The sequence below is a fragment of the Psittacula echo genome, assembly GCF_963264785.1.
Source record: "Psittacula echo genome assembly, chromosome: 2".
Classification (NCBI taxonomy): Eukaryota; Metazoa; Chordata; class Aves; order Psittaciformes; family Psittacidae; genus Psittacula; species Psittacula echo.
Window position 1 is genome coordinate 140,042,387 of NC_137737.1, and position 71,870 is coordinate 140,114,256.

General features: G+C 40.0%; 3 protein-coding genes across 4 annotated transcripts; 2 read left to right on the forward strand and 1 right to left on the reverse strand.

Moving 5' to 3' along the window:
• Positions 1-8,458: 8,458 nt before the first annotated feature.
• CTHRC1 (collagen triple helix repeat containing 1) lies at positions 8,459-14,500 on the forward strand (the record flags this gene model as incomplete). Its single annotated transcript, XM_080609578.1, has 4 exons — positions 8,459-8,725; positions 11,470-11,691; positions 12,909-13,125; positions 14,358-14,500. The coding sequence occupies 4 exons, from the start codon at positions 8,459-8,461 to the stop codon at positions 14,498-14,500; spliced, it is 849 nt and encodes a 282-aa protein (XP_080465704.1).
• A 330-nt stretch (positions 14,501-14,830) lies between these two features.
• Positions 14,831-30,976, reverse strand: SLC25A32 (solute carrier family 25 member 32). 2 transcript variants are annotated; one of them, XM_080639401.1, is made up of 8 exons: positions 30,751-30,976; positions 27,519-27,669; positions 26,368-26,453; positions 25,166-25,326; positions 19,571-19,684; positions 18,975-19,120; positions 18,060-18,197; positions 14,831-17,242 (listed from the first exon to the last, which is right to left on the reverse strand). In XM_080639401.1, exons 1-7 carry the CDS (start codon positions 30,920-30,922, stop codon positions 18,062-18,064), a joined length of 966 nt encoding a protein of 321 aa, XP_080495527.1. In that variant the 5' UTR covers positions 30,923-30,976; the 3' UTR covers positions 14,831-17,242; positions 18,060-18,061. The 2 variants fall into 2 exon arrangements, with proteins under 2 accessions (XP_080495527.1, XP_080495526.1); XM_080639400.1 differs by having other exon boundaries at positions 14,831-18,197.
• Positions 30,977-31,036: 60 nt separating this feature from the next.
• On the forward strand, positions 31,037-54,381 carry DCAF13 (DDB1 and CUL4 associated factor 13). The gene is made up of 11 exons (XM_080639399.1): positions 31,037-31,192; positions 33,419-33,618; positions 34,871-34,978; positions 36,715-36,801; positions 37,655-37,810; positions 38,459-38,536; positions 39,890-39,972; positions 40,523-40,687; positions 45,401-45,536; positions 52,157-52,320; positions 53,173-54,381. Exons 1-11 carry the CDS (start codon positions 31,123-31,125, stop codon positions 53,258-53,260), a joined length of 1,335 nt encoding a protein of 444 aa, XP_080495525.1. The 5' UTR covers positions 31,037-31,122; the 3' UTR covers positions 53,261-54,381.
• Positions 54,382-71,870: the final 17,489 nt, after the last annotated feature.

Sequence of the window (71,870 nt, forward strand, 5' to 3'; positions counted from 1 at the left end):
CCGATGCTGCTGTACCAGAAATACTGTATAAACTGTGAATTCCCAGGGTGACCTTTATAGCTAAAGTGACAGTGATCTCTGGATGCAGAGAATAACTTTGAAATACCCAAGTAGTAACTGGAAAGTTAAGCTGCTATTTGAATGCCCACAAAAATGAGGAGGAGGAAGAAAGTGAGAGCAAGAGTCGGGGTATGGAAGACCGCATTACAGGGATGGACTATAGAGAGGCTCATTACACCTTTCATTAGAGAAACTTTTCTGGGTTTTATCTGTCATCTGACCAAAGTTAAAACTGAAAATAGATGATTCATATCAAAAGGGCTTCTCTTAAACTAAGAATAACTTCTTAGGCGAGCATCTCCATCAACTGAAGTAATTTAATTGAGACTGGCTACTTTATAAAAGATGCACTATAAGTCTGTTTGAAAGATCGATGCAGCCATTTCAGTCTTGTTTTCTGCCTTTTTTTGCAGAAAGCTAGAATAAAGGGTACTGCCAACACTCCAAGCCTTAGAATATCTGCACCAAATGGACTTTTATGTCTCTTCTTCCTCATAATGGATATGTAAAATCACTTCAAGGTATGCATTATACTGGTTTCAGATTGCATATAAAACCTTTCAAAGGACAAGATAAATTTAACATGCTAAATCATATTTGATTTGTGATTAAAAATAACACCAATATTACCAAAAATAACACCAAAATTACTAATACAGTGGTTTCATGGTACCTGTTGTTTATACTATACCTTGACTGTCCTATTTTGCTAATTTTTTGGGGGGTGGGAAAAAATAGTTCAAGTTTGCAGAACTAACACAGGGAATGGAAAAAATGGTTATTTTGTTCCTGTTTGAAAGGTGCTATTAGCAGATCATAAGGAAGATCTCTGCAGTACTTAAAACCTTTTTAAATCATTTTGCTTTTTTAAAGTTAAAAAAACCCTCAATGTTCAGGAGTGGAGCATAAACAAGCTGAAGCATCGCACTGACAATTGTTCAGCAGATTTACAGAGAACTGTAGGTCCTTTTTCTTTACAGGATACAGAACAGACTTGATTTAAAGATGTCAAATCCAGCTGTATTTCAGAAGCAAAATTTTAAAAACCGTTGAAATAGGAAAAGTTGAACTGCAACAAAAATAAGTTGTGCATTCTGGAAAGCACTGAAGAAGGCGGTAGCTCAATAGGATGAAGAATCACGTTTCCTTTTGAAGTCTGACCACCCAGTCTCTCAATGCACAATTCCGGATGGCTGCACATTAAAGGAGAAATGCTACACCCCTCCCTTGACACTGGCCATGCGCTGAATGGGTCTTTGAAGGTACCTAACCACTTGCGTTTGGCTGCGCTCACTGGTAAGGATCTCTGCCAATGTTAACCACTGATATTTGCAGCTATTTAGATGGCAGGCACCAAAGGGATTTTAGAGTCTCACAGGAATATGTTATTTCCTGTGCATTGCCTTTCTTTGCACTTATTCTCTCACTGATTTTTATCCTTTATCATGCTAACCTTTTTTTCTTTCTTCAATGGACTAGAATTTAACTGTAATTAAACATAAAGAAGTTGGGCAACCTATGCCACACCTTCATGAGCTGCCTACTTTATATCTTTAGAAGCGGAGCTCAGGGTATCTTTCTGACGTACATCTATGAAATCCGATTTTACTTTCTACTAAAAAGCACTTGAGATGCAAAGTATAATTAAAAGATTAAAAACATGCCAGAACATTTATATCAGAGCTCTTCATTAATGCTTGTTCCCTGGTTTTCAACTTCGTTTGTAGAAATTAAATATAAAATAAAAGTCTGTTTTAATTCAGGTCTTACCAGTTAAAACAATCACAAACCTGAGATACATTAAACACTAAGATCTGCCTTCATTAAATGGCTCATCACTGGTTTCTCAATGCAAACACGAGCTGGAGAGGAGCTGCAGGACCTGTGTGGAAGAAAGCAGGTTTTGTGGGAGTGCTGAACAGGCACTCAAGACTGGGAGTAGAACTGGAGGGAGGGAGCCTGGTCTCCAGCCCAGAGAGCATACTCTCAGGTATGGCAGAATGGGCAGGAAACATCAGGTGTTCTAAGTGGAGAGGAACGTACTGGTATTTTAGAACTTACTCTTGGCATACAAGATGAAGAGAAATGGCAAGAAGAAAATTCTGCTTCCACTAAGTAGTTTGTAAGTTACAGAGGTGGTGGTGGGATCATTAGACACAGCCACCAAAGGAATCTTAACAGGAAGAAGTATGTTTCATGTGAGCGTGTATGAAGGATGACCGAAGTATCTACATATTTATGAAGATAATGTGCCTCCCAGTTTATCTTCCTGATGTTCTGCCTGACCACAACCTGGATCACAAGACATTACATAAATACAAAAATAAGACCCTGCCAGGTAAGGTCCTAGAGGAAATTATTTGTAAATTTGTTAATCCGTTAATGGCTTAACTGATCTGGGAAGCTGCATTCTCTCCAGCCCCAGCTCTGGTAGTATCATACCTGCTATCTGAGAGTGCATGCAAGTCTTCAGTGACCCAGCCGAAGATGGAGGATTTGAGGATGCTGAAGCAGCTGAACAGGTTCCTTGGCACTGGGGTTGAGTCACTGATGGTGCCCACTGGACACAGTCCTTTCTGAAACTTGCTCTCCTTCCAGATGCCTACATGCAGGGCTGTAATCCAGACTTCCAACTAAAGAACAAATGGGTGCATTACAGGGATTAACAATCCAGATGTGTCATTCCATCGAAATGCGAAGAGATGGCACTGACAGGGCTGTGACATGTCAGTGGGCGGATGAGATGCAAATGACTGGCTGAAGTCAGGACTCACAATGGAAATTAATTGTAGCTATTTTCCTTAAAATGGGATTTTAGTAGGCAAGATCATCCTGAGAATGGACACTGTGAGAGAAGCTGGTAGTCAGGATGAGGTTCCCTATGGAGAGAAATGAGGAGTCACCAAGCCAGTACGAAAACCCAAGAGCACACTCAATAAAAAAACAAGGGAGGACTTTGCCTTGTAAATTAATACAACCTCAACCATGTTAGATATTTTTAGGGCACACATACCAAAAGTTTCTCTACTTGGCAAGGGGAAACTGTTAACTCATAAACGAGATTTTTAGTCAACAAGGGCAGAAGTAAGGAACCACACTAGAAGCAAAGTCATGTATCACAAAAGCACAGTTAGATGAGCACCTGCTGTAAAAACTGTAACTCAGATAAGGACCTGAAAAACATTTTTCTCCACAGGAACCTGGTAGGTCTTTCACTGCTCTGGCCAAACTCTATTTTAGAAGTCTTATTAAAATCTTGCATTAAAATAATCTTAATGCAAGTGTTTCTCTGCTGAAGTATCCTTGGGGCTAGCTATGGGATGATGCCACTGAACCGCTCATGGTGAATCTCTCTTCCTGCGCCTGACGCAGCAGCCCCTGTAAATCCATTGCCCTTTTGGAGGCAATGAGATGTCAGTGAATAGATGATGTAGGTGCTGCCCAGAAGCTCCACAGCCCTGACTGCAGCAAGCTGTGGCATTTCTTCGCTGAGGTCAGGGTGGATGTGAGAAGCCAAGTCTCAGGAATGCTGTAGGTTCCAGGTTCCATCACCACATTCAACAGGCAAAGGCCATAACAACCGTGAGTATTCAGATCTGTTGGTGCTCCTCTGTTTCTCCTCTGAGACAGGAAGTTTTGTACAGCTGTTGAGTGTCCTGGGCCAATTCATTTGTTTCTGTGGCCAAATCCTCTTGCATTCACAGGCTTCTATGTATTTTGTGTGTGCCAGCTATGGTGGCGATAGACGTCTGCTTTCTGTAAGCTGAAGTGCTACGCAGCCCTTAGCCTGCAGCTTACTCCTCATTGCTGCCTTACTTGTTCCCAGTAATGCCTTTAAACGGACTTGCTGTATACAAATAAAAATGAACATAACTTAAACATAAATAAAATAAACATAAACAAAACTTTGAATATCAAAGTTCAAATCTACCCCTGTAATTTTAGGATTATCGCTGACTCAAGGTTCTATCTTCCAAAGCTGGAAGGACAGACCTGTGGCAATGCACTTGAATGCTGTAGGAAAACCAAGATTGTTTCCTTCATTGAAGAAGCTTTAATGTCTGAATGGAGCAGTGTATTTCACATCCTAATAACTATTTACTAGTGCAGGATTCAAGGAAAGTTAGCTTCTCACTTCTGCAAAGGGTGTTTCTATTAATTGAGGATTCATCAGGCAGACAAATAATTTCTCTATCATCAACTAATTCACAGTCACTCTAACGAGCAAACGTTTCTCCTGAGCTCCAGGTCTCCCCTTGCACATAGTGGTTCACTGAAGGCCAACTGAATTTAACTAAAAACTGGTGGACTGAATTAATTTTCCCATTCTACCATGCACACAAGTCCTAGAACAACCTGATCTAACTGGACCTGCTTCAACCAGATACGCTTCAGGTAATCCTTCCAACCCGAACATCTCCATGGCTGCAGCCAGGGTTGCAGCTGCTGTTGGGTGACAGAGGCACAGCCCAGAGTCCTCCAGAGTCAGAAATCCGCAATGAGCAGTCAATGAAAACAGGGCTCAGTATGGGCTTTTCATCATCAAGTTTACACTATGGAAATGTCTGGATATCCTGTGTTATCCTTCATCAGTGAAGAAGTTCCCCCAGACAGTTTTGTTAGAGATTATCTCTATTGGACAATTTGTGAGTGATGTTTAGTTTAAGATGTTCAATACTTCCATTATTATTGTAAAAGCCACAGCTATAGGGAAATGCAACTGTAAATAACTGATGACTTGGACGGAAAAAAAAGATCAAAGGAGCTGTTTCCCCAAGATGAGCTCCTTGGTATCTGACGTATGTCCTGGTCTGGACTTGTTGGTAACAATGTTGAAGATTTCTCTCAGTAGAAAGCTTAATTAGTCTGAGTAATTAAAAGTGTTAATCCTCTCTCTAGTGTTTTCTATTGTGCAAAAATATGATGTTTCTTATGGTAACTTTAAGAACTGCCCTGTGCTTACTCAGAAGTCAAGAATTAACACTTCACTGCAGGATTGTTCTCTCACACTCAGAATATGCTGTCCTCCTGGGTATGGACACAGGAATCTTCTGCAGAGAAACTTCTGAAGGGTTAGCATATGCTTTTCTGACAGGTACCTTGTCTTCCATGAAGTCCGTTATTATCCCTTAACCTCTGTCTGTCCTTTCTGGCTGTCATTCAGATAACCAACTTTTTCTTTCATGGCTTGCATAGGGAACTATTAGCATGACTTGGCTGTCACCTGGAGGTACAGACTCTCAGCAAGCAGTGTACTGATATGGCTTACACTTTAAAGCTTTTCCTAAAGGCAGAAACAGGACATCAAGGAGGGTTACAATCCACTAAAAACTTTACCCCAAACTTGTTTTTGAGATTCAGACGTTAGCATATATCTGCAAAGCTCTGCTGTGACTACAATGCCACGTTTGTCACTCTGTGTAGAAGCTTCTGGAAGATTTTTTAAATAATCTGTGCTAGTAAAGCAGCAAAATAAAAGGAGGGAAGTTTTGGATTATTATTTTAAAACATTAATGAATATGAATACGTATTAATATATTTGAATTAAAAAGTGTTAGAAGGGATCAAGGCCACAATCCCATTGATTTTTATGCAGTTCCAAAGTTTTTTTTGTGGGAGAAAATGAAATCTGTTTCTTAAACCTGTAATAAATTTCCCCGAGAGCTCTTATTTTGGTTTTCTTCTACAGCAGCACAGATGGCTCTTTGTCTGCTGGGTCAGACACGCAGACTGCAAAGAGCCATTTGAGAAATTCAACAGTCTTCTCTGATCCCAGCCTTTTACATCAACTTACAACTCACTCTAAAATACCAGTAATAAAGTAAATAAGAGCTAAACTATGAACTCCATAATTAAAACCACGAAAGGTAGATCAGCAAGGATCCTGAATGTTGTGATGCTGAGCGCTGCAGTGCTAACCCTGAGCACTCTGCTGCTTGCCCTGTGTGTGGCATGCACGTTCCCCAGTGCAATGTCTAGATATGCCTGCCAATCAAAGCCAAAATCCCCAGACACTGCCAGGACAGAAAACTGTATAATACAGTAAGAGTTAAAGGCAGAGGAAATGTCCTGGTCTAGGCACTTAGTGGGCCTCATTTGGCTCAGGATCCTCAGCCTTGAACCTTCTGTAATATTTAGACACCTAAGTCTTGTTTTCCTGGTTGTGAAAAGCCACAAGTAATATAGTTCCCATCTAAGAAGAACCTATTTCCAAGTGGATAAAGCATCTCCTTATTATATAAGGAGACTCTTCAGATCTGGGTCGGTTCTGCTGGATCTTGGTCTCTTCTACCAGATTTGGAATATAGACCTAGTCTTTCATTCCTAGGTTCTGCAATGGGTTCCCATGATAAAATGCTCCTAATCTTTGTTACTGTAACTATTTCACTTAGTGAAGACCAGCAAATGAATAGGTGTTATTTACTGGTTGAATTCAAACCAGTGCTGTAATAAATAGTATTCATAAACAAGAAGAGTTTTCACAAGAAAGGTGGAGATACCCAGTGACCCAGAGGGCAGCCTCTTGCATTTAAACGTTTTATAGATGAGGTGAATGGAAATACGTGTGTGTCTGAGCACATCCTCCTCTCCAGGCTTGTGTATGGGGATGCTGAGAGGCTGTGTGAGGGGGACAACAGCTCAAGTTGCAGTGGAGAGACCGTAGTCATGGCACCAGCCTTGTGGTGAGAGCATCTGCTCTGCACGTTGCACTGATGGTGCCATGCCTGGGTCGTGCAGCAGCAGACTGGCTGAGTGGAAGATTTTAGTGACGTTTAAATGGTGGATGTATGTACCTCATCATCTTTGCTGATGTGTCTGTAAAGCCACATATAAAAGTTGTGTATCATATAGCAGTATGGGTAAGATAAAGGAATCACTAGTTGATGTAATATGGATCCTGGTTTATTACATGTTTATTACAATAGCTCCTTTTGTCTGGGAAATAGTTAAGGTAAAGTAAATCAGTAGTTCTGAGTCGAGTATTTCACCAGCATTCAACAACAGTTGCTGTCCTCAGAAGCTTTTAAATATATCAAAAGCCCACAGAGCACAAGCCTAGCAGATGGCAAGGCTTGCCTGGACTGAAGCAGACTAAGGAGGATGTTGACATTTCTGTTTCCCAGATGGTGATTCACATTGCAAGTCAAATGAGCACTGGGAACTGCCCAGTGCACTCACCAGAGCTCAAAGCAGATGTCCTACCAGTATTTGCTAAGAGCTTCTTTCATAGCTGTCCCCAGTTTGCTTCCCCTGGCAAAGCCAGCCATTTGAGACTAAAAGCTTCTAGTCCAGACCCAAACTGCTGCACCATGAAGCCTCTGCTTGTGCTTGATGCTCATTGAAGATGTCACAGAAGCAATTGCTATAATTAAGAATTTACAACATTCCATGAATTTTCCCAACTGGTTTAGGGATCCTTCATCAGCTGTCAGTGTACGGCTGCCATCCCTCACAGGGCAGGAGCCCCCATCTCAGCCACGAGGCTGGTGTCCGTCCCAGTGCCCAGGACAGTGTGTGCCAGGGCTGATGCCAGCAGCGTGACCTGTGGTGCAAATCTCACCTCACTGCTGTTGTTCAGCCAGTACAGATGTGGAGGGAGGAGAAAGGCAGAAGTGTCTTGAAGCACAGAAGTAACTAACTGCAGGCAGAGCCACAGGGGAGGTTTAGTGTAAATAAAAATCCAGCCCATCGTAAATGGCTCAACGTTCTCTAATGTGCATTCCTAGAGGAGAAATGTGTGGTTTTGTTAAACACTTGAGAAGAAAAATGTACCAAAGCTTATCTCCCCCTTCTGGAAACTCTGCCTCTACAAACCCCAGGAAGATTGCAGCATATGGAAGTTATCTGTTGCATATTTGCTGTTTCTCTATTTAATGCTTAAGGACATACAACATCCTTTATTTCATAGTGCTTTAATTTCTAGTATGATGAAAAATAAAGTATTACTTTAAATGAAACCAAAATGGGACTTGGGTTATTAAATTGGGTTCTTTCTTGGGTTACTAAATTGACAATGTTCACTCAGGCAACCCCAAGCTCTTGGATAAAAGCCCGAATTCCGCTGCTGTTTGTAAGGATTTTGTGCCCTTAACTGGCACTTCTGCTAAATCAAACCCAGTGATTTCTGCCCAGCTGCTGCTGTTTTATCACCGTTTGAACTCACGGTGGACTTCCTGCCGGGCCGTTACGGGATTTCTTGGCGGAAAGGGGTTCCCAGCCGCAGGGCCAGTTCCCCAGGCCAGGACGAGGCTCCCCGGTGCTCGGGAGGGCCCGTCCGGGGCTGCCGGCACAGCCCGGGGCGAGCTCCTGTGAGGCTGGTCCGAGGGGCGGGCGCCCTCCGGCCCCTTTGCCAATGGCTCCGGGGGGATGGATCTGGACGTTCCCGCTCGGTTACAGGATGGAAATTCCGGGCCTCCCCGGGGAGGGAGCTCGGGCTCCGCGCTCTGAAAGGCTCATTTATCCCCGCGCTGCCGCTCGGACCGGCGGACACGGCTCCTGCGCCGCAGCCTGCGGCCCCAGCACCGCGGCCCCGGCCCGCACCATGCCCCGCGCCTCGGTGCTGCTGCTGCTGGCCCTGCTGCTGGCGGCCGCCCCGCCGCCCGGCGGCTCGGAGAGCCCCAAGGGGAAGCAGAAGGCTCTGCGGCAGCGGGAGGTGGTGGACATGGTGAGAGCGGCGGGGTCCGGGCAGCGGGGGCTGGGGAATGGGAGCCGCTCGGCTCTTCCATTGGAAAGGTTGGGGAAAAAAAGGAAAAAATGAGTGGTTTTCAGAAAACCTGTCTGCCGCTGCGGGCCGGGCACCGCCGGGTCCGCCGCCGGGTCCCGGTGCTGCCTGGGTTCTGTCTTCGGTTGTTTTTTATTACGCCCTGGTTGTGCCGAATGGGGAAAATGCTGAGAAAGGGTTGGACGGAACCTGATAGAAACCGCGGGTTTGCGGCGAGTGGGTGCGTGTCTTCCCTTCGTGTTTTCAGAGCCTGGGGTTGAAGCCGTGATGGACTCCGCTCCCGGCCATGGCGGGAATCCGCAGTCCCTGCACGTCGGTGGTGATGCTGTTTCGATCCCAAAGGGCCAGTGGATAATAAATGACAAAGAGAGAAATCAGAGGGCTGCTCTTTAGCAGCCGTTAGTTACTGCAAAAGCCGTATCTGCATGCTTACTGACCCCCGTTTGCCTTGGTGTGGTGTTGATGCATTATCCCCTTTGGCACCTGGGACTGCCGTTCCATTGCAACTAGAAACCTGGATGCACAGGGACTATCCTGTCTCAGGGATAGAAGAAAGGAGGGAGATTTTCCAGTCTTTGGAATGCAGAAAGCAGATGTGAAGCTATTTCTGTGAGTGGCTGGACTGCAGTTCACCCCCTATAGAAAAGCAGTGACAGAGCCGTTTCTGCTGTCACCTCCAGAGAGATCCCTTGTAGTGAGGTGCTGGAAGCACCACTGGTACAAAGCTCCTTCACTTTCACCCCACCTTATTACCCTTTCACTTTAATTGTGGAAATTGAATTGCATTGAGAATAAGGAGTCTGCACACATGGAGATTTTGTTGGAGCAGTGGTTTAGGATCCTCCATTCCTCTTGCATTGCTCCATGCTTTTGGGTGCCACAGAGTAAGCAGCAAAGCTAAAGCCCTTCAGGGCAACATAAAGGTATGCCCCAGAGGGGATACTGCCTTCAGTGGACATTTTAAAAGATGTTTTATCCATTTACAGCATAGGAAAGCATGAGTCCTGAGCCTCATCTGCCCCCAGCTCTCCCCCATTTCCACATCCTTGGCATTTCTGTGGTGAGTAACCACATGTGAAAAGCCAGAGCCAGTCACTGTTACACGTAGCATCCAATGGGAAAAGAACAGCAAAAGCAGATAACCAGTGCTGTGTGAAACAAAAATGTCTTTGCATTATTCACATGGTCTCTGAGTCAGTGTGTGCTTTGCCCAGCAGCCTGCTTTCCAGCTAACAACTTCTAGATGTGTCCTTGGTCATAGCATCCCACTGTTTCCAGTGCCATTTGTCAACAGTGTTTTCTTTGGTGAAGGTACTAAGGGAATGCCAGCATAGATTAGTCCAACTCTCACCTCACTGCTTACTAGACCTCTTCATACACTCACTCATTTTATTTGTAGAGTGGCTCCAGCCGAGCCTGTGATGCCCATACTGCTTTTTGTACCAAAGCCCTGGAGAAGGAACAACCCAAGACTAAAGTTGACCAGCCTGACAAACAACAGAGGGCAGGGGCTGTACTGCTCCCAAGGTGCAGTAGTGGTATGGCTTGCAGGAGGGGGAATAGTTTGCATGGTCATTTCTTTTTGAAACGTGTAGGGATTAGGTGGTTTAAAACGGATGAAGAGAAAGAGATCTGAGAAAGGTCAAGAGCAGAATGTAGTTATCTGTGTGGCCTTGGGATGAGACGAAGCAGTCAGTCACTAGATGGGCAAGAGCATTTAAAGTGAAAGCCCTGCCATCACCAGCCCCTGCAGGTTCCTGCTCTGTTTCTTTTCCTGCTCCGTTTCTTTTCCTTCTCCCCCAGCTCCACACGTGGATGTCCCCCAGCATCCAGCGCTCAGGCTGCTGGGGAAGGAGCTCTGGGCTGCACAAACCTTCTCTCCAAAGAGGGCAACCGCAAATCTCATGAGGTACAAAGGCAACGTGTGTTAACTGTGGATTGGGAGAGCAACGTTTGACCTTTCCCAATACTGTGATTAGGGAGAATGATAGTGTGCTGACCCTCCCATGTGTGCCTTCCCTCTGCTATGAATGAGGATCCTGGATTTGGGATTGTTCCTGGGTGCAGCTGCCCACATCCCCATCAACACCGACTTACTGTGTGCACTCTGGAGTCTGATTTGCGGGGCGTGACTGTTGCGACATGATTCTGTCTCAAAGAAGGGGTAACGGAAGGAGACCAGCACTAAGCTGTGCTCTCTGTGAAATGCAAAGTTTTCTTCACTGTTTAGCTTTTTTTTTTTTTTTTTTTTTTTTTTTTTTTTTTTTTTTAAAGAGATGGAAAAATGGTAATGGAAGCCTATTGGCCGAGCCAGTGACACAACCAATTGTGGGGTAGGAGAAAGTAACTATTAACATCCAACCTTTTTTTTTGTTTCTTGTTTCTGTATTGAAACGTTTCAGATCTTCTGAGGTTTTCCAGCAGGTTTTAATCCTTGGACACGGCCACATTTTCATTCTAGGATTTATGCATCTTTTCATAAAATAATCGTCACCTTAATTTATAGCAAATTCTGCTGACATTGCTTATCTTTGAACTTTTATTTTTCCTTTTTTTTCCTCTATGGAAGCATCTTCTTGGTGTTGCAGACATCACCTGTCACAGCAGGGCATTTGTGTTTGTTTGTGTTTAACTTGGTTAGCCTTTGAGTGAGGGATGGCTGCAGCAAGATCTGTTCTGTGTTTCAGTACAATGGCGTGTGCCTGCAAGGCCCCAGTGGTGTTCCTGGACGGGATGGAAACCCAGGAGCCAACGGGATCCCCGGGACACCTGGGATCCCAGGACGGGATGGGCTGAAGGGGGAGAAGGGCGAGTGCATGCGCGAGAGCATCGAGGAGTCCTGGACACCCAACTTCAAGCAGTGTTCATGGAGTGCACTTAACTATGGCATCGATCTTGGGAAGATAGCAGTAAGTTAGCTTTGCCACGGATGCTGCACTGTACCTGCCACTGATGCTGCACTGTACCAACCACAGCAGTCTCAATCTGACTCTGTGAGCTGGGTAGCACCAATCATACAGGTTTCTCCTTGGAACCTTTTTCGTAGTCTTAGAATGGTTTGGGTTGGAAGGGACCTTAAAGATCATCCAGTTCCAACCGCCTGCCATGGGCAGAGACACCTTCCACTAGACCAGGTTGCTCAAAGTTCCGTCCAACCTTGAACACTGCAAGGGATTGAGCAGCCACAGCTTCTCTGGGCATCCTGTTCCAGTGTCTCACCAGCCTCACAGTGAAGAATTTATTCCTATTGTCTAATCTAAATCTCCCCTCTTTCAGTTTAAAGCCATCCCCTGTTGTCCTATCACTTGTAAAAAGTCCCTCTCCAGCTTTCTTGTAGGGCCCCTTTAGGTAGGGGAAGGCTGCTATGAGGTCTCCCTGGAGCCTCTTTTCTCCAGGCTGAACAAGCCCAACTCTCAGCCTGTCTTCATAGGAGGGATGATCAATCACACATATGAAGCAATGCCCAGATTGATTGGAGAAATTTAACTGCTATTGCTGTGCTTAGAGTGAGAATCAACCTTTCTGAGTTGACATTTCTTATCGCCATGTACTTGCAGAACTCTCCCTAGCTTCGCCCATCCCCTGATATCCAGCATTTTGAAGACAGGTAATAATGACCTCTTAAAAACCTGAAAATGTTTCTTTTTCAGTTGCAGAGCTTTTAGCAGAGTTTAAGCCTCTCACAAATCCTGTAACTGTTGAATCCAGGACTTCTGGTAACAGAGACAGAAACTGTACTGTCCTCTCATGTAAGGACTTGCATACAGCCTTCAGACAGGTCATACCTCTTTACATGAACCCCAGAATGTAACTAGGTTACTATCTTAACAGCAGATATTATCTAAATAAAATTAAGAATTTCCACAATCCCCATTCTCCATTACCATCTATGAGGTACTGCCTCTGATTTGCATCTTTGCACCATACAATATTTGCCAGGCTGTACTTTTTTTATTCTTTTGTTCTATTTTTTCCGGAGGGAAGGGACTAAACAGAATAGCGAAACCATTCTGAAATAAATGTATTCCTGATATATTCCTAAATCTATTTCCTAAATATAAATATATAGAAAATAAATAGGTTACAACCCAGAGGTTGCTACCAAAGCATTTTTTTCTCCTCTCAGGAATGCACATTTACAAAGATGCGCTCCAACAGTGCTCTCCGTGTTCTCTTCAGTGGATCGCTTCGGCTAAAATGCAGAAGTGCCTGTTGTCAGCGCTGGTACTTCACTTTTAATGGAGCAGAATGTGCTGGGCCACTTCCTATTGAAGCCATAATCTATTTAGATCAAGGAAGCCCGGAGCTGAATTCTACTATTAATATACACCGAACTTCTTCAGGTATGTATGCTGAGACTGCACGAAGAGAGATGGAGAAGCCAGTAGCAAATCTAGTTACCAAGTGCCCAGGGTACAGTCTGCCTTATAAACTCAAAAGACTCCTCAGAACTTCCTCCTCAAAAGGAGGAGGAGGAAGAGTGGCCAGCTAACACTTGTTACTCCTACTCTGCTGTCTCTCAGGTGACTATCAATAGTAACAGTATAAGAATTATTTATTAAGTGGTACTTCATTACTGTGGTATTTTTCATGGCACTTACATCCTGCAATTTAGAAATGGAAGAGATTTCTGTCCAGACAGTTCTACTGATCTCTGCTACAACATGACTATAGAGACATTCTGTGCTGTTTTAGCATGTGGAGAAACTGCCTTTTTGCCAAGAACAGTGTCATGTCACACTGATACTTGCACATTATTGGTGCGTAAGATTTATTCCTCCTGGAATTTCTATTATAATTTCAGGTGGGCACAAATGTACCTCCAAAGTGAAATAGCTGGGAACTATTACTCAGTTGCTAAGCAAAAGGCAAATTAGTGAAGTTACTTCAATATAAAAGGTGATATTAGGAACAGGGGACTAACATCAAGTCTATACTTTCTCCATTTTCCTCCCTATACTATTTCATGACTGTGTGAAATCTAACATCTAGAGTTATAGGGTTTCTTCATTAAGGGGTAGGACCCATCTGTTTTCATTAACCCACCTCCAACTAGTGGTGTTAGTGGAGGAAAAAAACAAAGGGACAGCAGAAGTGGAACTTTACGCAGCAGCAATGAATTAAAAGTGGAAAAGATTACAGGGTTACAGGGTGGCAATCACCTTTGTGGGGCTCAGCTGTGGAAGCCAGTTATGGCTGTGTGCCTATTCCCCCTCCCCATCACTGCTAAAAGGATGGCTAGATGGGATTGAAGCCGTATCCCAGCTACCAGGTAGTGAATTTGGATGTTTACAGATGCAGGTGTACCTCCCATGTAATCATCCTGTGGGTTGTGATCTGCTGCAGGTACTGCAACAGACATCAAGAAGCAGCACGGATAGAGGCAATGCATGACTCTAACCTATGCTGCCACATCTCTAATTAATAGTTTTTATTTCGAAAAGTGTTATTCAGGTTTAAATAAACAGCATGAGCTTGCAATGAACTGCTTTTCTCAAGTGCTGGTGTCCCTCTTCAATGATGAATACAAAGTAGTTGTGTTTGCTGAGGTAACCTGATTTTTGTCTTTAATCAGTGGAAGGTCTGTGTGAAGGGATCAATGCTGGTTTGGTGGACATTGCCATCTGGGTCGGGACTTGCTCAGATTATCCACGGGGAGATGCTTCTACTGGATGGAATTCAGTCTCCCGCATTATCATTGAAGAACTACCAAAATAACTTTCCCTCCCTTTTTATAGTTTCTCTCTCTCCCCCCACACCCCAAACCCCCTTTTTATTTTGTACCATTTTCTTCAGAATTTATTTCTATGGAGTTGGATGCAAGTATTTGAGTGGAAGGCACCAAACTCTTGCACCTGTAGTCTTTGTCTAGCCTTTTTTTGCACATTGCAGAGGCTTTTTGCAACAGTCATTTTAGAATATAAATATCAAACCCAAGTTCATTAACTTTAATTCCTTATTTGATGTATGAAAATATACCACCACCATTTTAAGAGTTAACTGTAACTTTTTGTATCAAATAAAGAAGACCTTTTACAAATAGAAGATCCAAGCTATTTTATTGACTATCAAAGTGTTTAAAGTGTTTACATAGTATTATGAAACATAATTTTCTTAGAAGACTTCATAGACAGTTCTAAGAAAGTAAACTCAGATCTTGGCGTTAGCCTTCAGAAAACATACGTAACATCTGCTCCTGGTAAACCTGACTACAGAATAGGACGCTCTGCTGTTACACTCTTAAGTCTCTCAACTAACTCTCAGTGATTTAACCGTGACCTAGATGATGTGGTGTTAAATACCTTGTTCTGAATGACTTAAGTAAAAATAAGACTATGTAAGCTCTCCTTCCCTCTTTTGCTTGTCAATAGACTGAATTTCAGTATAAGCATCTATTATTGGTCTCCACTATTAGCATGCAGATGCTAAAAAACTTTACGGTTACAAAACTTAATTTAATTGCTCCAGTAAAATAATTCTCCTAGATTTAGCCCTTCAGATTTGTACAATCACTTTGGTGTTAAGTAAAAGCTAGACATATTAAATAGTTTGGAGGATACAGAAATAAGACAGGTTGAAATGCCTTGGCTTTCAAAAAGCGTATTGGTGAAGTGAAAGAATTATGTCACAGCTATTTGACTGCAATCTCTAGCCTCCACATGACAATTCTGATCATGGCAGCACACCATTAGCTTCAGTGCTTTAAGTGTTTTCTTCCAAATGCAACGAGTGATAAACTATTTGGTTTTTGTTTTTTGTTTTTGTTTTTTAAAGATTCTCAAGGAAAACAACAACAGTCATGTACATTACAAAATCAACTTTATATTAATGAAATAACCCCCCCCAAAAAGATACAGCATGTATAACATGCAGAAATCTACAGTCTTCCCAGAAATGAAAAGGAAGAAACATTAAATCTGAGATAATTAATTTATTTCAGCTATTTAGAATTAAATCTCAGCTTTTTTTCTGAGCAGGTTATAAGATTTTCCCCATACGTCTCAAATTGGTAGCTCTTGTCTGCAGCTTTTGTGAAGAATGCTAGAGTAACACACCTGTGGCTAGGAGAGCATTCAGGCTTTCCCAACTGCAAACTTATGTGTGATACTGCTGTAAACCAGCAAATTATACAGCTGGCATTTTGTATTTGCAGAACTGTACTGTTTTCATTGGCTCGCAGGATGGGTTTTAAGGTATCTGGACACAAACAAGTTACTATGAGCTAAGCTATGGTGTGAATTTAGAGAATGTCAGTTAACATACAGTAATTGATTGTGTACATGCTTGTAGCCTGTCTTTGCGTTTATCCTGGAGTATGAGTACACTAACTCAGGTTAATTAAGTGCACAACTTTTATTCATATGTCTTCACAACATTTTTTGGATCCTTGGTGGCAGAGTTAACTTAGTTATTCATTCAGTGTACTAGAAAACACACAAAACCAAGTAAAAACCCTCCAAAGGCAGAAGTTAGTAGCTATTAGGGATCTACACAGTAATTTTCATGCTAAACTTCCAGGAAATTTGATCCTCAGCTAAATACACATGGAAACTTTCATAATAAGGAACCAAAGCCAGCCTTAATGGCCACATGCCCTTTTCAGATGAGATTATTAACTGTATCAGTACAGGGGATGGGATTGTGGAGGAGAAAGTATAAATTATTAATAAGTATCCACAAAATATGGTATGTGGCAACAGGATCAAGAGGAACAAGCAAGTGGATTGCTGAATTAAGATTAAAAATATTGATCTTAATTAAAAAAAAAAATTAAAATCATAAGATTTTGACTTAAAACTGAAACCAAATTCATAATCAGTTACATTTGTTTTTTTATGAAAATGCTTGTTTCTCCTTTAGGCCAGTCTTCCCTTAAACAGAAAACTTCTCTGTATTCAGGTGTTTTGCAGGATAGTATCCTCCACTCCTTATGAAACTGATTATTTCCCCCTTCCCGTGGAATGATCTTTGCTAACTTACTTCCTCCTTAGTTATGTGATGCTTTCTACATACTTCTTAATAACTTCCTACTAACAGCAGAGGCAGCCGTCAGTAATGGCCAGTAATGCATTTTCTTAAAGAACTAAGAAAATAAAACAAACCCAAATCTCCAAAAAATACATATCCTTGGCAGCAATTATTGGCATACCAATAAATATCATTATTATACAAATTTACTGAGATGTACTGTAATTTAGTTTGTCGCTAAGTTAGCAATCAATATATTCTTACAGTCCTTTCCTTAGACTAAATCAGAAGACACTAATGAATAATTTTTTAAGTCCTGTGCATGGTATTTTTTTGACTACTCAAAAGTACTTCCTTTTCCCAGAGAATATTATTGAAAATAAGCATGTTCATATTTGTTGTAACACTGGTTTGAAAACTGCATCACTATGGGATTACTAGAAAACAAAAATGTTTAAAACGTAAGCCTACATTCAAATACACATTTACTTACTAATATTTGGTCAGACGTATCGGTAACAGACAGAATCTCGCGGGGAGGTAGGGTGGTGAGAGAGAGGGCAGGCAGAGACGAGAGAGAAAATGAATTCAGTAAGTGGCCAGCGATGCACACAACATATACTTTGATCTGGTGCTAAAAGCAAGCCAAAAACCACAATGCAAGTCTGTCTGGTATGAGACAAGAACTGGGTTTTATCAGATTGGCAATTATCCAAACCCGAGAATGGACAGCTGTTTTACAAAACAATTCTGGGTTTCCAAACTGCACCCCACCGAGGCAGCATTTTTGTGTTGGATGAGCAATGGAATTTGGAGCATTCTATATCCTAAAATCTGACAAATGACACAGAGGTGGATTCAGAAGACCTTGCTTGTTTCTTCATGAAACTCAGATAACGATTTAAGAAAGTTCTGCCAGACCCCAGAGTTGCTTTTATATGAAGTTTTCCACTTCTGTAGGAGTGGAATCTGACCAACAGTTAAGACCTGTCAAAACACATCAGTTGATTATTCCAAGCAGGCCAGGATCAACTGAATTGCTGCACAGTTGCCTTCACCCAGTCACAGTGCTATTATTTCACAGTTGCAGAGACATCTGTTTCAAGCAGGCAGAGCTGATTCAGAGAAGGCAGCAGCAATGCAAGAACATTCAGCAGAAGAGATGTTGGCAGGGTTTTACTATCTCCATGTTCTTTCTTCAGAATACTAGATCAATTCACAGTGTCAAAGATGTCTGCTGAACTAAATCTCTCCCAGACCACAAATACAAAAAATAAAGGATAGATTCCTTATGAACACAAGCTCCTACCTTTAATTACTTTCTTTCCTAAAACCAAGTAAAAAGCCAGACACATTTTCATAAACAACAAAGGTAATGCAGCAGGCAGGAGTCACTCTGATCACATTGGGGATAATTCCTTTGTAAAATCCATGAATTCCTTCTTTCCTTTAAAGACAAAGAAAAATATTTAGTTTTAATTAATGTATTTAATCAAAATCAGACATAAAACAAAACCTGGAATTTTTCTTCTTGCACTCCGAGAGAGCTACTTCAGGTAAGAGTAACAATTTCAGAGTAATTTCTTCCTATAGTGTTTACAGAGCCATAATATATAAAATCTTAACCCATCACTGGTTGTATACTGCACAGGTGGCCAACCTTAGTAACTACAGAGTTCTGTGTGAAAACTCTCACATGCCCTGTGGAGCTGAGGGAAGAAGTTTTATGAGAAGATATACACAGGTGTGAGGTAAAGGTTCTCCAAGGTCCTACCAGAAGCTAGGACTAGACTACAAATGCAGTCAGGCCCCACAGTAACCCAGGGACATCCATATAAAACAGCTGTGGCTAGTTTTCATTTCCTCCTGCCAGGAATTTGGATTACCCACAACTCCCAGCAGCACAAAACTGCTGTCGTACTGTTTAAGAGCCCCAACACAGCCAACTCAATGTTACTTTTTAACCTGTAAGTGAAATTTGCTGAGGAAGAGAGAAGTGAGACAGAATAAACAATGGAAGCCTATCACTGACCCTCTCCTATCTCCTCCCTTGTCCTTAGATTATTGCTGTTAGTGGCAACTTGCACAAAATGGCTTTGTACAGCTAATACTTTGTTTGCTCTGAACTGCACTGATTCTGCAAGTTGGCATGAAAACCATTAAACATAACTCTGATTCTGTATGATTCTGTCTAAGTCATAAACTTTTAATTCTGCATGCCTACCTCCATGTCCTACGGATCACGTCAAACACACCAGAATATGTATTATGTTGATCTTGAAGACGAGCTCGCACAACTTGATAGGGATATGTTGCTGACACAGCAAATATTTTGGATACAGCTGCCATCATTATGTACTCCACAGTGTTCTAAAAGCAACAAAGATTACGACGCTTGCTTTAAGTATGGTTTAAATTACCAAATTTCCCAAAATCTTCTTTGATTTTTAAATGTTGAACTAAACAATACTCTACATTTTCCTCTCCAATTACCTTTGCCCAACTTGCACCTGACCAGTTTTCTATCTACATGTTTAAGACCACCATCTATGGTTCCACAAAGTAAGACAAAAAACCTCATTCCTCCCTCTGCTACTCTCAAAACACTAGCCAAAATAAGAAGTTGGTGTCCCTATAGGAAAAGAGCACTAACCAGTTCCTTTATCCTAAAAGGTGAAACAGTATTATTTCCTTCTGTGTTCTACATTCCAATTAAAGTAGCAATACTTTGTACACTTGGCTGCACTACAACCTAGACAAATGGAATAAATTTATGCTTATTCACATGCCACAACACATTCTTATTCTCAAGAACTGTACCAATTTTGTGTCTGACATTCTGTTTCTATACTTGTTGTATCTCAGTTTCAAATCCTCATATGCCATGAACTGAAGTGCTCCATGTGAAGTTCCGAACAGACCAGGCACAAATCCCTAGAAAAAGGAATAAAACAAGGTTAAACAGCAATGCACAAAAACCATACAACTTGACAGGGCTCAGTTTACACATGTAAGTATGTCCTCCATTACTTTACAAATTGTGACTGCACAACTCATGATTGTGCAGTATGACTCAGAGCTGATTCTGTGTTGATATTCTTAATGGCAGACATCACACAGAAGTGTAATAAATGTACTTTTCTCCAAATGACATACAAGCTAAAAACACCTAATAAGTAAGCTAAAACAAGTGGCATTAGAGACTCCTCATAGAACACAAGCACAGGTTTTAAAAAGCTGGCAATATGGATCAGGATTCTAAGAATATAAATCAAGCTGCGGTCTTGCAAATGTGCTGCTCAGTGCCTGCCCCTTTCCAGGACTGATACTGAGCTGTTCAGTTCCCACCTAAGACTGTTAAGGCAATGACAGAAGCTGTCATCTCAGTGAGGAGGGCCATCAGCAGTGGAGGTACAAAAGAATTCTTGGTCAAGTCCTGGAGACAGATATGCACGTGTGTGTGTGTATACAAGTGTGTATGATACATAAACATTTCCATATTAAAAATGTGTGTATGTATAGAATCTTTTAGAGAAGGATCAGCTCAGTTGAAATGAGTAAGACAGCTGCATGAGCTCTGACAAGCACTAATTCTTTTTTTGAAGAACTGGTCACTTACACTGGAAAAATACAAATAAATGGGGAACTAATTATCTTGGCCAGAAATGACTTAAGGGAGCCAAAAGCTTCCTGAAAACTGTTGCAAAGGGATGATTACAATGGAGTAAGTGATCAAAATGTGGGTAAAAGGACTCAAAGAAACAGAATTTTCCCTCAAATACTGGCATTGAATAGTTTTATCTTATTTCCCATGATCCATTCAGATACAACAGAGGAATTAAAAGATATGTTCAGAAACAAAACTCTGTATTAGACTAAACAGGAAGCCCAGCATGTTGAATAAAGATTTATCAATATACTACTAAAAGCCTAGAAAAGGAGAAGAAAAAGAGAAGGGATCCTGGTAGAAGTCCACTGGAACAGTACAACAGGACAAAATGATACATTTTTCCATAAACTCCTAACTTACAGGAAAAAAAAACCCTAAATCCTAAAACAGCAGCAGGCATAAAAATTGCACAGACCTTCTATCACTTCAGAAATTAGCTCTCCTTAAGTTTCCAATATTATATCCGTTCAGGAAGAGATTTTCTTCTCACAGGAGAAAACAATGACAATGAATTAATAATCAGTGACCATGAAAGGAAGAAATGCATTAAGGGCTGGCTGAAGTTGTTGGAAAAAAAACCCCACTTCCCCAAATGAGAACAAATGGAATTAAACCAAACAGTTATGTTTTGTCAACTGTGAGCATAATCATAGAATTTCTGTGAAAATTGAAGACAAAGGGCCACAACAGAGGGAAAAGGACAGTGTGTTTTTCAGAAATCCTGGATTAAGAAAGAAAAATTAACCAGTAACATAAAAACAGAAGAGGAGGAACAAAGAAACCCACCCCCAAATTATCAGAAGTATCAAAGAAAAAATTATTTGGGTCAGCAGAACAAGGATCAGTATGAAATTTATGTAATAGCAGGGAAAAAAATCTTCACAAACATTTGCCTGTGAATAGACAACAAAACTGTTAAAAGACAAAGAAAGTAACTGCTCTTTACTTGGAAAGAATTAGAATGATGTATTTATATCACAGGAGAATGAGGTAATATTCTCCCCAACAACAAAATAAGAATGTTAAACAACATTTAAGAGCGCTAAACTCTTTAAATTTAAGCCAGTAGATTTGGATAACTTGCACCCAAGAGTCCTCAAGCATCTACTGATGATACTTGCTAAATTAGTACCAGCACACTCTTGTGCTGATGGGGAAAGCTTCCAGAGACTGAAGGACTTTTAATGTTGGGCCAATATTAAAAAATGAATGTAAAAAACAATGCGTTCCTATGGAAAAATGTTTCAAAGCAAAACTGCTTTCCTCACAGTACATGAAATATGTTGGCTTAGGAAGTTTTGGAAATATTCTCCTACTTGGCTTTGTCATTCTTACAATTTTACACAAAAAACTTCATTGCCACAAAATTTGATAGAATTTTATGCTTATTTTTCATCTAAAATATGACTGTAAAGGTCAATTTTAAAATAATTTAACTTTATATACTTCTTGTTATTTTTTTACTTTAACATTCAAAACATATCTTCAGAAGACTTTTGCCATGAGGGCTTGACAGGATTAGTGGTTGCTCAAAGAAGTCCTGCTTGAATTCTCTTTTGGAGGACTAGAACAATAGACAGAATTAATTTTATAATTAGAAATTTAGATGGGAAAGCATATAATTCTGAACAGCAGACAGTGGGGAAAAAACCCTGTGTTTCAAAGTCAGCTTAAACAGCTCTAAGTGTAGAAGATCCAGGACAAGAGAGAAATGTCCTATGGTTAGTGTTTCTAAGGTTGCCAATCACAAGGAAAAAGAACATAGGCATATGCACACACTGGAAAGCCTATGCTTCTTGGTAGAGAACAAGCTTCATTTGGCCATGTGGTACTCACATCACTGCCTGAATGGTTGGACAGTGCTCACACCAGAGCAGCCTCCGCTATATGTGTCGACAGAATGCAGCAGATTGTCTCTGTAACCTGTTTAGTATTGTCTTCATTTGGGTTCTCAGCATGCCAAAGACCAAAGACCAGTGGTATCAGAATGGCCTGCTCTGACAACTTGTGCAGAAAGACACTGGGATATGTCATCCCCATATGCATCTTGATTCCTTCATGGTGAAAAATCATACCATCTTTTATGTGAAAGTTACTTGTGCTTCTATCTATCTGTAGAATCTGGAAGTAAAGTTAAAATCAAGATGGCCAAATCTCAGTGGATTTTGCTGTATACAAGTACAAAGACATAGAAAGTCACTTAGCTTACATGTTACACATTTGCAAGAAGAAGAAAAATAGCATAAGCAAAATAAAAAGAGCTAAGTGCCTTAGGTAATCATGGACTGGAAAAAATTCTTTATCATCAGAGTACTGGATCTTGCCTACCAAAGGTGAAATGACAATACAAAAGCATCCAATTTCATTTGCTAACAAGCACACATTACTACTAGGATTCTGCTGTTGTTGTTAGCATACTGTATTGTTACTTGCAGTATTGATGACTATATTTTTTTTATCTCCATATTTTTTCTGCATTTCCTATTTATTTTACAGTAGCTGTATTTCTAATTGTTGCTTCTACATCTTCGCTGAAACTTAAATACAAATACAGAAACATGGAGGCCAGGAAGAATGTTAGCTGCATTCTTGATTGATTTTTAGTAGTCAGTCACTCCAGACTAGGCATCTAACAGTTTTCAACAGTTCAGAAATTTTTATGTTTTCCTTAAAGTGCCATTTCCTACAATCTTAAGATTATTTTACGTTTGGTCTCTCCTGCCTTACACTTGAAAAGAACCATACAGCACTCAATGTGGATGACATTTAACTTCATGGCAAAGTGATTTTTAGAGCTCAGATCTCCAAGAGATCTATAGATGTGTTCAAATTTCATAACCCAAGCTGTTTCTTGCTTAGCCTGGCATGCAGCAAAGCACCTCTGTCCCCAGTCATCTGGGGGATGAAGGCCAAAGGACAAAGCCTAATGATGGAAGGTGGGGAAGATCACTGACTAGATGATTACTGGGATAATCGGTGAAGGAAAGGCTCCTGCCTTTTCAAAACCAGGCCAAGTTCAAGAACAAGTTATTGAAGAACACAGCTTTAGATGAACTATAGTTTAATGAATGAACAATACCCACAGAGCTAATACAGACAGCTTTGATCCCTGCTAGAAAAATCAATGCATCCTGACATTAAAAGTCTTGTGCCCCAAAGCACCTTGTGCAATAGAGAGCAAGATATAGAGATGTTTGGACAGAAATACCATTCTTTAGAAGAGTAATCTCAAATTCAGCAGAAAGAAACTACTTTCAGATTTTATTTCCAACTTGAGGTGGCATTTTCTGAGATTCCCTTATTTGCTATAAGGAACTCTATCTGAAATTATGAGGAAAAAGAAGACATTCATGTGCACTACAGCTGCTGCAACTTATGGAAATTAACAAATCTTCAGCTGCCACTTTTCAAATAAAGCAAGAAATAGAAAAAATAAAAACTCCCCCGAAACCAGAAAATAGAGGAAAGCTAAGGTATGTGCAAGTTAAAGAGCCACCCAAAGAAGTACCAATTTCCCTAGCATAGACAAGGTTGAGAGAATCCTGATGTCAAGTCAAAGTTGCACAGTGTGCATAGATATATAGGTCACTCAGGACCTATGTAGGTCCCCTGCTCTGCAGATTTAAGCAAGTAATTTGCTCTTTCAAAGGAAGTATCTGCTTTAATTCCTCAGTTACAGATCTACACTACAAAGAAGTGTCTAGTGCCGAAGGCAACACATACTACATGCATGAATAATCTGAAAAGTAACTCAATGGAAGGATGTCTTAAAGCCTAACAGATGCAAGAAAAATGAATTTATCAACATGGAACAGAGCAGAAACCCAGCCAGGCAAATCAGAAATCCTGACAATTTCAATTTAGGAATAAGCGAGGTGCCTTTCTCCTGGTGTCAGAATTTGGCATTCCCTAGTATGTGGCATAGGAGTCTTTCAGCATAGGAATGATTCTAATTTTCACTGCAAATAAAATAAGCTAATATTCAGTAATCAGGACAATTCCTAAGAGATAGTGTTCTTGTTCTATAACATTACTTGCAGGAGAGCCTGATCGAACTAAAATAGGTTTCTTCACACCTTCTGACGTCTTGATGTCATGGCCTGAAGGAAGGAGAAGGCAAAATGTCCAAATCCAGTTGCCATCTGTTTCTCTAAATTAAAGGGAATAAAAACTCCATACATAGGCAAAACATATTTAGAAGTCTGAAAATTTTATGGATCTAGAGATGACAGATTACAGACCTCAGTAACTAGAGGGCAAATGTGCAGTTGTGAAACCGTCCATTGTGGAATTAAAAATAAGCAACTGCTTTAGTCGTATGTTATGTTCCACAAGATGTCAGAAAGAGATACGGATGAAATGGAAAAAAGCACTAGCAACAAGACAGATTACACTACTGCTGCCCTCCTTATCCTAATTATAATTATATGAAGGCTCAAAAATATTAAAAAGCAGCTTGTGGTTTACTCTCATTTTAGCATTATCATCCAATAGAAGATGGCCGAGTCATAAAGCTTATACTCTATTCTTCAGTGATTTCCTACATTTCAACAGTATAATAGCTTTTCTTCTGACTAAGCCTTTTTGCTGCAGCTCTTCAGTGGGAAAGAAGACTCACAGAATAAAAGTAAGTGAGCTAATATAGAAATGACTTGCATTTTTTCTGTAGATGAGTATTTACAAGTCTCACGATACTACTGACTTGTGCCAGCCAATCTTGGGATTTTTTTCTTAAACTTTATTACCTTGTATAAGCCACGTATGCCTTCCACCTTGTATATCTTTATAAGAGCATCAAACATTCCTCTGTATTGCCGCTTTGATGGGTCCACACCAGCATTATATTGTAGCACGAGTCGTGTCTTTGTTACCCATATTGGGTTGGTAATGCAGAGAGTCATGGCTCCTGAGGACAGAAGTTAGAGTGGTTGCTATGCTAACTCCAAAGCTTGTCCCAGTTTGTTCAGTCCAATATAACGCAGGCTTCTACAATGACAAAGCTACTTATCTTACAAGAGTACTCACACTACTTAAAAAAGGTTAAGTTTACGCCCACCATTGTTCCCTCTGCCTTCAAAGCTCACAATCAAGCCCAACCTACTCTTTCTGTAGAGCATACAGCTTTTTTCATATTCCTAGTATGTTCCCTTTTTTGCCTCACCGTTTCACAGTAGGTAGCGTAATCTGTAGTAGACAGGAACCTAAGTAACTTCTTAATGTACTCCTGATTATTCAGGTTATTCTTCAGGTATACAATGGTTCAAAATTTAATGGACACCTCAGTCATGAGAAATTTGCTTAATCATATTGGTAGGTTAATAAAAGCAACTTGCTATAGCTTTATAGGTTATTGAAAATACAGCTGTAAATTACTATTTTTCACATTAAACAATATGCCTTATATTTCAACATAACACCCTAGTAAAGTCTTCATAATTGCCTAGATTAAATACAACACAGAAGCATGGACAAGAACATATTAAAAGTCTTGCAGACAGAAGTTGTATTTTTATTTTAGATGTTTAGTTTCTAAGGAAACTTGGACCATAGGTAAAGACCAATTCATTTATTCTATTAACTTCAATAGGCCTTCTCTTTTCCAGGTCTAAGTGTTAAACATTTAATGAGTTAACACACCAATAGCAGCTACAGTTATATTTTGGGACTCAATATATTACTAAGTATGAAAAACACTTATATACAATGAAAACAAGGTCAAAAAGGATTTTGACAACTGCTGCTTCTAAGCAAAACTGAAGAGGCTACAGTGATGCATCTATTCATCTTAGACATCATTAATTTATTTACAGACAATAAATGACTGCATTTGGACTCGAACACTTTACATTTGCCACTTGTAATAAAAAGCAGCACTGACACACAAAGGCAGGGAGCAACATACGGAAAGCTAGAAGCAAACGCTAGTCTTCTCTGCATTTAAACTCACCAGCCTCTGCAGCTGACACTAGGTGTTCAGTCGCACTAAGACTTTCCAGCTTCCCTTCCTTTTTATAAGCTTTGATGGCATTGTAACTGGGAAATGTAAAATATATTTTAGTAATAGTGAAAACAAATTTACATCACTTAACCCACAAACAGCAAAACATCTCACTTAAGATAATGGAAAACATTAGATGGTACACAGCCTTTGAAAACAAATATGTAAGTAAAACTGTATTTGTTTAGTTGATCAATTGATCTCTGAGCAGGCAGCTTTTAAAGTGAACTATGGTAATACATACCTAAATTGATAAAGTATTACTACTGTTAGTATCAGTGGGACACATACTGAAGTGTGTGTTGGATCCCAAGACTTCTAAAAAACCTCAATTAGATAGCCTCCTTTTTACTAGAGCAACAGTGACAGGTATCTGTCTTCTAACTTAGAAATACACTGAGCTTTCTTCTCTTGATCCAGTTTCCACTCTTTGTGGATTGAGATATTGTTAACAGGAGCTGAACCACAGTAGGAATGTACAGCAAAGCCTGAGTACTGAAATAAACAGTAACTACTGACAAGGTTTTATAAGCATACCAACTAACTGTACCCTAAAGTGTTACAATAGGCGTCAGCAGTAAATCACATCACAGTTGCACAGCTAATAAAATAGAAAAAGCTGAGTATTAAAAAATGGGTTTATAAGCAAAGCCCAACAACTCACAGAAACAATGAGAGACCCAACTATCACCAAAAATATTAAAAATTAAACATTTAGCTCGATCATGTTCTCCAATTCTTAACACGTCAGGTTAGGCCTTTATTTTTTGTGAGGTTTTAAGCACAGTGTACTGGCACTTTTAGAGAATTCTTCATGACTGATGTCACCATCTCTCAAGTTCCTTAGTATTTTCACAGCATAAAGGGAATGCACTGTACTTGACAAAGCAAGTCGAAGTAAGTTAAAATCAGGTCTCTGACTCAAAATTACTTAAATTCTAAACCAGCAAGCCATAATTAAGGGTAAAAGACATGGACTTATGAAAAGAATCACAAGTTTATAAGCCATGTAGCACATTTTTACACCCCCCAAAGAAGATGCAGTGTATACCTGAACATTACACTGTGCAGGACACGACACATTTTACAGTTCTACTTACAAGAAAAAGTAAAGTCCCCAGGAAGCCCCTGCTCCCAGCATGTTCGGCGCTACCCCTTGATATAAGCCTCGTAGTCCTTCATGCTTCCAGACAGTGGTCATACAGTGGAGAATCCCATTGTATTTTGGCCTCAGCTCCAATCCATCGTTTACTATGAAAGAAAGAAATTACATTAAAAAAAACCATTTCAGGAAGCCTGAAACTCAGCTGTGTAAAAGGCTCCACAGAAGTACAAAGACTACAAAGCAAGCTGCAGATGAACACGAAATCTAACTGATCAGCTGTATTTTAAAATTATCCTTTTAAAAGCATTCAAGAGTTGGGGTTTACAACTTTGTAAGTCTACATTTAAAGTAAAAAAAAAAAAAAAGGATAAAGCAAAAAGAAACACAAAGATGAAAAAGACCTTTTAAGCTCTGCAAAAGGAAATGAAAGTTCCCATTAGTCTGATAATGCTAAGTAAATGCACTGCTGTGCATTTTTGGTGAGCAGCAGCTTTGAAGTTGTTTGTCTCTTCTTTTTAGCACTCCAGCAATTTTACATCACATTTCAAGTGGTACGTGTGGGATCTGTGACAACACATTTCTATAAGGAGTTTAGACAAGCCCCAAATAACAACTCTTAAATTCAATCTTCCCCTTTAAAATGTTTTCTGAGTATTTTCAATGGGTCATGTCTTACTGATTCCAAAGCCAGTTTTTACCAGAATACTCAAAGGTTATTTCCAGCAAAACTTCCTGTGTTCGCCTTCTATTCTCACTGAATGGATTTGTGGGAAACCACCAAACAAATACACTCCTCCCACCCAATAACCAAACAGCTGGTTGTCCAAACATTCAGAAAATATCACTGTCAAAAAGATAAAAACAGGCAAACTCTTGTTTGTCAGATTTCTTTTAGAACAGAGATGTTCACACAACTTAAGAGTGGTAATGCTACTGCTCCTACTGTAGCAGCAAAAGAGTAAGTTGATTACTGATGACGTGTGATATGGCACATGGGGAGATGACAGGTAACAGACACAAGCTGGAACAGAGGGAATTCCAATCAGAACACTTTCTCCATGAGAGTAATCAAATACTGGAACAAGTTGCCAGAAGAGGCATCTTTGGAGCTACTCAAAACTCCCGCAGACAAGGCTGACCAATCTGGCCTATACAGACCTTACCTGAGGAAGGAGTAAACTCCACAGCTCGTGTGACCTAAATGACTATGATGCCAACATAGCAGCAGCTTTCATTCTTTACAGACATAAGGATAGATTGTAGTTTTACTGAAAATTAATCTAAAAGTTTCACACTCGGCACAGTTTTTGTGTCCCAAACAAGATTAATCCTTGTAATCCTGAATTTCTGTTTTCTGTTCAGTGCTACATTTACTATTAATTCTCCTTTAAACCTGGTGTACAGTCCTGTACGTTGTGAGACTTCAGGACTAAAGACAAAATGTTTTTTCTGAGCACAGTGTGACAAGGCCTCAACACCTTGACAATCACTCAAAATTAAAAGACAAATGCCTCCTTTCTCCCTCCTGAATGAGCCCTGCTAGACCTTTCCCAACAACCTTTGTTTTTTTTTTAACCATGCTGCCATTAGGTCAGATTTATAAACATATTAAACAACATGGGAAATCAGAGATGTGAATGAAAGTCTGCCTGTCAATGATGCTACTAGAATCTTCACAATGTTGCTATCAGCTTTTTACTTCCTTTTTTTTTTACTTACTTTTACTTTATACTTTGGTATCAGCTCTTACTTCCTGGTTTGAAGACAAAACACAAGAATTGTTATTTTCAAACCAAAGGAGCAACTGACCTCCAGAGGTCACCTAATCCACTCCCCTGCGCAACACAGATATCATTAGATCAAGTTGCTTAGTCGTATGTCCAGTTGGCTCCTGAATGTTTCCAGGACTGAAGAAATTACAACTTCTCTGGGTAACCTCTACTAGAACTTGACCGCTCTCACAGTAAAAATCCTCTTTCCTAAAGTAACTGGAATTTCCCATGTACCCACTAATGCTTGTTCCCTCTTGCCCTACCTCCAAGAAGAATCTGGCTTCACCTTCTGTGTCCTCCAACCACATAGTCACGTGCTACAGTAATGTCTCCCCTCAGCCTTCTCTTCACGAGGATGAACCGATCCTGATCCTGGTCCATCAGCCCATCCTCCTGTCATGTGTCCCTTCAGCAGTCTGATGGCATTCACTGGAATCATGCCAGTCAATGCCTTCCGTGTGCTTGTGAGCCTCAAACCAGACACAGTCTTACAGGTGTGAGACAGAAAGAAAGCTGCTGGCTACACTCTTCATAACACAGCTCAGGACGTACTCACACTAGAATATGCAAGAAAAGTGTTCAACTCCAATTTTGCAAAAAGTCTGTTTGGAAATACAATGCTTCTACGTTTTCTAAAACTTCTATGTGATAGGTCATTATTTTTGAGATCTAAAGCAACCATGGATTTACTTAAAATAATGATCCAAAGACACAGCAAAATGTTTCAACCTCTATAAAAGAAATATGACAAAAGAGCATCATGTTTCTCATGTTAACAGTAAAATCACTAGGGAGAAGCTGACATGTTTCCCTGCAGAACACCAAAGCAGTTGGGAGTTTTCTGTAAAACAATACCTCTACTGTTAACATCCAAGATTATTATAACACTATTGTTACGCTTTTAACATTGAGACTCGTTGCTATAAAGGTGAACTTTGAACGTTGGCTTGAGACCATCTGCCAGTTAAAAAGAGCCAATCTTGCTGTGTCCTATGGCACCGACGGTCATGGAAGAGAGGGAGAAGCCTGGTTAGTTCTCAGGTCTACCTGAAAACGGCCTCTGAGGCACACAGCACATATTTTATAGTCCCTAGAAATGACAAGAAAATTAATTTTTGGACTGCGGGGGGCGGGGCGAGAACCACAGAATACCCCTTCGGCTCACGGCCTGTTTATTCAAGCCGTGGGGCTACCTGCCAGCGCCGGCCTCTCACACCGCCTCACACGCGTCTGGGCAGAGGAGTACGGGCTCATCGGCTGTACAACCCCTCAGAAACAAGCCGGTGGATCGTTGGCTTGGAACCGGTGAGCTTGGCGAGGTGTGTGGGCTCGTGGCACAAAGCGCGGTGTGTGCCCGCAGCCCTCGGGGACAGCCGGGCTCGAGGGCTGTCCTTGCCGGCCCCCCGCTTGCGGCAGCGCGGGACCCACAGCCTGCGCGGCCCGGCCGGGCCTCACCTGCGAAGCGGATCTTAACGAGGTCCAGCGGATGCAGCACGAGGGTGGAGAGGACGCCGCCGCTAAGCCCCGCCGCCAGGTTCTCCAGCTGCACGTGGCGGAGCAGGGATCGCGCGGGCGGCGGGGCCGCCACCGGCTCACGCACGGCGCACGCGGAGCCCGAGACGCTCATCGCCAACGGCTGCAAAGGCGGCGACGACGGCGGCGGAGCGCGGCAGGGGGCGGGGCTCCCTCCGCCCGTCCTCCCGCCTGCTGCAGGCCGACAGCCGGTTCCGGCGCCGCGCGAGAACAGCCCGGCCGGCGCATCCGGTCACGTGGGTGTGCGCGGGGGGTGCGAGTTACCGGCAGCGCGGCCCGGTGCGCGGAGGCAGGATGAGGGTTAAGGTGCTGAGCCGCAACCCCGACGACTACGTCCGTGAGACGAAGCTGGACCTGCAGCGCGGTGAGCGGCGCGGCTCGCGGAGCGGGGCTCGGCCAGGCCCGGCCTACTCGTCTGCCGCCCAACCGGCATGGCCTGGGGAAAGAGGGAAGGCTCTCAGGCGTCCGCCGGCCCCACCTTGCCGCTGAGCTGCCCCCGGGAGGGGGTGCCAGACAGCTGCCAGCCCCTGGGGGGGTGCGGGCTCCCCTCACTGCAGCCGCTGCCGGGCTCGACCGGTCGGCGGAGGAGGCGGTGACGGTGGCCGTGCGCATGCGCGAGGGGCCGTGGAGCGGTGGCGGGGAGCTGGGGCGCGCGGTGGGGTGCTGGGTGCATGCGGTGGTGCTGTGCCGCGGGGCCTGGCTGAGATCCTGGGGTGCTAGAGCTCGTCCTGGAAATGCCGACAGCGCGGGGTGCAGGGTCGGGGGAAGTGGGGTGGGTAGTCACGGCTCCGGCACGCTGAGGTTGCTCTTAGTGTTACCGAGACCACGCTTAGCAGTCTTGTCCACTTATTGCTGTTTCTTTCCTGGTGCATCTCGTCCTGCTTCTTGTGTGTCCCTCGTTAAACCTGGCAAAAATCGTGTAGGTTTTATACTTGTTGTAGATGCAGCAGCTGTAGCTTGGTAGTTGAGTTTATAGAATTATAGAATAGTTTGGGCTGGAAGGCACCTTAAAGCTCATCCAGTTCCAACCTCCCTACCACGGGTAGGGACACCTTCCACTAGATCAGATTGCTCAAAAAACTGTCCAACCTGGCCTTGAACACTGACAGGAATGAGGCAGCCACAACTTCCTTGGGCAACCTGTTCCAGTGCTTCACCACTCTCACAGTGAAGAATTTTTTCCTTATATCTAACCTATTTCTTCCCTTAAGTGTGAACCCATTGCCCTTTTTGCAATTGCTACAGTCCCTGCTGAAGAGTCCCTCTTTGGCATCTTCCAGATACTGGAAGGCTGCTATGAGGTCTCTATGCAGCCTTCTCTTCTCCAGGCTGAACAGATGAGGTGAGTGAGGACTTCCCACACTGTCCTGCTCATCCTCCACAGATCTTATCCTGTGCAGTTGTGGCAGTTTGACCTGTGTAATATGATAGAAATGAAGTTTAGCTTCTGCCTGGTGACGGAGTTTGTGAAATGGCCCTTTGTCAGAAGGAGCAGAACTAAAACTCTGGGCATATTTAATGCACTAAATCAAACTGTTTTGAGTAGGATAATAGACCTGTGTTATTTTAAATTGCCTGTGCTTCATTATTGGATTGAATTAGAGGTAGGTGCAAAGCAGCATCTCAACTAATTTCTTCTAGTTATTTAATTGTGGTTATATATTTATAATATGGAAAAGTATTATTGAAGTTACCCACTGGGACGGTAGCTGAATATATTGTAATTTTCCAAGTGAGATTTGTGTGTAAGCTGTTAAATTTTTTGTCATGTTACAGAGTGATACCCAACTCTTTTGTCAGAGATTTTAGAGGTTCTGATATGCATCAAACAGTCTTTGGAAACTGGTAGACTCAACTAAGCATCAATTCTTAATGAGCAATCTGTTGTCAGTTGCTCTGCTGATTTTTCAGTCTTTTTGCATGAAACAGAATGAAAGAGACAAAACCCAGAAGTAGTGTCAAAATGTGCTGTCATTATTTATTATAAGGTGCAGTGCAGGCAGATGCAGAGAGACCTTTGCTCGAAGCTTGTGTGATCTAAACACTCCTGCCTGGGAAACCAGATAGCATTAGCAGAGGATCAAGCTCATGAAACTAATGACCCTCATTTCAGAGCCAGGGCTGGCTTGCAGGTGATTGAACATGAAGACCACTAGGGTGCTTCTCTTTGTGTGTCTCCATGTAGTTGTGTCCTTCTAGTGTACTGTGTATGTTAGAGTTTAGCAATAGGAGGTTGGTATTGTGGGGTTCATTTATTTTGCCTTGTGCCTGGATGTTCTTGGTTGTCTTTTTTTTTTTTTTTTTTTAATAATAGTTGCAAGATATCTGCAGCTTCCAATTTGTTGTGTACGTTCATATCTTCCCTTGCAAAGGACATCAAAAAGTTTCAGGCTTCATTAACTTAGAGCTTGTTAAGTGGTCATACTAATGATCCCATAGACCAGTTTCAAAATGGTAGGAACAGCAATAATCTCAGTGTGACAGAAAATTCTCTATGGCAGGAAAATTGAAGAGGACTCCTGAATTCAGCTTACCTTGAATTACACTACATACCATGGGTTTCTAATGTGTGTGTTAACTCTTATTGCAGTTCCAAGAAACTATGATCCTGCATTGCACCCTTTTGAGGTTCCACGAGAGTACATAAGAGCTCTGAATGCAACAAAGCTAGAACGTGTGTTTGCAAAACCCTTTCTTGGCTCACTTGATGGCCACAGAGATGGAGTTAACTGCATGGCCAAACATCCAAAGAGTTTGTCTACAGTGCTGTCTGGAGCTTGTGATGGAGAGGTAAGCTGCAGTTACAAACAACGGCAAGCAAGGTACCTTTCCTTGGTTTTTTTTTCTCCTTTTTGTGCCTTTGTTGAATTTTGTTGTTTTCAAATGCCACATGCTTACTTTTCGCATCTTTGTTCGGCAGGATACCGTATCTTATCTCAGAAAGTGCAGCTTACCTGGTTTGGGGGAGTGTTTCTCAAACTGTAGGTTGTAATCTGCTAACGTACAAAGACAGCAGCTTTCAGTTGTTCACCTGTGAGCAGAGGGTGTGACGCTCACCGCCTCAGGATGGAGCAGTGTATGTCAATATTTACAGTCTGTAGTGACTGCTTTTTGCTGCCCAGGTGATGCTCTTTCCCGTGGAGAAGTTAAACTGCTGTGGATTAAGAAGATTATATGAAGTCAGATGAGCTAAGGGAAAGGGGCACACAACCAAAAATTTTCTGGAATAATAATTTATCATATTGTCTAGAAAATGCTAACTCTGTGTTTGTTTGATTATTTTACATAAATGTTACAAATAGCAAGCAAGGGCACTTCAGATGGAGTCAGTTGCAGAAAGAAATTGCCTGTCTTCTGTCTTCTCTGTTGTCTCTCACACTTCTGTTGTTCATTTCATAGTACTTGTGTATTTTAAAGGTGTCTTCTGGGTAGCTGGTTGCTTTGTGCTTTTTATAGAAGGTGTGTATGTCATGCAGGAGTGTAAGGGAGATTAATCTTTTCAGAGAAGAGGGGAATAAGTTTATGTAAAATGTTGGCCAGATTTCTTATCCACTGATAAGAGTGAGTAAGGTACTTGGTAGTATAAATACATACAAATAGAAAAACTGTCCTCCATTTCTTCTTATTTTTTAAATAGGCCCAAATGCTTTAAAACAGAAACCTCTGTGGGAGGTGGGCATCTGTATAAAAGGTAGCACAGCTACTAAACTGAAAACACTCTGTTAGTTGCAAAGGCTATTTCCTTGTGCCCTTCTCCTTCTTTGCTAAAATTATGTCTGCTATTTTTTAGTAAGAAATTTAAAAATATGAAAGTGTGGAGCTTTGGAGGGGATAAGAAGGAAAGAGCCGCACTTGTAAATTTTTATTTTTTTTCAAGAAGGGAATAATTAAGTAGTTTTAACACTGTAAAATCAGGCTGGTGTCCAAGCCAGCCATGCCATTTCATGACAACATGTGTGATCTCTTGTACTTGAATTGTGAATTGCAGCTGTGGGCTGCAGAAAACCTAAGTAACAACAGAATATTCTTCTGTTTTTAACAGGTTAAAATTTGGAACCTGACCAAACGACAGTGTATTCGTACTATACAAGCCCATGAAGGCTTTGTTCGAGGCATATGTGCTCGTTTCTGTGGTACATCATTCTTTACTGTAAGTATAATGTGTCTCCTTTGTACAGGGTGGCAGTACAGACTGCCTGTTCACCATCTGGTTTCCAGTGAGCAACTTACTCTCTGCCATACAATATTTAAATACTGTATGAATACGTTTATTAAATTTGTCTGAGAACCTGACAGTTTCATTTTTCATGAAATTTTTGTTGATGTGGTGATATGGGTCTTATTCAAGACTATGGAAGGGATAAATACCAGAAAATTGCTAATGGATGGTCATATAATTAAATCTTGAGTAAAATAGTTGTCATTAAAGTAGAACATAGATTATGTTCATTGAAAGACGTAAAAAAGTAACCATTTACGTATACTATGATTAAAGATAAGCTGATTAAGTCAAGATAGTCCCAGGTTAATTAAACTTTATTAACTTATATCAATGACGCCTGATTCACTTGCATCTGAAACATCTGGAAATAGTATGTCTTCCTGTTTGCATTAAAAGCAATTACAAGATGATACAATCAAAGGACTTGCTTTTGAAGACTAGAGTGTCCTGAGGTTTTGCTTCTTTTGAGCTGGGCGTAGAAGAGCTATATTCACTACTATATATTTATCTTTTCTGAAGTATATATCAGATCATGAGGACAGAAGTTAGGATGTAAGGGAAGTTTCAGCAAAAAATTCTAAGTGACTCCAAATTAGAATTCCCTTTTGACAATCCTTCTGCTTGAAAATTGAGAGGGAAAGAAGGAACAATAGTAGTGCTGTCAGGAAAGGAAGTTAAACTTGTACAACTAACATTTTTACTTGTCGAGTTTGCCTAATCCAGGTCACTGCACAGCCATGCAAAAACTTAGCATAGGGCAAAAACTTGGCATAGTGCAAGACATAGCATGGCATTAGGAATAGGCAACTGGAGCAACTGAGGTGGAGACTGCCTTTTAAGTGTTTACATGCTCATCAAAATGACATCCAGAAGATAATTTGCAGTTTAAGGTGCCATTTGATTAAAAATGACATAATGTATCCTGAAAAAATAGTCATCGTTCCAGCTCAGCTTTTTCTGTTCAACATCTCTTTTGGAAACTGGAAAGCATTTGTGGATTGAGGTAAAGACAGTTGAATAGGTGAGGGAAATCTAGTGGTGGGGGCGACAGTGAAATAAGTCACCTCCTTTGACAAGCAGACAGTCTCTGAGCAGCAGCCGCCACTTTGAAAGCCAGCCCCTGCCTCCCTTTCTTCTTCCACTATCCCAGTTTTTATTGCTGAGCATGATGTTCATGGTCTGAAATACTCCTTTGGCTGCTTTAGGTTAGCTGTCGTGTCTGCTTGCCCTCCCAGTCTGTTGCCCACACCTAACCTATTTCTTGAATGAGGAGGCAGGGATAATGACTGACAGACTGAGAGAAGGAAATGCCTTGACACCCTGCAAGTAGTGTTCAGCAGTAGCCATGATTAGTGTTATATCAGCACTGTTTTAGCCACAGATCCAAAACACAGAGCCGTATGGGCTGCTAGGAAGAATGTTAACCCCATTTCAGCCAGCCGACATACATGTGCCTTCTCAGTTTCTAGGAAAGTAGTGTAACAAGGACTAATCTTCAACTTGGAGGTATAAAAGGGAACAGTGAATGGGCAAGAGAGAATGCTTCTGTGTATACCATAGATCGTCTTTTGAAAGACTGCCTGTACTTAATTGCAAAATACATCTTATAAAATAAACAGAATATATTTATGTAAAAATGTACATGCTTTCTGCAATATTTCCAGGTTGGCGATGACAGAACAGTGAAGCAGTGGAAAATGGAGAGCCCAGAATATGGAGAAGAAGAGCCTATTCATACAATTCTTGGAAAGGTAGTAAACTGAAATTCTGATTATATTCCCTCCCCCTCATCTCTTCTTTTGAATTGTTTGAACCAATTCTTACGTAGCTTTTTGAGGAGAGAGAAACAGTTTGGTATCACCTGTTATCATAATGAGTTGTAAGGTGATGGCATGAAATTTTATAATGGCACTTTCAAAGTTTCTATTACATTTATTTTACATATAAGCAGAAAAAGTATCTCAAATGCCATCAGAGAGTGCTTAGATCAGTCTGTACTAGCCATCCATTTCATGTGAATTGGTCAGATCTTCCTGAATCTCCTTCTCTTCAGACCTGTTGTCAGTGCTTAGTCTGCATTACATAGGTTTGTTTTCATGGCAATACCTTGCAGCCATTTGATACAAAATTTTAACTTTATATATTTCTTTTTGACAAAAGCAGATTAAAAATATGTACTTCAGCACTCTTTATTATACGCTTATTTTAGGAATATTAACTACTTGTTGTAAATAGTTTGAAACTCTTCAATTATTGTAACATCTGTGGAATCTGTTCAGATCCCATTGAAAGTTTATAGTACCCTTAAAATTTCCATTTGCTTTAAAGTCAACCAGGTCTTTGTAAATGGGCTTCTAATGCTGACTGCATTTAAATTAACAAGAATTGCATGTATGCATATTGAGTACAAAGAAAGCTAATCTTTTGTGCTAGAGTATATCTGATAGCAGCGGTGACTTGGTTTTCAGCAATATAAATGAATAAAACCAGGCAGACTTGATGTGATGATTTGATCTTTTTTGTAAAAGAACATGCTTGCATATGTAAGTATACAATTACTTTTGTAAATAGTTTGGTTTTGGTTTTTTTTTTTTTCTTTTAAAGACAGTGTATACAGGAATTGATCACCACTGGAAGGAAGCTGTTTTTGCCACCTGTGGCCAGCAAGTGGACATTTGGGATGAACAAAGGACAAGTCCCATGTGCTCTCTGACATGGGGTTTTGATAGCATAAGCAGTGTAAAATTCAATCCCATTGAGGTAATGTTTCTGTTATATATTGGAAATGAGTATTTTTCTTCATCACTGTAAGATCTAAACTCTGTTACACCATCTTTGACTGCCTTTTCCAAATTTAGATTTTTATATATCTTTTAATGTAATATTTAGGGGGGTGTATACATATTTTTTTATGGCTATATTGTTTTGGAATGTAGTAACATGTAGTTTCATCTTTTTATCTTTTGTCTCTGTTAGTGGAAGAGAGGAGGAAGAAAAGTAGAGTGGTCTCCATTTTGCCCACAGCAGTACAGACCCCATACCTTGTAGCGGTTGTGTTGCTGTGGAGCTCTCATCCTTCTCTATGGCAGAACCATTGCATTTGATTTACTACAGTAGTTCCTATGTATCTCTTTGCTGGGCTGTGTTCATAGATGAAGTGTTTATGAGGAAATTGCTTGTAATTTTGAAGTAGAGAGGACTGGGTAGATTCTGAATCTTACAGGGGCAGCTGTTTAAACTGTGCTGAATAATTAGGTGCACAGAAAGAATTCTATTTCCTTGACTGAAAAAGGAACTATTTCACTACCAGCTTTGTGGAACTGCTTAGGTATCTAGTGTGAGCTGTTACCCATGTTTTATACGTGTTTAGAAGACCATACACACTGGTTTTGTTTGCTTGCTTTTTAGGCGTACCTTTTGGGGAGCTGTGCTTCTGACAGAAATATTGTGCTATATGATATGAGAAAATCGACTCCATTAAAGAAGGTAATCTTTTTAGCAGAAGCTGATGGCACTAGTAAGCATACTGAATATGAAAGTAGTCTGTAACTGTTGGTGGTTTAGTGGTGGTCTTGGCAGTCCTGGAGTAATGGTTGGACTTGATGGTCTTAAAGGTGTTTTTCAACCTAGTTGATTCTATGGCGATAGAGAAAGGCAAGCTCTGAACTGTGAGTTCTCTGAGTTTTCATTGTCTAATATTGAGTCTTTTAACTGAGTTGCTGGGATTTAAACCAAACGGAGTTAGGGCCTTTTTCTGCATTCAAATGGGCTGTCAGACTCACTGTTGTAATTCTTGATAAAGTGTCTGACCTGACAGAAGTTTCACAAGAAGAACTTTATGTTCCTGTATTGCATTCTGTCTGTGATTTCGCCCCCCCACCTTGCCAGAAGGAAACAAAGTAACTTTTAAGGAATTTCCACCACTGGAGAATCTTACTCTGCTTTTGAACAGGTGTTCTGCTTTTACATGGAGATAAGCCCTCCCTATGCTCACAGTAAAAACATTCAGAAACCCTTTGCAGTGGAATCAAAATTGTATTTATGTGTGAAATTTACCAATGACATGAAGATTCTTCTTTAAGAGAAAGTATGTCTTTATTTAAAACAAGAAGTCAGTAATTCATATTAACCTTGATCAAGTTCAGTAGTTAGGAAACCCAGAACTATCTTTAACAATTTTCTTCTTGAAAAACAGTATTCTAGTTTGTGAATATACACTCAATATCCTACTAATATGTTATGTACTGTTGACAGTGACACTGATCTGACCCCAGAACACTATAATATACTTTAAATTGCTAGCACAGTGATAATGGTGAGCAGATTACAACATGGTAGCTTCTACATCATTGCATGGCACTTGAACAAGGAATGGCAACTCTCCTGGAGAATTCATGAACTGCAGTTTCAAAGATAATGAAATGATAGTAGTAAGTGGAGGATATCACAATGTTGCAGTAGCTTGGCAAGTGCTGGTTTGCACTGTCAATTAATGACTATCTCTTGAGATAACAATTTAATTAGGTGTGTTTATAAATTACTTACCTAAAGGTTCCTATAAATATGATAGAAAAGTGAAATTTTTTAGAAGTTCCATTTTACGTGTTGACCACTTTTAAAATTACTTACAGAGAATTTAGTAGTAGCCAAGTGAGCATATTATGAGGGACAGGAAGTTCTTGAGTTCTAATTCTAACATGAAAAGAAAATACTCTGTCATGTCACTATTCTTCTGCTGCAATTCTGTAAAGTAGTTGTCTCCAGTGGTATAAGAAGTTTTGAACTATAGCAAGTATTTTACTGCCTGTAACAAGGTAGCAATGTGTAAATACCTTTCAGGTTATCTTGAACATGAGGACAAATACACTGTGTTGGAACCCTATGGAAGCTTTCATTTTTACTGCAGCAAATGAAGATTACAAGTAAGTGTGACACTGATAATCCTGATCATGTTGTTTTTAGTCTGTATCTTGATGATTTATCATCATGCTAAAATAAATATTTAAAAAATCTTTAAAATTTGGATCACTTAAGTAATAATCTGGAGAATTACAGCCTCACTTATGTAAAGAAATAAAAAAAGAGTTGATATTAGACTGCTTCTTTCTCTGTATTTCAGTATCTGGGGAGAAAAAAGCAGCTGAACCAGTGCAAGTATAACTTGCAATGAGACCTGGAAAATAAGTACTGTTGGACCAGTCTGAGGCAATATAAGTGTTTATTTTCTTGACAGCTCTTGTAAAGCTTGATATATTGTACTGATCAGCTATTTTGATGAGAACATTTCTTAAAAAAAAAAAAAAAATAAAAAAACCAACCCCAAACTGACAACCAAACCTTTGTGAGCCAGTTCCAGAGTCTGCAATACATACCCTTTCAATGTCTCACAGCAGTTTTTTACTTTTGAGCAACACTATTCATGTGAACAGCTAATCTGATACTGAAAATGCTGTTGGTGTATTTATTTTAAAGCTTATATACTTTCGATATGCGCTTTCTTGAATCACCTGTGATGGTGCATATGGATCACGTGTCTGCTGTTCTTGATGTGGATTATTCACCCACTGGGAAGGAATTTGTCTCTGCCAGCTTTGATAAGTCTATCCGCATTTTTCCTGTAGACAAAGGTCACAGCAGGTGAGTGATTTTACACCTTTCTCTCTTGTGTTATTCATTCCAGTAACCTTCTTCCCTAGTCCTCAAAATTCTTAATTTGTACATTAACATCTTCTTTGGAGCATTCATTTCCTGTGAATATTGAAATATTACTCTGTATATAATTTGTGATTGATGGGTCATGTAGTTGACAGATAATTGTGGAGTATCACAGTATCACAGTATGTTAGAGATTGGAAGGGACCTCAAAAGATCATCTAGTCCAATCCCCCTGCCAGAGCAGGAATACCTAGATAAGGTTACACAGGAATGTGTCCAGGCGGGTTTTGAATGTCTCCAGAGAAGGAGACTCCACAACCCCCCTGGGCAGCCTGTTCCAGTGTTCTGTCACCCTCACTGAGAAGAAGTTTCTTCTCAAGTTTAAGTGGAACCTCTTGTGTTCCAGTTTGTACCCATTACCCCTTGTCCTATCATTGTTTGCCATTGAGAAGAGCCTGGCTCCATCCTCATGACACTCCCCCTTTATATATTTATATACACTAATAAGGTCCCCCCGCAGTCTCCTCTTCTCCAAACTATAGAGACCCAGCTCCCTCAGCCTTTCCTCATAAGGGAGATTCTCCACTCCCTTAATCATCTTTGTCGCCCTGCGCTGGACTCTCTCCAGCAAGTCCCTGTCCTTCTTGAACTGAGGGGCCCAGAACTGGACACAATATTTCAGGTGCGGTCTCACCAGGGCAGAGTAGAGGGGAAGGAGGACCTCTCTCGACCTACTGACCACCCCCCTTCTAATACACCCCAGGATGCCATTGGCCTTCTTGGCCACAAGGGCACAGTGTTGGCTCATGGTCATCCTGCCATCCACTAGGACCCCCAGGTCCCTCTCCCCTACACTACTCTCTAACAGGTCGTTCCCCAACCTATACTGGAACCTGGGGTTGTTCCTGCCCAGATGCAGGACTCTACACTTTCCCTTGTTATATTTCATCAAGTTTCTCCCTGCCCATCTCTCCAGCCTGTCCAGGTCTCGCTGGATGGCAGCACAGCCTTCTGGCGTGTCAGCCACTCCTCCCAGCTTAGTGTCATCAGCAAACTTGCTGACAGTACACTCAATTCCCTCATCTAAATCATTGATGAATATATTAAATAATACTGGTCCCAATACTGACCCTTGAGGCACTCCACTAGATACAGGCCTCCAACTGGACTCTGCCCCATAGACTACAACTCTCTGGCTTCTGTCCTTCAGCCAGTTCGCAGTCCACCTCACTACCTGATCATCCAGACCACACTTCCTCAATTTAGTTATGAGGATGCTGTGGGAGACTGTGTCAAATGCTTTGCTGAAGTCAAGGTAGACCACATCCACCGCTCTGCCATCATCCATCCACAATGTTATTTCCTCATAAAAGGCTAGGAGGTTGGTCAAGCATGACTTCCCCTTGGTAAAGCCATGTTGACTGCCCCTCATAACCCTCTTATCCTTGACATGCCTTAAGATGGCATCAAGGGTAAGGTGTTCCATCACTTTCCCAGGGATGGAGGTGAGGCTGACCGGTCTATAGTTACCCGGGTCCTCCTTCTTGCCCTTTTTGAAGACTGGAGTGACATTTGCTTTCCTCCAGTCCTCAGGCACCTCTCCCGTTTCCCAAGACTTGGTAAAGATGATGGAGAGTGGTCTAGCAATGACTTCTGCCAGTTCCCTCAGCACCCGCGGGTGCATCCCATCTGGACCCATGGATTTATGGATGTCCAGATTGCTCAACTGGTCCCTAACCCATTCCTCATGGACTAAGGCAAACCGCTCCATTGACCTGACTTCATCTGAGGTCTCAGGAGTACAGGGCTCTTCAGGACTGCCTCCGGCAGAGTAGACTGAGACAAAGAAGGCATTCAATAACTCTGCCATCTCTGTATCTTCTGTCACCAGGGCACCCATCCCGTTCATCAGTGGGCCAACCTTGCCTCTGGTGTTAGTTTTATCAGCCATGTATTTGAAAAAGCTCTTTCTGTTGTCCTTGACCCCTCTCGCCAGATTTAATTCTAAGGAGGCCTTAGCCATCCTAGCTGCCTTCCTACATCCTCTAGCAGCAGCCTTCTATTCCTCCCGAGTGGCCAGCCCCTCCTTCCATGACCTATAAACTCTCCTCTTCCACTTGAGCATACCCAGCAGTTCCTTATTTAGCCACGCAGGTCTCCTGGCCCTCTTCCTTGACTTCCTATGTGTCGGGATACTCTGATCTTGAGCTCGGAATAAGCAATTCTTGAATGTCAACCAACTATCTTGGGCCCCTTTACCTTCAAGCAGCCTTGCCCATGGGATTTCCCCTAGCAATTGCTTGAAAAGGCCAAAGTTTGCCCTGCTAAAGTCCAGGGTTGCAATTCCGCTTGCTATTGTACTGGTCCTACCACACAAGATCCTGAATTCCACCATCTCGTGGTTGCTGCAACCAAGGCAGCCCTCAACCTTTACTGCTTCGACCAGACCCTCCTTGTTAGTGAGGATGAGATCCAGCAGCGCTCCTCTCCTGGTTGGCTCATCCACCATTTGCATGAGGAAGTTATCATCCATACACTGGAGGAACCTCCTGGACTGTGGCTGGGTTGCTGAGTAGTCCTTCCAGCAAACATCAGGGAAGTTAAAATCCCCCACGACGACCACGGCCTGTGACTGTGAGGCCGCTCTCAGCTGCCTGTAGAAGGCCTCGTCAACTTCCTCACCCTGATCTGGTGGCCTGTAACAGACACCCACAACAGTATCGCCCCTGCCAGCCTGCCCGCCCCTTAATTCTCACCCACAGACTCTCAACTCGCTCGTCCCCTGTCCCTGGACAGAACTCTGTACATTGTAGCTGCTCTCGCACATAAAGAGCAACCCCATCACCCCGCCTGGCTGGCCTGTCTTTCCTGAAAAGGACATAGCCCTCCATGACTATATTCCAGTCATGCGAGCTGTCCCACCACGTCTCTGTAATTGCCACCAGATCATAATCTCCTGACTTAACACAGGTCTGTAACTCCTCCTGCTTATTTCCCATGCTGCACGCATTGGTGTACAGGCATTTCAAGGAGGGAGCTGAGCTCACCGATTTCACCCTAGGATTATAGGAGGCCTCCCAGCCTTCATCAATCCTAGAGTGCTGCCCCACTGGGGCAAGCCCAGTTACAACTTCTACTTAATGGATAGCAGTACTTAGGCAGTTTTGAATTGAAATTACAGAGAGCTACTGTTCGGTGTACTCATTTGTGTTTCACCAAAATGAAGCCCATTTTATTTCCCTCCCTCTGTATCTTTAATGTTTTTAGGTCGCTTTATACGGTATCTGTCACCGCTTGAAGTTTGCAGTGCCATACATCATTCTAGCATTTGGCTTTCTAGGGACTGTCTTCATCCTATATGGATGACTGCTAAAAGTGTTACATGAAAAGCATTGTTGTATGATCCTGAAGACCAGTTTGAGACACTTTTGTGATCTGTTTCAATACACTTATTACCCCTTGTTCATATTTTGTTAACTGGGCTTTGTCACATTGTCATGTGACAATGCTTTGATTACAGTTCACTTTGAATTAGTTTTTCATGTAATATTTCATAAGGCAGTGTATTAAATATTTTGCTGAAGTTCAGATTGGATCTACTGTGTCTTTTTCCCTTTTTTTTCCCCTCCAGTTTGATGAAAATTGAAGCCAGTTATCAGATCTGCCTGGTATCATTTGTTCTTCATAAACCTGCCTTCATTATTCTCTGTTGTCAGTTCTTTCTCTTTTTTTTTTTTTTTCTTCATAACTTTATTTTACTTCTAGTTGCCTTCCTCTCTTCAACTTTGCCCCTTTCCCCCCCGCCCCAAGTTGCTGCTAAGTCAAGTTTATGTGGTTTGAGGGGTGGTAATGTTGAAATACTGATTTAGGGGAGAAGTATATTTTTATTGTAATTATGTATGCATTATTCAACGTAGCTGTGTACTCCTATACTGCATTAAAGATTGAGAGGGGCTGTTTATGTTTTCCTTTATGTCTCATCTACAGGTAGCTTTCATTCTTCCTGTCTTGCAATAGTATTTTAAGTGTAATTAGGTATTGCAGGTTTTTTGTGTGTTTGGTTTGTACTATGGGTAGCAGCTTCCATGTTCTACATATTTTCCTTTCTGTGGAATAGTAATGTTCACTGAAGTGATGATCTGCAACGTTAAAGCACATCATTGAGGGGAAGTTTGCAGACCCCATAATGCCACAGCAGAACGCCTTATTCTACATTATAGCAGATTGCTGCCAAGGCCTGTGGAAGGAATTTTCTTCTTTGTCCACACTTTTCCCCCTTCTCTGTGTGATGGCCATAAATCTAGTGAGCAAAAGCCTTAGATATGAAGAACTGAGCCTTGTGTAAGCTGACTAGGGTTTCTGGGACGCTTAAAATTCTTTAGAAGCTGGGCTTTTTCATAATTGCAAAGTTGAAATTAATCCCATGGAATAGAGAAAAGTCTGTGAATGTAAGATCTGATCATAAAGAGATCATAAGATCTTATCATAGGGGGTCCTTTATCAGTCTAACCATCACACTTTATTTGAATCTCTCTAGATAGATTTAAAATCAGCAGTGTTTTAAAAAATTCAGATTTTTTTAAAAACTAAAAACAAAGTAAAAAATTACTGTTGCCTTCACCAGAATGTCTTCTGCTATTTGAAAGGAAATGTTGGTGAGAAAAGTGATCACTTGAAAATGTGTCTCTGCTTTAGAGAGGTGTATCATACAAAACGAATGCAGCATGTCATCACGGTAAAATGGACTTCAGATAACAAATACATTCTGTGTGGCTCAGATGAGATGAATATTCGTCTGTGGAAAGCTAATGCTTCGGAAAAACTGGGAGTGGTAAGAGTTGCATTTTTCTTTTTGTTATAACAAGATAGGATGTTTGTTTTTTATTTTTGTTGTTATTACAACTGGTTAGCCTATTCAAATGTTAAAATCTTTCCAAAGGGAAAATGTAAAACTGTAGTTTGATGTTTGTATTTAATTTGAAAACCGACGTGTAGTGCAGCTCATTGCATTTACTGCAGCTTGCGTAATAAAATTAAATTCCTCATTGCTACATGAGGTCACTTTCATGTGGTCTTGTTTAATGTTAACAGTGGTCATCAGTTCTCAGTAAACTAGACTTTTTATGTGGGTGCTACAGATGAGAATTTATCCCTTTGCACTAGAGAATACTTCTCATTTGTCATACACAAGTAATCCTACTGAAGTTTGGAGTTACTACTTCCAAAAAGTTTGACTGGTACAAGACTGGTTCATGTGCAGTTCATACCGAGATAAACATATGCACTGTAAAAGAGTTCATTTGCATCAATGTGTAACTGAAATTGTGCTTAAACTATATTACTCTCAGACACAAAGTGAGCAAAGTAGCGTGGAGCTTGAAATCCATTTAATTGAAGTCAGTTTGAAGTGTTCCTAGAAACAGACACCAGTCTAATTAGATACATGTCTTTACAGCTACGCTTGTTCGAATATTTATGTTTATGTTTATGTATAGACAAAGCCAAAATGTTCTATTACAGTTACCACTTGCATATATCCATCTGTACAGTTGTGTTAAAGCACTGAATGACTTTGGAGAATGAATTTGACACTTTGTCCGCTGGAATAATCCCCTTACGTAGCTTTGTATTGTTATGATATTTTGGAGTCGCTTACATTGCTTTTTCTGAGCTCATCAGCATAGCTGTCAAATAATGCTTGAGGAAATTTCTTCTTGATCTTGTGAAACATTGAAGAGGAAAAATAGGGAGCTGTAATTCAAGGAAGAATGTTGTAGGGATGGATCTATTGCATAGTTATGTCTAGGGCTGCTTGTGATTACCTGAAGCTCCATCAGATTATAGTATCTGTATAGGAGGGAAGTGGAGTGGAGCTGGGAGAGGTGACAGGTGAATGGTAGTGGTAGGAGTACTTAGGCCTATGAGGAGGAAAGGAGTAATTCATGGACTGTTGTGTACTGTGCAGCACTGGTTATGGAGTAGTACAGCTAAACCAACATGTATTTTTAGGTCCCAACCATAGGTCTCTCATCTCTGCAATAGAGCTATAGATAAAAAACCCTGACAACTTTGTAGCCTGTACAATATTTGTGGTTACAGGCTACTATTCAAATTTAATTTCTATAATGGAATGATGGAATAACTCTTTTTGTTGAGGATGCTGTCATTTTTTTCTGTTCTGAATTGATTTGTGGAATCCCATGGCAGGGGTGTTGGAACTAGATGATTTGTAAGGTGCCTTCCAACACAAACCATTCTATGATTTTTGCATATGGTGCTTCAGTCAGACATTTATGGGATTGAATATTGATCTAAACTTAATATTGACTTAAACTGATACTTACTTAATAATGAAGAGAATAATTAAACATCCAGGCTGCTATAGCTGTTATTTTTTTTTTTTAAGCACTATGAAATTTTGTTTTTCAGACATTTAGAGAGTAATTGTTGCTAATAGGACTTAAGAGTGGAATCTTTACACCTTATGACATTCTTGGATATACCTTGGAAATGTTGCTTGGATTCAGGCAACTGTGCCAATCCTTGTTCCACCCAACCTGATAGTTCCTGTGATTCTTAATGTCAGAACTATTAACTGCTATTTATCAGGTTCCACTGTTTTTCTTTACCTGCTCCTTCTTTTTTAGGATTGGTGTTCTTCATAGACTTATGCTTGCTCATTTTATAAATGTCCACTTCTTCCCTTGTCTGGGGCTATTTTTTTAACATTTTGAATATTCATGGCTGAACGTTTGGTAATTCTGTCGGAAGTGTCAGAATGTCTTAAATGCTTAGTTGCTTAGTCTGCTGTTTTTCTTTGCTGAGACGATTTGATTGAATGACTCATCCAAAGGTCACTGTATTTCTGTTATAATTCTAGCATCTTGTAATACGTTGTATTTTAAGATGGATATTTTGGGGGTGGGGGTGGATGGAAACCAGTATCCTGACAGAAAAAGAAAAATGGTACTCTAACATTTTTTTCTTTGCTAAGTACTTAAGTCTTACTTGGTTTTAGTATTGCTGGGTTCCAAGGAAGTTATAGTAAATACATACTTAGGTTGTGACTGAGGAACATTTACCCAATTGGAAAGTTGTACTTTCTGAATCATGGCTACCCTAGCTAGCAGTCATCAGTTTTGACATGCATGTTTCTTTTGGTATTTAATGTATTTGGCATTGCACTCATTATTAAAAATCAGTGAAACATTAGAGTAAGAATAAAAGTCTCTGGAGGAGCCAGAGGCATGCTGTGTCTCCACTGACAATTAAGTCTGCATGCGTTTTACAGAGAGGCAGTAGAACCCAAATTTCTCTGTTGGAGGTACTGCAGAAGTTGCTTTAAAATAATTTGCAACATTTATCTATTCTTTAATAGAAGTTGATAAAAACATAAATAATTATTATTACATAGGACTTAAAACGGGTGTTATTTTTAAAGCAGTAAACATCTGGCTCTGTATGTCCAGAAGCAAAAGACTAAATTAAACAAGGTTTTTAGGATACTCCAGACTGTTCAAACCATAAAATACGACATTAAGTATGTTTGAGGCTTTTGTACCGTTGCTCTTGGAGAGGTTTAAGATTTCGGAAAAGAGAAATACTTTGGTTCTTGAAGAAAAGAGGAATACATAGCCTTATCTGAGTGAAAAAGCTGGAAAAGCAGCAGTATAGATTTCAGTTAACAGAGTAGAATTAATATAAATAAAGAGATAGATTGGGTTTTCTGAATTGTAGTGAAAGCAATAAACCATCAGTAAAAATTCAGTAAGCTGTACTGTTCTTCAGTCTATTGACACATAAAAAGATCTATACCTGCTAAGTGTAAATACTTAGTAACATTACTCCTGTAACAGCTGCAAAATTTGGCTCTTACATTTCCAAAGTAGTTAGGAATTAGAACAGAGCACTGGGCAACTGAAGAAGAAAACTTTCTGCTTGGAAATGATTTGTATTATCAGTAAGTGTAAAATAGTGTGAGTGGAGCATAGGTTTGCTACTTTCTTGCAAGATGCAGAAATAACTTCTGAGTAAGGACTGAAAAAGATAGGAGAAAGTGCAGTAATAAGTCTTGGTTTTGATCTAGCAAAGTGCATTAGCAGGAGTGCATCAAAACTGTGTAAGTAATTGTATATCCTTTCAGCCTGTTTCTAGTATCCAGTTCCATTTTGTGAGATAAGGCTGATAACCAGCAGTACCAGATATTGTGTGACATGGCATTCTTTTCATAGTGATTTTGGGTTTGTGATTCAATGCACGTGTAACTTCATCCCTTGAACTATGACTTTGTGCCCTTAACATCTACATTATTTTTCTTTTTTTGTCATCTGTTTAGATATGAAGAAGCCATAAGTTTTTGGTCCAAGGAAATAATGAGAAATAAAGTTTATGTCAATAAATTTAGAAAGGTGCTTTAAACAGAGCAATGGAAAGAATTAAATAAAGACAAGATATGGCGTAGAAAACTGCTGGGATACATTTGCATTTTAAAAATATGTTGTATGTGTGCTCTGTCTGCCCTAACCTAGAAAGGCAACCTGGACAGTATAGATAAACACCCATTTTGTATTCTCATGCTGAATTACAGGAGTCAAATAGTGTGGAGTTTGAAATGCAGCACAGTACAAATACAATCCTCTTTAAAAGAAGAAATTTTTGTTAAAGATAGGTTAAAAGAAGCTCTTCAATCAGGACTCTGGAAAAATGCTTACCTTCCTGCTTAGATGGGAAAAATAACCAGCCTTTAGCATCAGGAGGGAGGAACGAGACACAGGCATTTTACTTGAGGACACATTCTCCCATTGCTGACAACTTAGTTGCATTTTATAGTTAGTTTTCCCCTTTTTTCATTCTAGATCTTTGCTGTGAAGTACTACTGTGGTAATGGCACAAATCAGCTGTCTTTCTGCTGCATAATGTTTGTTTCCCTCACATAGGAAGGAAGTTGCACACTCAATTTTGGAATGTATGAAAAAAGGGTCATATGTCATCTATGAGCAAGTCTTCCACACATGATGTCATATAAATCCTAATTTATTATATTATAGAGGGTTCTAGTCCCTTTAAACAAAGTCTTTAATCCTGCTAAATCATTCTCTGTTTATGGCATCTTCTCCAGCTCACACCAGAATGGGAAGTAACACTGGTCTCTTCAGCTGTTTACATTGACCTTTATAAAATGACTTGCAAGAGAGAAGCTGTAATTCAGCATGCTATTGCAGTCTGCTTTGTTAGCTATCTGCCATCTCTCATAAATAGACAGAAACTTGTCATTACTGCAGAGTTTTCTCTTACCGTCATGATGAGGGTGTACTTAGCACAGCCTGCTATATAGGGTGTTGGCATTTGGTGGCTGGATGGTAAGTCACCAGCTACGTGGTCTTCTGTGTACCTATACTTTGTATACATTGCACATTAAAAATGAATCAGACTCAAAACGGAGCTACCTTAATCTATACTAATTTTTAAAATAAGTTATCCTGGATATATCTTTAATTTACAGATTCACCTCTTGTCTGTAAAATCATCAAGGTTACATTAAATCAGCAGCAATTTGCTCTTCTTAAATTAAAGGAAAATCATTGCATTTAATTTAAGTAAAAGCTCTTTAATTTGGATTATGTTGGCAGTTTTCTGCAGAGTGGGAACACTTGGGATTTATTGAGAGTGAACCAGCTATTTAGGTTGGCTCACTGTAAGGAATTTCAATGAAGGGCAGAGAGGTGTGTAGTTTCAGTGGGTTAAGATTATAAAATTTATTCACTTGCCATTTGAGAGGTCACAATAAATATAAGTAGAGAGTTTTGTTTTTATTAATAAGAGGGTGTGGAGGAGCAGAGGTTAAGAGCATTACGTATTTCTGATGCCTGAATAAGAATTTTCTGAGCGATGAACAGCTCTGCATCTGGTACCTGGTTTCTTTAGTGTCCCAAAGGAGAAGCTCCTTTGCTGTGTTTTATTAATACTTGCTTTCAGACCATTAATGGTATTTCAGACCAATATTATCTGAGTATGAGACTTATTCTTTCAGAATTCATGAGATATTGTAACAGAAGTTACTTCTATTCCAAAGTGGAGAAGAGATACCAGTTGCTGATTTAAAAAGGGAAAAAAGCATATTTCATAATAATGATAACAATGTAATTTCCAGACTTGTGTGTGTGCAATGGAGTTGTTGATTTTGTCACTGCGTTTTTGTGGGTTTTTTTGGTTGGCTTTTTTTTTTATTATTTGAAACTCAGGTTCTGTTTTCGTGAGAAAGTAAGAAGTTAGTGAAACTGAGTCATTTCCAAAGCTGAATAAATAATAGTTATCTGAAATACTGCTTTGCTTTTAGTACTTCAGATGCAGGCGGTAATGGATTAAATAAAGGGCAAAAGACTTGTGCCACTGCTTGTTTGAAAGTATGAAGTGTTTTTAAGATGTCTGAAATACTGGATTTATAGAGCTTGTTTTGGGCAGGAGGGTAGAAGGAAGAAAATAAGATTATCATCTGTTAATATTTCATATTAACAGATTTTCTGTTTATATGAAAGCTCACTAGTCTGAAATGCAACTGAAATTCTGACAGATCTGAGCAAATCCAAAATACGTAGAGATTGATGCTCATGTGAAGCAGTGCATGCTTTAAACAGAAACACAACACGCACAGATTTTTTTTTTTTTTTTATCCTTTTGATAAATGTGTGTTATGACCAAAGGAAACTGCCTGCTTGTAAAAAACAAATAAATACCCTCTGTAGGTTATCTCTCAGCAAAAGGCATTTCTCACTTTCAGTGTTAATGGTTGCCCAGACATAATTTTAAACATGAATAAAATTAAGTCTTTTGTGGTTATTCTGGCTTACCTGTATTTAATGTGTTTGTAATACTAAGATTTTTAGCTGCATAATGAAAGCTGGAACTCCCTGTGTGCCATATAGTCAAGCTGATACTTGAAATGTAATATGTGCACTGTGCTTTCTAATGGATCAAGGCACTGGGTAAGATTTAGGCCACCTAAAGAGCTGTCTGTAAAGCTGTTCATGAAGACAGTTAATTTATAGCATTTGTACTTATACTGGCTCGTCATTAAAATGCCTGCATCTCTTTGTTTCGCAGCGGAAGTAGATCACTATCAGAGGTTAAGAAAGCAGGCAGAGTGATCAAAGAAGTTTTACTGCCAGCTATTTTTATTCTTTCTCTAAAGCATGTTAAAATCTGGTTTTCAGGGAGCACATTCAGCTGCTTCACTGAAATTTGATAATGTTTTGTGTTTGATCATTGGGGTATTGTTGGAATTGTAGTGTTTTAATACTTACCTACCTTAATTCTGAAATTCCTGTGGTTGCAGCCATTCGCTAGAAGGAAGCCATCCGAGTTAAAAGTTAGAATTTTGGTTTGTAGATAAAAGCATGAGAGTTATAGCCCTGTTCTTTTGTAACATGCTTGTTTGTGGTGTTTTCCCCACAGCTTGCACCACGAGAGAAGGCAGCTATGAATTACAATCAGAAGCTGAAGGAGAAGTTCCAGTATCACCCAAAGATCAGGCGCATTGCTCAACACCGTCACTTGCCTAAAAGTATATTTTGTCAAATCAAGGAGCAGCGTATCATGAGAGAAGCTCGTCGGCGAAAGTATGTCTTCCTCTTCTGGCTTTGTTTTCTCTGTCTTCAGAAAATGCATCACTGCAGTGCTGTAGTGTGCTACGCAGAGCTACAGTGTGTGGGAGGAACAAGTTTGAGCTACTTTTAACATCTGAATAAGCGATCATACAATCATACTGGATTGATTAACCTTTGATTATAAGGAAAATGCAGACAAGTGCCTGTGTCAGTGGGGACTGGCTGCTTCCCAAAAGTATAGTGAAGAAACAGGAGCAAATACCATATTGAAAGGAACTGCAGTGTTCTGTTAAGCATGACATGATGCAACATTGCAAGAATGGGCTGGTTTGGCCTGTGTGGAGGGGTTTTTCTGTTTTGTCTTGCTGCTTTTCTTGGTGGGTTTGGTTGGTGTTTTTAATGCCAGACTCCAGGATAAGTGTTATTAGTCACTTGGATCATTGCCATATTGGAATTTCTAGGAGCAGAAGGTGGCATGCTTTGCTGTAGCCATTGAATTAACAGTAAAATGGAGAAGTGGTGGGTTTTAGTTATCTTCCTCAGCTGAAAGCCTCTACGAACTTGAGTGGCAAAGATTGACATGAAAAACAAGTAAGCTGAGCTCCCAAGAAAAACCTTGATTTGAAACTTCATTAAGTTAGCCAATTTTAAAGTTATGTTTCAAAGGGACAGTCCATCTTCTTACAGGATAAAGTAGGTGGCTTTTAGTAAAAGCAGAGCAGTTCTTAATTTCTTTTTTTTATTATTATTATTATTTTTTTTTCAGTTGTAGGAGATCTCCATTGGTGGCTTAAGGAGGAAGCTGGTATTGGTTAAGTCTTCGTGCTGAACACTGAACTTCTTTTTCTGTTTGTTTGTTTCTAGGGAACTGAATCGTCGTAAGCACAGCAAACCAGGATCTGTGCCACTTGTGTCAGAGAGGAAGAAACATATCGTGGCAGTAGTGAAGTAATTGTTTTCACATGTACAAAATGTCACAGTGAAAGAAAATGTCACTGTTGAATGAATTCACTGTACAAAATTTGATGGACATTGGTAAGACACCATATGACTTCAGAAACGTGGCTTTTCTTCCAAGTATATACATGCTCTGATTGCTCAAGTCATCATCTACCTTGGGTAGTCATAAAAATTGGCCCTGTAATTTTTTTTATTGCCATTTGACTGTCTGCTACTGCTCCAACTCTGGGTATTGCAGTGGAGTTTGTCCCTTTTGATATAAGCAGATAACATGGTAGTTGTTGGAGGGTATCTGTAGTTCCAGGCCTCTTCCTTTGTACCATTGTTATGAAAGAAGAATAAAATGGATTCAGATTTGTCACAGGCAAAACAACTTCATTCCATAGAGTTATAAAATCAGTTGTCCTTATGCTGTGGCTTTGGGTTTGGGGGCTTTGTTTGTTTGTTTTTCTTTGTTTTGTTTTTGTTTCATTTTGTTTGGGTTTGTTTTGTTGGTTTGGTTTTTTTGTTACTGTTTTGTTTTACACAAATCTAATAAAGTAGAGAAGTGACATTAAGGCAATTGACTAGATTTTGATTATTCCAACTGACAAATATACTGCATTATACTTATTACAGTAAGATTTTTTTTTTTCTTTTATCCAGAAAGAATTCAACAGGATTCTCAGACATCTGTAAACATATTTATAGTTTTGTTGTGTTAGGTGACTTGACAAAGCTTCAGACCATTGAAGTTGCTAATGTTAATAACGACATAAGGAATAAATAGCTGAATATAAAAGGTATTTAATACTTCTAAAATCTGGTTGAAAGATGACATAAATTGTATAAAACACAAACTTCTTCAGGTGAGGTTTATTACAAGACTTTATTTTAAGTTTGTATAAGAAAAATAAAAGCTACACATTTCACAACGTACTTGTAGCCCAAAGTTCTTCTACTGTTTGTCTGGGAAGTGCTCTGCTTCTCTTTCAGTGGGATAGGCTTCACTTTTACTGAAGATACTACAATGATCAGAAAATTATGCTGCCATTCAACAAGGCCTGAAGGCTTCTCTTACAGAAATCTGAGATAATGTTGCTTAACATCTTCCATACAAAAGGGTTTTTTTGAGCCTTTGCACTACTCTGCAGTCTGTAACTACGCTCCCCCCAGCCATGATTTACAACTTCAATTATAATAAACTTTGTAGTTTAATGTTTTGTTTTTTCGGTCTGGAAATTGAGCACTTTGAGGACCTGCCTTCCTACAGCATCCTGTTCAGTGTATCTATCTACTGACACTAACATCCATATGTGTTTCTAGGTCTTAATCTTTCATTGTCTCTCCCAGCACTATTTGGGCAAGATTCCTGGATCATCACAGCAAAGTTACAGCTGTTTGGTGATAGGAGGCCATAATGTATCTTTTACTATCTAGATCACTTACCTTATGGGGTGATGCAGGAAGAGAGGCAGATCTGAAGAGCTATAAGTAGGATGACAAGAAGCAGTGGAACAGATCAGGGAATAGACTGATGCTGGCTGTGTGCCTGTTGTACTAATACAGTGCAGTCTGTGCCAAATACAGTTTTATTTCCTTCCGGAAGCACTGAGAAAATTTAGGGAGAATGTGCAGTCCAAAGTATGGTTTGTGACACAGCTGTAGTCAAGTCTTGCACAATTTGCAAAACCAGACTAATCTTCTGGAACATGACTACAATTTTTCAGCTGTGATAGTTTAGCTTGAGTTGATGTAGGTGGTTGTTGGTTTGTTGAGTCATGATAACCTCTGGTGTGAACAAGTCCTGCTACCTGAAATCTATTTGCTTTGGTGCAGAACTCCAAATGCAGCTGGAGAGCTTTCAGTTCTGAAGTTAAGTTTAGGTACAGTGTGGTTTTGGTGTGGATGGAGCTCTGCTGCATGAGCCATATCCAAAGGCTCTCTTTGTGTTCAAAGACCTTTGTGCACTATTGATTCAGATAGACCTGCAGGTAGAGCAGCTGAAAGGATTTGGGTCAGCTAAAAATGTTGCTGTAGAGATTGTAATAACTTGCTGAAAAAGGGAATTTTAAAGTTAGGAGGGTACTTTGAGGCTGTGTATTTGGGTATGAATTCCTTTTTTCCAAATTCAATGGATATAATCTTATACAGAGATCTTAGTCTTTTCATCAAGTGGGGCACCCTCTCAGCATTCCAGGCATAAGTCTCGTTTCCAACAAGTCTTTCCTACTTTAAGAAACATGTTAGTTGTAAAACCAGTGTAGGTCTGGTTGGAAGTCAGTCATTTGGAATTTTGCAGTTGTTGTTCGCAGTCTGTTCTGGGGATCCGTGGCCATGGATTTGCACACTGTTGGGCAAGCTGCTGTTGATTTGTCCCTTTTGGAAACCCTTACAGTTACTCTCTAATGCTTTTTGTGTCCAGCTACCAAAAATACATAATTGCACAATACTCAAAGTAAGGTTTTCAAGCTTACTTATTTAAATAGAGCAGTTACCAAGCTGTAGCTCTGCTTGCCGGAAGTGCTCATATAAGTCTGTGCCCGACCATCACTGAAATGGTTTAGAAATTACATTAAAAGAGCTGGAGCTATTAATTTTTTTAGTTTCTTCTTTTTGGTGGTTTGTTTGGGGTTTTTTTCCCTTGCTGATTTGAGCTGTGTCATCAGGCCTCATCTTACCTCAAAGGAGTTACCTAGATTTATTGAAATCATTATATGCAAAGAGAATACAGATACATGCATTTGCATGTATGCATACCTGAGTGTATGTAGAATAAAATCCTTAGCAGTGTGTAAGATACTGAAAATACAAGTCATCTGTTAATGATTGCCTTAGAAATTTCATTGTGGTTGATTGAGAGGACGAAAAATAAAGGGGGGGGGAGATGATTGACAGTTTTCTACAGTGCCTACGTACCCACTGGCTAAAAAAAGCTAACTTCTGTGTATATTCGTACTTCAGGAAGATCTTTAAAGACTGTTTTGAAACAGAAATAACTTCTTTAATACAGAAATATTTATATCCATATTTATAGCATTGGTGAATTTTAGCTGTTTCATGATAAAGATCTATGGAGTCATCAACATTTTATTCCTGTTTTATCATAGCCAGGCTACGTAATAATACAAATATTTCAATAGAATATTTTCTTTTACTCTGGGTATATTCTAGATACCTAAAACAAGCTAAACTGCCACTCAGGTGTCTGAGGTATATTATGGAAATATAAACATTGTACACCAACTAAAAAAATTCCACAGGCGTATTTTTGCCAGTGGCCATGTGGGTGGTATTCACTTTGTTCATGGTGGCAGAATCCCCATGCCTATGGGACTGGGGAGATTTTACTTCAGTTTGGGTCTCTGCTAAGTGCTGTAAGGCAGTCCATGCAGTGACTGGCATCCAGCCTCTCTCTTCTGGTTGCTGGCCCCTAGACCCCTGAGTCCTTCTGACGTGTGGTCCTGCTCCAGTGGCTCATGCTTCTTTCTGCTGTCCCAGTTGTGGGCTAGGCCCACTTGAAGTTTGCTGGTATTGACAGTACACATCTAAACATACAAGATCTGGCACACAAAACCGGTTAGCAATAAGGTGTAGTCATACCAGATGAACTGCAGTGATGAAGTGCCAAGATCGTGCATTGAAGTGGAACTGGTAAGCTGTCTACCTGGGACTAGCCCCCTTTATCCTGTTTGTCCTTGTTTTTTCTTTGCTTGTTTCTCTGTAGTCTATCTTAGTCTCTCCTTTCACACACTTTTGGTGCTTCCCTTAAACATCCTTTCAGAAGTTTTGTATGTTACTTCAATCCCCTTAAAAAAATCCCAACATAAATTTTACATGATCCCCAAATTCTGTCTGTTCTGTCCCTAAATTCTCACCCCCATGTATTCTGTAAGAAGGGTTACACCGTTTAGGTAACCTGGCTTTCTAGGGAGTTTCCCACATTTGTTTTAGTGGGTTTGGCACCAGGAACAATGATCTAAATTATTCTCCTTTGATGGTTTTAGGACTAGTGAGTCAGTGTGCTTGGTTTTCACTTGTTCTGATCCTTGCCATGGCTTTGTGTTTAATTTCTTTAGCTGTTAGTCAGACAACTTAACAAGTTCTGTTACCTGAAAATACCTCTGCAGAGCCTTCTGATCCTAGTTACAGACCAAGACTATGGTGGTTGGAGTTGAAATCACCTTGCTTAACCTTGTCTACATCTAAGGTGAACAGCTTTGTGTACCTGATCTCACTCTATACTTGGTGGAAACAAATGGTTATTTTAGGGTATGTTTTTCCCATATTTCAGATATTTATATCATGATTTAAACCCTTCTTTTATTTTATAATTAACATTGTGATATTAAAGGTGGCTAGTTAATGTATGAATATCTGCCTAAGTCTGGAGAGAATTCTACACAGGTTTAAGATAAGCAAAACCAGCGAGAATTGAACACCTTGTGGAAGTTCTTGTCTTCTATCCAGCATTGCAAAAGTTTAAAAGTGTTTGAAGAGAGATGAATGAGGTTCTGTAACTGAGGACAAGGAAATTTCTGCAGATAATGATTTGTGGAAAACTTGAAGAGCTCAGTGTTATGCTAGAGAAAAATGGAAAGGCATTTGAAGAACAGGGACTTTAATTAGAATGAACAGACTGATATGCTCATCCAGGACTTCTGAGGCTTTAGAAGGTATGTCAAGAATTCTAGGGCAAAAAGATCATAGTTCAAATACCATCAACTGAAAGTAGTTCTGAAAGCGTCATTCCTTGCTGTATTAAATGAAAAAAACCACACACTTCCTGAGCTGAAGATCGTGTTCTTTATACACAGTTTGAAACAAACTTAAGGACTTATTTTCAAAGGTGACGAGTAATCACTGTTTTACTGACCTTAAGCAGAGCTGCTTTTTTCAGTGGCTTGAAAGTTTGACCTGGGGTCTCTGGGATTTTAGGATATAAGGTGGAAAATCTTGGGTTTTGAAGTTTTTCTTTCATTAATAAATGTTAGTATGCTTAATGATTTCATTTTGTCCAAGTCTGGAGCTGTCTCAGGAGAGGCAAATGATGTGTTCTCAGTGGGTAGATGGGTATGATCAGGAGTTTATAGCATGTTGCATCATGTTTTCTACTTTTAGGGCTTGTGTGGGCAAAACCAAAGATCCTTAAGCAGACAAAAGAACATTGCTGATTATTAAGAAGATAAATGGATGGACTATCATTGTAAAAATATTATTAAACTCCACAATAAGATAGAAACGTACAGATTTAATATAGATTTAGAAGACACGCTGCACTCACATATTGTTATTATGAGACTGACAGCCAAGCCTCTAGCTTGTGTTCAAGCATAGAGGCATTACTTAAAGATGTGACTTTTTTTTCTAAGAGCCTTACTGTAGAATAACATTTTTTTTTTAGCAACCTGAAAACCACCATTAATTTACAATGTAAAAACCATTTAAAAGCTGTCACAGCATAAGGTGCAAGTGAACAGTGAGAAGAAAGGGTAGGGGATCTGTTAACATCTGCTGGGAGAGGCTGTTGCATCAAGCACTTGCACAAGATGCTTCCAGTAGTTTGTGATCGAGCCAAACCTTCTCAACAGCTGCAGAGTCCCAGTCCCAGTGCTCCTACTTTTGCTTTCTGTGGCGAATGTCCCAGTGATGTTCCAGCATCACTCATTTCACTTTCACTCTGTCCTGAAAGAACAGCCATTTGCTGGTTTTCTGCACTTTGTGATCCACGGTAGGGACTGGACAGTAGCTGAGGATGAAATCATTCCTTTGTATTTGTAAAACTCTTTTGATCAGAGGATTGCAGATTTTCCATCATTATGGTTTTCCTTCTCTTCTGTTTTTGTTCACTTCCCTACTTCCCTAAATGGCACCTTGGAAATTCTTCCTTTCTCCATGGTCATTTTTGACTTGGCTGTATCACTTAGCTTTTGCTAACCAGAAAACAGAAATACTTCTTTCTTGAGATTATTTCTACCATATAATATTACCTGGTGGAACATTGCATTGAATCCCTCCAAAATGAGGATCATAAAGCTCTGGATGACCTATGGTCACGTTAATCATTTGCAAACACCTGCAAACTTACACTATGGTGTGCATTGTGTTTGGGATGTGTTAGGGGAAACCTCAAAAATGCTTGTGGGATGAGAAGTGAGGAGAGCTAAAGGAGAAGGATTATTCCCAGAATATGACAGGGTTTTGCAAACTGGCCAAAGGGGTGGGGTTTGGCATGGCAGGAGTTGGGAGAGCTGCAAGGCACAGATGAGAGGAGCGTGTCAGCAGTTTTCTCACTCAGTTTGAGCAAAGACTATAGGGAAAAATCAATCTCTTGTGCTGTAAGAATGTAAGGCAAAACATCTAAAATGCCTGTGTTTGGTGGTGGTTTTTTTTCCCCACAAATGGGATAATCCAGCATTTCAGTCTGAAGGCAAAAGATTCATTGGCTCAGCTGGATATCTAAAGGTATCGTATTTATAGACCAGCTATTTCAGGAATGGAGCCTGTGTTCTTTTGCATCACTTAAGGCAAAATATAACCTTGGCAAACAAAACCACTGGAAATATTTGCAGTTGCATCATTCTCAAGTGGATATTTAACATCAGAAAATGTTAGGACATTCATGATAAGCCACTGTTTTTACATAATCCTGTCAGTTATGGCTGTCCGGTGGCTGTCGTACAATATCTTGAACAGAAAACGTTCACTATTGCAAGTTGAAGCAGCATGGACTAGGTAACTGGATTATGATATTGATGTCAAACTGTGGAATAATCTTAATACAGTAATTGGGTGTCTAAATGTGATTTAAAACTAAGGTTTAATCAGAAAAGGGTTTTTTCCCCCACATGAATAAAAAGAATCTGGCTCAATGACAATTCTTTAAATTATGAGCGATGCGTAGTAATTTGCTTCAAAGACAAATGCCTTTATGGATTTTGTGCCTTATTCTGTAGAAAGTCTTTTATGTGAACTGCCCTAGACAGAGATTGTGACTGAGCTCTGTACACTGAAGAAATGTCATAGTGACTTTTGGGCTGAGTCAAAATTCAACTGCGCAGTCATGCTAAGGGATACATTTATGGTGGCAGATATGGAAAAACGTGGCAGAATAGATTAAAACTAAACAGTCAAAAAATATATATCTAAACCAAATTCTGTTAAAATGTTTAGTAACCAAAGACTTCATTCACAAGGTGGAGAGAGCTGAAATGGTGTGCAGTGGGATGCTAAACTAACCAGTTAAATCATTCAGTGAGAGAGATCTGAAGGCAGAAACTGCAGATCAGTCAGGTTCTCATTTATCCATCTGTCTTAATTCAACCCACTTTTCATATCATCAGAAGCAGAAGATTTCAGCTGCCTTTAAGCTGTGCTATCAGAAGCTAATGCATTCACAGTTTGCCAGATTTTCTTGCAAAACTGCTGAAAATGTGCCTCTGGTTTGCTTGGCTTTGGGAATGCCACCGTTCCTGTCATGGGCTACCATGTGAAGGTGTGCCCAGTCCAAAAACAGCACCTGCTTTATTTTGTGCAACTATGTCTCTGTGAGTAACCAAGGGGAATACCACTATTGGAAGCAGTTTTCCATCCATTCCTTTCTGGCCTGCAGGTGTATGTTTAATGCATAGCTACAAAAGACTCCTAGCTTGTCATGGAGGGCGTTAGATTTCCCTGCTGGAGGCCAGCCATGGAAAAGCAAGGCTTTCCACTTGAGTCAGTTACTCACAGATGCAATCATGCAAAAGTTGCTGTTTTAGTAAGTGAGCTAATGACACTTCTCAAGACTTCCCTCTTACGGAGCAATACAATCATCTGAGGTCACACTGGTTTTCACTCACCACCTTTGTTTTTGACTTTCTGACTTCGGGGCACTTTATTCAGTTCTGAAAGTTCTTTAGCAATGCATTTTATATCAATGTCTCCAGGAGACAGATGCCATCAGCAATGTCCAGACCTACACATGCGAGACCTGATCACAGAATTGCACTGTCTTGGGGATGAGCTACCTCCAAAATACAGTAAAATCAGTATTAACTCCAAAATAACTGGTTAGAGATCTTGGCTTATCTGGTCTCTTAATGAAAACTGTGAATTATTTTGGGTATTGTACAGAGTCCCTGAAAAACTTCTGAGATCCCCTTTAAAGCTTTATGAAAGTCAGCACAATTTAGGTACATTTGGTATGTGCCATGTCTTGCTGGTGTGCATTGGTTTTTCAGTGACAGTGCATGCCTAAAAATACTGTTCAAAATCTGCTGTTCCTGAAGTACCTGAAGGTACAGTGATGTTGCAAATCCAATTCAGTGTAAGTCTGTAGAATTATTTTCCATGGAGGACTGTGATGCTCTGTCAGTTTTACACTCACTAAATGTCTTTCAAGTAGTTTTTTGAAGTTTTTCTACATTCTTCTACAATGAGAGTGGACTCATTCTCTTGTCCTCAGTTCAAGAGTTAGAGCATCATTTTGTGTTCCTTTTGCTGCCACCTTTGAGCAGATCTAATCTGTTTTACCCTACACTGTGCCTTCCAATTCTTCATTTTTAAGCTATTTTCAGCTTAATGCAAGATGATTTTCTCAGTCATTGTCTTATTTGGATTATTCAAATTGATTTCCCCCCCCAGGTGACAGGGCAGTTTCAGTACACAGTGAAAGGCTCCTCTTCAGGTTATTCTTTTTTGGATGGTAATAATATTTCTTCATTTGTTTTTTATTAATTCATTCTAGCTATGATTAAAATCACCTGAAAGCTTTTTGTGGTTGGAAGACAATCCTCAGGAGCCCCCTTTTTGCTGCCTGACAATGCGATTGTCCTTTATAACCATTTATTTTTCCATTTTTAATAGTATTTTGTCCTCAGCATTTGGGAGGTTCTGCTTTGCTGGTCCCTCTCTGATGATCCCACTCTGTAGGACTGCAGAGACCCACCCCTCCTTTTTCTAGCCATTGAAAAGTACCAGAAAGTTCTTAGTTCTACTTACGTGTTTTGCTAAGATCCTCAAAATTTGTTTATGTGAAAGCTGGAAATGATGCCTGTCTGTGGAAAACTTGTTTTTCAAGAACTGACATTTAAATTCTATACATGGGTAGTGATTTTCTTATTTGCTTCTTCTGCAAATGTTTGGTTTAAATTTATTTCCATGATGACAGCACATACGTCATACTCACTGTCAGCACATACAACTTCCGTGCCCAAATATACAGAGGAACAAGCAAAAATTTCTGCAGGTTAAAGCCTGGTATGCCTGTGCTTTTGTTATAACCAGACTGATGTGATTTTTGTGGGCAGAAAAGCATGTTCTTGCCACCAATGGATGATTTAGTTATTAAAGTTGGATGAGCTCTTCATCAGTGTTGCTGTGTGAAGAAATTCCAGGTACCCAAGTCATGTTCAATCCGTAATTAGTTGTCTCTGCTCTCCCATTCATGCTCAGCCATGTCAAGGAGAGTGCGCTGCTGCTAATGAGGTTCTGTAAGATGCTTTAGAAAGTGGTTTTGTATCATGGTAGCACTTTCATCCTCACATATTACTTTGAACTGTGTACCTGCTCCTTTGCTATTAATTGGTTCCTTGTCTGTCTCGCAGGGCTCTTTACGTGGTGCCACTAACAATCAGTGCAACTCCCTCTTTCCCTCCAGCTGGGGAACCTGAGTAGTTCATGATTTTATTATTGTTCTTCAATTTGATACAATCTGTTCCTGACCATCTGTACCCACTCATGCTGAGAATGTCAATACTGTAATTTTCCATCTCCCTCATAACTTGAGCTAATTTTCCCAGCTTGCAGCATTGTATGTACATGCCAGAATCTTATACATAACATGGACTGACTCTGGAGTAGCAGCTACTTAAAGGTCCAAGCACCTTGCTGAGGTAGGATTGGACTGATGCTTGTTGCACAGATTCATTTGGGACTATGCACTAATCCAAGCAACTGAGATGGAAATTGTCATGGAGACAAAGCGAAGACTCAGCCAGTAGTATTTTTAAGGAGGAAGGTGGTCACCATTGCATTCAGCTCCCACGCCTGAAGAATCGAGAGAGGAATTTCTGTCTGGCCTCTATCTTTGATGTACCCAGCCTTGGTAGACCTGTCGGGAGCTTACATAATCCTGCTGGCATAACTCCTTGGATCAGAGTCTCCTAAGCAACCCAACACAGCAAGGTACTAGTTTCAGGAATGGGGAAAAATGTGGGGTTGCCTCCGTGTGTGGGGTGAGTGTGTGTGTATGTGCTCCGCTTAATTCTGGCAATTTGTATTCTAGTATCGTCAGAATTAAGCAGGTTAATTTAGCTTTTCCTCTATTTGTTCACATGTGCTGCTTAAAGGATTTTGAAAATCCTATTCTCAGCCATCAGCTAATTTAATTTATATTAAAAATCCTACAACTGCCTTATGTTGCTGCTGGACTACTGTGCTACTGTTTTCTTGAAATTATTTTTCTTCAGATAATGTCTTGAAGTAAAATATTTCTAAATTATGTGATTAGAAATCTGACAAACTAGGTCCTTTCAGTATTTAACTAATCCTTCAGGTCCTGCAGGCTCCTACATTTTGTGTGTGCGTGTGTGAGAATGTGAGGGAAAATAAAGATGCATAATGGTTTCAGTGAAGTTATAAACCACAGGAGTGAAGTCCTGATAGTGTATGGTCCAGTTAACAGAAAATCTCAACAGAATTTTATCTCTGTAAACTAAAATGTCTGTTGCTTATTTTCTGTATGTGGTTCTGACCCATGAATCTATGGCCCCTAGAGGTTTCTATTCCTCCTTGAGTCATGCAAATATTGCCTGCTGTCACCCCCGATCTCGCTTTCTCCAGCGATTAGCTCTGTTGCACTCTACCCTGTTATCATGTGGGGGGTTTTTTTGGTGGTTTTTTTTTTTTTGGTGTCATGTAATGTCATCATTTTGGGGAAGGAAAAAAAAGTGTCGATTTTTCTTCTTTTTTCAAAAATAATGTAGAATCCATTGTACCAGAATTGGGTAAGTACAAGAGACAATCAGTACATACATGATGTAGAACCAAACAGGAAAAAAGTTCATGTAAACATAATCAGAATACTTTATGCTACTTTCTTCATGCTACCTTCATCCTGCTTCTGAGGATGAAGGTCTGAGCACAGCAAAACATCACTGATAAGCACATGTGGGCATCATCAGATAGAGACACCCTCCCTATGGAAGGGTTTAGTCAAGTAATGAATATGTTTCCCTTTCCTTTTTAAGCTATTCTCTGATGGAGTAAAGCAAAGTGGAGATATCTTTTATATGCTTCTCATCCTGTGTACTTATACAGAAAAGAACATGACATAAAGCAATGGAGTTAGAGTTGCTGGCTATGAAATCATGGACAGTAAGAGTGTAGACTTCAGGGCACTAGCAGATGAATATATGAAAGCCTAAAATGCTACATCAGGTAGACAAAGTCGCAGGAGGCAACTTTCTGACTAGAAAGGAGAAACAGTTCCTTGTGAGAGAAGCAAGCATCCATGTGTCCTCCTTGAGTTCAGGGTGTGAATCAGCAATGTCATCCCTAGCTGCCCTGCAGTAGTGTGCTACTGTGAGTTAGATACAGCTCTTTTTTAAATCTTAGATTTCATCTGCTGAAGGACAGAAGGAATTTAACAACTACCTCTAACAGAAAGATTGAGGTGTTGTGCCATGGAAGTGCTTTCAGTAATGGCCAGATTGGCAAAATCTGACTGCCTATTTTGAAAATCTGACTTATTTTGAAGTAAGGTTTTTCATATTCTGCTGCCTAAATGTCTTTGAAGTCAGATCAAATGCCTCATCTGGTGGTCAATGAAGGGAAAAAAAACCCTGGTTGGTGAAAGAGCTGGAAGGAATATTCTGTGAGGAGCAGCTGAGGACTTTGGGCTTGTCTAGCTTGGAGAAAAGAGGATTGAGAGGTTACCCCATTGCTTTCTACAGCTTCAAGAAAAGGGGAAGTGGAGAAGGAGGTGCTGAGCTCTTCTCCCTGTGACAGGACACATGGAAATGGTTCAAACCTGCACCACTGGAGGTTAAAACTGGACATTAGGAAGCACGTCTGCGAAGAGGAACAGGTTTCCTAGAGAACTAGTCGATGCCCAAGCACACATAACTCATTTTTCTGTATTTTTTATAATTAAGTTTTGGACATGGGTGTGTTACAGGCTACTCTTTATGGCTTTTGAACTGCTGACAGCCATTAATGCTTTTGAAAATAATGGCGAATAATGGCTGAATGGATACCTACGAAATCCACAGCATCACCAACAAAATGCCATCAGTTGTTACAGATGGTTTCTTACTTTCTATCCTTTGAAATAGCTGGCCCAGTGGAGAATATGTGCATAGAAAAGTAGCTGCTCATCGGAACAGCTCATATTCAAGACAGAAATATAGGAAAGAATGCACCCAGATAACTAGAGGAATTTATTTGGATATTTACTGTTGACACATTGGTGGAAAATAAAAAAAAACTTATTAATCTAGTCACTGTTATGGACAGAAGTAATTACAACAGTAATGAGATGAGCATTGTGAGGACAGAACTGCATTACTGAAGCAACTATAAAAATCTTGCCCTCAGTGCAGGTGGATACCTTCTTGCGTTTGCACATGCAGCAGGTTTACTGCCACCTAAATTAAGATGTAGAACAAATCCAGTTCACTGTCTGGTTGATGCTAGAAAGCTTTGATGCCTGCTCATTTTGCTCTATAGGAGAGCATGTAAGTTTGCTTTAGAAACCTTCCCTGTGCAAAAGTAGAGGTGAGCCTGGGAAGTCTTTCTGTGCAAGAGTATCCTGTTCAGGCTTGTGGTACATCAACTTTGTAGCACTAATCTGAATTGTAGTATAGTACTCAATGAAATACTGACTAACCAGCAGTTTTAGCTCAGTATTGTGTATATATGTATATACAATATACGAAGTATATTGTACTTTCCAGGTATTAGGGTAGTTACTAGTTCTATTAGTTTCCTTTAAAACTCATAAACCCCTGCTTTTGGAAGTGTCATCCACTAATTTTATAGAGGATGTAGTCGCTTTTAAAAGAGGAAAGGCAGGCTTTGACAGCTAATAGTCTAAAGTATTGTCTCACTAAGAGATTTGTGCACACTGCAAGTGTAACAACTCCTTTTACAATCAAAGAAGGAAATTCACTACACTTTATATATATATATATGTCTTCAAAATGCAAAATGAAATGTCAAAAATGAGCTCGTGTTTTTACTTCTTCCCTTCTACCCTTTCCTTTGCAAGACAATTCTTCATAAACAGTGCTGTGCTTTTCTGTCCACTGTGAAAACAAACATGGCCAAGCTGCTGCTTCTCCTATTTGCCTATCATCAGGAAAAGCTGGAAATAAAAATATCAAAGTTATCATCCACTAATGTTTTAAACATCTCTGCTGTCTGACAGCAATCATAACATATACTTTCCACGTCAATTTGTAAGACACTGTAGCTAGGGAAGGTAATAGTTGTACTCAGAGATTTTTTTCTTAGACTAATATTGTAGTAAAAATAGCCAAGCTTTTGTGCACATGAATCCCTTCTCAAGATGTTTTGATTTCCTACTTATTAGGAAATCATGCTGAATGTAATTATATTAATGTAGTTAGTGAATGAGTCTTGGTTTAATCATACTTGTGCTTTTAAGTATGGCAGGATCCTGGTCTGGAAAGCCAAACACAAAGCAGGCATCATCATGTTACCATGTGTTTGCTGACTCTCATTTGGCCTAATGCAGTTTTTCCCTTAGCCTAGTAAAATGCCAGAGTTGATTAATGTATATTAATACTATTCTTCATAAACTTTTCATGCTGCACAGTTTGATTTTATCCGAGGTATGTCAACTCTTATCCTGAGGAGCTTTTCCAGGAAAACAGTACTAGAAAGTGTCAAGTAAGTGCTAATGATTTCAATACACAGGAAGGAAAGCATTTTCCAATTAGAGTTTAGCTTTTGTTATTCTAGAGCCTTTTGTCTCTGGAGGATAAAATGAACTTTCACAAAATACTGGTGCCTTTTGTCATGTACCAGAGGTAAAATTGTAATGAAAGACTTTTGCTTGAATAAAAGAATTAAAATTGCCTGTACCCTTATGCTTTTAGAAGCAGTTTAGCAGTGCTGCCACTTCTGCCTTTACCTATTTTTTTAATTAATTGAACTTCATGATTAATTTTCTGGTCATTTGGCAGATGTGAAACCTGGATAGGTAGATTTCTAGATAGAAAATACCATATGCTAAGCTTTAATTATCATCCCATTCAGACGTGTTCATTATCAAAGCTGCTATATTCCAGGTCGATGCGAATTAACCTTAGTTGAAAATCTGAACAGCTAAAGCTCAGCTGCCCTTCGATTTTGAGGAAAATGAGCAGTCAAAGCACTGTTTTCTTTCTTTTGCCAACAGAGAGGCCACAACTTAAACTGAGTGCAGTGAAAGCAGGACCTCAGTAGTGCTGGTTTTGCATGGATGGATGTTGACTTGAGAACTTCTCACTTGCATTACTTTAGGGAAAATGCTTACAGTTCTTCTTCAGCAATGCCCCTCCACCTCCAACCCCCTCTCTCCTTATTTGAATTCAAAGATAATCTTAATTATGATAATATGCATGGAAAAATAATAGCCTTCCACTTTTTTAGTGTTGCTACATTTCTCTTACTGCTGTCTTCTCATTTCAACCTGCTGCATTTGTTACCCATGCTTTGCATTTTGTCTATGGCTCTCTTAGCTTTCTGTGGCAACAGGCTGTTATCTGTACTATTTTATCTATCAATATCTAGGGCACTAGACTCTTCATACATGCGTAGGTTTTCTAGGCATCACTGTAATAATAATAACTCAGGATTCATTATAAAAGTAACTCATTATTACTTTTAATAATTGAGAGAATCACATAACTCTATTAAAAAAAGGGAGGCACACAATAATTTATGTCTTGTATAAGATCAGGAGATTTTGGACTTTCAAGCTGTCACTATAATAGGAGTGAGTGTATTTCTGAGATCTGGTACAGGATATTCTGCACCAGCTCTGAAGGACAACCTTATGACTGAATGAATAAAAAAATCACATGGTTTCTTGAAAATCAGTTGGACAGTTGAAAAGCTGTTGGGAAAAAAAAAATAATCCTTGACTTATTACTATCAGGGCCTGTTAGAGTACAGGAATTAATTTATTGCCTGGTTACTCAGAAACATTGGTGGTACAGGTCAAGAATTAAACAGAAATGTATAACTGAAGAATTCTTATTATGCAGGAAATTTTAGCTTATTTCAAAAATTCCTCCCTTGAATTTCAACTTACTGAACAGCAACCAAAAATGAATCTTCAAATTCAAATGGAAAATATTGAATAAGTTTAAGATCCTGTAAAGACTTTGCCTACATCTCCAGTTCAGCATATGCCACACTTAGTTCAGTCAGATATTTCAAACTGAGCATGTGAACAGAATTACATGAATGAGATATGATAAAGGTTTTAGAACCGATCATATTTATCATCTTATGGTCAGAATGTCTACCAGTGAAACTAGGATGGGCTATTTCATTGAGTGTAGTTGACAGATGGGTATGGGCAATTCTGTGTAAATTATGGATATGTGTCTCTTATGAAAAATTAGAGTAAAAAATGAAGAAAACTAAACTTTACCTACAAATATCTAGCATTCTTCAAAACACTTGTGTGGAAATATCCAACTAAAAGAAATTTGCTTGGGGAAATAAAAAATGCATATAGAGTAAGCAAAATCCTCCTGATAGAAACCAAATGAAACTGTAGGTGATATTGTACAATGTAATTAGCTTCCTCATTTTAGACAGGAAAGCTGGGAAGACTGCACTAGTAAACCAGTAAATGATGGTTTGATAGCACTTAGTATATGACCCGTGACTCACAAATTGTTGCAATGTAAAGTTTTGTCCTTCTTCAACAGGAATTTGAGAAGCCCCCTGCAAAATACCTCCAGGAAGAGTCCTACAGGATGCATTTCTTGCTGATTATACATCTGATCCAAACCATTGAGGGTCTGAGTACTGGAGGTTTTCAGCCAAGAACATGTTTTTCATTTTCTCCATTCACTGATCCGTAACGGAATACTTAAGTTTTTTCATGTCAGCTATGTAAAGATGTTTTCCAAGTAGAAGTCTCAACTTGGGACGAAAATAATGTAAAGAATTAGTTACACTGGATTTCTCCCTTGTACAAAGCATTATAAAGCAGATGATAGTATTACCTTTTCAGGAAAGAATTACACTTAGCATGCTTGAACAATGAACCTACCAACTCATTTACTGTTGTAGTTGCTGTAAGGAAGTAAATGGGAGAAAGTGTAATGAGACCCCTAGTGGAAAACATTTTGCGGATATATACAAAACCAGGTTACAATACCACTGTTTCCGTGGGAACCTCTCTTGTTTAACAGAACTGGAAAAAGGAACAGAAAGGAACAGAAAAAAAGAAATGGGTGTCAGGAAATTTGTATTAATAACCATGCTGGCGTCAGTGTATTTAAATGACTTACAGAAGCCACCAAAAGTCATGTATCACATACTTCTGATATATGACTGGAATGAATTTTCACTTGTGGATTATACAGTGGAAGAACAATTCCAACAGAAGAATATAAAACAGGGATGAGAATCTGTTTTTTTCAGAGTATGATAGAGAGTTCAGATCAAGAGCTGAGATGGACAGGAAGGGCAGGTACCTGAGACACATGAATGTGAAGGTCAGAATTTATAGACGTTTCATTACAGAGGGAATTACAAATGAATGCTCCTTAAAAATAAGTTTTATAAATGATCATACTACATGGTAATAATTTGTCTTGTTGGTTGACTGTGGATTATTACACCATTACTCTGGTGTAGGTACAGAAGTCTGTACTCTAAGTATATTTTCATCAGTAAGTCATGTGGGTAATGTAAATAACAGTAACAGTATGAGACAGTTCTGTGCAGGCTAACAGTAACGTCAACAAATTATGCTTTGATTTAATTGCAGGAAAACGTGAGGAATGATTGGTGGAACTGGTAGGGAGAAAGGAGGGTAAAAGCATAGAAGGGTCAAGTTGAACCATTTCTTTGGTGACTCATGGGATGTATCACAGTATCACAGTATGTTAGAGACTGGAAGGGACCTCAAAAGATCATCTAGTCCAATCCCCCTGCCGGAGCAGGAACACCTAGATAAGGTCACACAGGAATGTGTCCAGGCGGGTTTTGAATGTCCCCAGAGAAGGAGACTCCACAACCTCCCTGGGCAGCCTGTTCCAGTGTTCTGTCACCCTCACTGAGAAGAAGTTTCTTCTCAAGTTTAAGTGGAACCTCTTGTGTTCCAGTTTATACCCATTACCCCTTGTCTTATCATTGTTTGCCATTGAGAAGAGCCTGGCTCCATCCTCACGACACTCCCCCTTTATATATTTATAAACGTTAATAAGGTCCCCCCTCAGTCTCCTCTTCTCCAAACTATAGAGACCCAGCTCCCTCAGCCTTTCCTCATAAGGGAGATGCTCCACTCCCTTAATCATCTTTGTCGCCCTGCGCTGGACTCTCTCCAGCAGGTCCCTGTCCTCGAACTGAGGGGCCCAGAACTGGACACAATAAATAATGTCTTCTGTTGTGAACCTCCTCTGTCTTCTCAAAGCAAATAGCTAGATAATATATGGGGATTACAGTTCCTATCCCTGGATTTATTTGTTTATAGTTACCTGCTTAACGGTACAGGATTTAGTGGGAACAGGGCAAATACCAAGGAGAAAAGAAAACTCTTGAAATTCTACAGTCATGTCAAGAGCAGGTATTTGCAGTTTGTGGATGAAAAATCACAGGGGCGTTGAAATGATTACAGAAGCAGGCACTGTAAATCCAGAAAGTTCAGAGGTAAATATCCATCAGAAAGAAATCCAGATGAATGAAGCAATGCACAAAGAACCGTAGAAATGTCTTACAAGGAGAAGTACGGTCAGAATAGCATTAGTGTTCAGGGTTGAGACATAGCATGAAATATTTTTGAAACAACCATGAAACCTGACAGGGTAGAGAGATTGCGTTCAAGTGGTCTGGTTCTTTTTAATTATTCTTAGAAGCAATTCAGTGATTTCTGTCTTTCTCACTTCTCCAGGATAAAATGTAGTTTCCCGAAGGGATCAGTCCGGTCAGTTCTTCCATTCAACGTTTCTAGATTGATAAGCACTGTACTATCTTTGGTGCTCTGATGACACACAGTTCTCCATTTCCTCCTCTTTTTGATTTCAATGCCAGATTTATTTAGTGCCTGTAAGAAACAAGGAACTGGGTGAGAGCCAGCTGGCTGGAATCCAGTCCAAAAGGTGAAGGTGATGTGGACTGGAAGAGCAGAATGTTTTCAGGACTTGATGAAAAATCATACAGTTATTTTACAAGGGTTATCTGCTTAAATATTGTATGCTCAGTGGCTATAAAATGGTTTATGTGTAATTAACAAATGCTCTCTTATACATAATTTTACAGTGAGAAATGGAACAGGCTCCTTTACCACAACTAATCTATCATGATCTTCTGGTGATCTCTTCCTCCAGAACTTGTTTTCCTGAAAGAATGATGTCTTCAGCCCAATATTGCATGCAGAACTACTCAGCTAG

Excerpts from the sequence above, each read along its gene's own strand:
- SLC25A32 (XM_080639401.1), bottom strand. The coding sequence starts at position 30,922 with ATGAGCGTCTCGGGCTCCGCGTGCGCCGTGCGTGAGCCGGTGGCGGCC. Across the intron at positions 19,685-25,165 it reads GCATACGTGGCTTATACAAG|GGATTTGTGCCTGGTCTGTT; the intron begins GTAATAAAGTTT and ends TCCTTTTTCTAG. Across the intron at positions 18,198-18,974 it reads GTGATCCGTAGGACATGGAG|GAAAGAAGGAATTCATGGAT; the intron begins GTAGGCATGCAG and ends TTGTCTTTAAAG.
- DCAF13 (XM_080639399.1), top strand. The coding sequence starts at position 31,123 with ATGAGGGTTAAGGTGCTGAGCCGCAACCCCGACGACTACGTCCGTGAG. Across the intron at positions 37,811-38,458 it reads TAAAATTCAATCCCATTGAG|GCGTACCTTTTGGGGAGCTG; the intron begins GTAATGTTTCTG and ends CTTGCTTTTTAG. Across the intron at positions 40,688-45,400 it reads GTAGACAAAGGTCACAGCAG|AGAGGTGTATCATACAAAAC; the intron begins GTGAGTGATTTT and ends TCTCTGCTTTAG.